This window comes from Aquarana catesbeiana, linkage group LG08 (assembly GCF_042186555.1).
Source record: "Aquarana catesbeiana isolate 2022-GZ linkage group LG08, ASM4218655v1, whole genome shotgun sequence".
In the NCBI taxonomy this organism is placed as follows: Eukaryota; Metazoa; Chordata; class Amphibia; order Anura; family Ranidae; genus Aquarana; species Aquarana catesbeiana.
The window spans coordinates 159,851,443-159,923,531 of NC_133331.1; the positions used below are offsets into that span (position 1 = coordinate 159,851,443).

The following is a 72,089-nucleotide window of genomic DNA, read 5'->3' on the forward strand; positions in this document are numbered from 1 at the left end:
TTTCGCCTTCTACACCCAGATCAAACAGAGTTCATGCCTGGTAAGAGTACTCATAACATTATTCTTCATCTTTATTTGCATATTTACAAAGTGGCCATTGACCAAAAAGTGGACTGGTACTGTCTTTAAATGTAATGAAGGCTTTTGATACTGTTAACTGGTCATTTGGGAGACTGTGCACCGGATGGGTTTTAGCCTTCAGTATATCAACTGGGTCCGGTTGCTCTATACTACTAACCCTAGGGCATGTACCAATAAAGATATTTCAGATGTATTCTCTTTACAAAGGGGCACTAGACAGGGCTGCCCACTCTCGCCGCTTCTGTTTGCGCTGGCAATTGAGCCTCTTGTTCTGGTAGTGAGGCAGATGGTGATGGTGGAGGGCATCCGCTATGGCGAATCATCTGAAAATATCTCTCTTTATGCGGATGACGCAATAATCTATCTAGATGGTTCAGGGCAGTCCTTTGGGGGTTATTTACGAAAGGCAAATCCACTTTGCACTGCAAGTGCACTTGAAAGTGCACTAAAAGTGCACTTGGAAGTGCAGTCGCTCTAAATCTAAGTGGTAGATCTGAAATGAGTGGAAGCTCTGCTGATTTTATCATTCAATCATGTGCAAGCTAAAATGCTGTTTTTTATTTTCCTTGCATGTCCCCCTCGGATCTACGGCGACTTTACTTTACTTCCAAGTGCATTTTCAGTGCACTTTCAAGTGCACTTGCAGTGCAAAGTGGATTTTCCTTTAGTAAATAACCCCCTTTGTGTCTCTGATGGGGGTTGTGGAGGAGTTTGGGAGGGTCTCCGGGCTACGTGTTGGATAGGAAAAATCTGTGGTTTTTCCAATTGGCTCCAAACTCAATTATGACTATCTACTTCAGTCCAAACTGGAATTCAGCCAACTTTTAGGTATTTAGGGATCCGCAATAATGCTGATCTATCCACTTTTGAGTCTCTTAATATAACACCAATTGTATCACACATGGAAACTAGGCTACATACCTGGACTTCCTTGCCTCTCAATTTGGTTGGCCGTGTGAATATTTTTAAAATGATATATCTACCAAAATTTTGATATGTTTTTCGGGCATTCCCAGTTTTCTTGCCTAAGAAACACTTCCAAAAAACAGACTATTCTGATCTTCCTCTGGCAGGGGGCATACCCACATATTGCAAAAAACTCTCTCAAAGCCACAAAATCTGATGGCGGGTTGGCCTGTCTGAATCTTTGGAACAATTTTTTGGCGTCACAACTTACTTTTGTTTATGACTGGTTTCCGGGAGGCCTCCTCAAACTCCTCCACCAAATTAATTGTCTGCATTTCATGGTTCAATAACCTCTGTTGTGGACCCATTACACAGGTCTATGACTAAGTGCTGCTCACGCAGCTCTCCGATGGATATTAGCTGGCTGGCTTAGCAAGAGGGTGATAAAGTGTTAGCACAACCAGCGGGGGTGTCTCCCCACTGTGGCACGATCCCAACTTCTCAAAGCTCTTCGGTCACTCAGACTCTTTGAAGGGGACTCGACTTGGGGTCACCCATACCTCTCATATTTTTGTTAATACATGTTTGTTTTGAAAGCCTTGAAAGCCCTGTATACAGTGCCTTGAAAAAGTATTCACACCCTTGAAATTTTCCACATTTTGTCATGTTACAACCAAAAACATAAAAAAAATTTATTGGGATTTTATGTGATAGACCAACACAAAGTGGCACATAATTGTGAAGTGGAAGGAAAATGATAAATGGATTTCCAAATTTTTTACAAATAAATATCTGAAAAGTGTGTCTTGTATTTGTATTTAGCCCCCTTTACTCTGATACCCCTAACTAAAATCTAGTGGAACCAATTGCCTTCAGAAGCCACCTAATTAGTAAATAGAGTCCATCTGTGTGTAATTTAATCTCAGTAGAAATACAGCTGTTCTGTGAAGCCCTCAGAAGTTTGTTAGAGACATCTGCAAAGGCTAAAATGGTACTTTTAATCTCTGACCTGATATAATTTATAAATATATTAAAAAGTAAGGGTCCTAACACTGAACCTTGTGGTACACCACTAACAACCCAAAGACCATTCAGAGTAAGAGTCATTAACCACCACTCTCTAAATTCAGTCTTTTAGCCAATTTTCTATACATTTACAAACTGATTTTTCCAGGCCTGTAGACTTTACACATTAGCCGTATGTTGGGAACTGTGTCAAACGCTTTTGCAAAATCCAGGTATACTACGTCCACAGCCACCCCCTGTCCAAGGTTTTACTTACCTCTTCATAAAAAGAAATCAGATTTGTCTGACAACATCTGTCTTTCATGAATCCATGATCTCTACTGCTTAAAATATAATTTTTTTAGCAAAAACTCCTCTATGTGGTCCTTTATTAAACTCTCCAATATCTTCCCAACTATAGATGTTAAACTAACGGGTCTGTAATTACTTGGTAAGGACTGTGATCCCTTTTTAAATATAGGCATCACATTGGCCTTATGCCAATCCAGTGGTACTATTCCACTTATTAAAGAGTCCCTGAAAATTAGAAACAATGGCTTTGAAATGACAGAGCTCAGTTCTTTTAGGATCCATGGGTGTATGTCATCTGGTCTAAAGTTTAGGTCTTGGAGAGCAACCCTCAGCCTTGGAAAACATTTGCTCTCTTAAAGTGATTGTAAAACTTTGATTTTTTTTTTAAATAACAAACATATCATATTTACCTCCACTGTGCAGCTCGTTTTGCACAGAGTGGCCCCGAACACCGTCTTCTGGGGTCCCTTGGTGGCTCTCGCGGCTCCTCCCCATATCATATAACCCCCTAGGAGAAGCGCTCCCCGGGGGGGTTATTTTGCGGGCGCGCTCCAGAGTCCAGCATTCGGGGCCCATAGCCGCCAAATGTATGACTTACCCCCGGCGCCCGCGTCATTGGATTTGATTGACAGCAGCAGGAGCCAATGGCCGCGCTGCTATCAATCTATTCAATCGAGAGCCGAGAACCCGGGGCAGAGGGACAGCGCGTTCCCCCCGGGTGAAATTCCAGGGCTCAGGTAAGTAAAACGGGGGGATGGGGGGGCCGGTCACTTCCAGATGTTCTTTTACTTTAATGCATAGGATGCATTAAGGTGAAAAAACACAAGGGTTTACAACCCCTTTAAAGTTAAAGTGCTTCTAAAGGCTCAAGGTTTTTTACCTTTATGCATTCTATACATGAATGTAAAAAACCTTCTGTGTGCAGCAGTGCCCCCAGCCCCCCTTCATACTTACCTGAGCCCGATCAAGATCCATTGATGTGCATGTAAGCCTTAGCTCTCCGGGGACTCTCCCTCCTCATTGGCTGAGACCATTACACAGAGTAGGTAAGTATAACATGTTTGTTACTTAAAAAAAACAAAAAAAACAAACGTGCCTTTAATATCACTTTAAGGGGTTGATTTACTAAAGGCAAAAAAACTGTGCACTTTGGAAAGTGCTGTTGCACACGTCAAGAGCAGTTGCTCCAGACTTTAGTAAATGAGCAAAGGCTCAGCTGACTTTCATCAACCAATCATGTGCAAGCAAAAATGCTGTTTTTTTTATTTTCCTTGCTACTGGGAATTTAGCTTTAAACACTTCTCTTTTTCTCAAAAAGATTTGGGCAAAAAGTTGGAAAACCTCTTTGCATTAGATTTGCATTGTTTTCCTCTAGGGGGGACCTACATGGCCTAATTCTTACAAAATCCTTTTGAATTTCATTCAAAATCATTCAGTCATATAGGACCACCCTATATCACTATGTATTTTTTAAATCTAGATTAAAACATAAAATTACCCCCCCCCCCCATCCACCAGCTCCTTATATAGCTTCTTAATCCTAAAAGATATCCCTTAATTTACAGGGCGCTTTTAGGCTCCATGCACACTGGCTTTTAAAAACGTTGCTTCTACAGGAGTTTTGTGTTCTGCCTGTAGAAGCAGCTCAATGTTATCCTATGTGTCCATGCACATTAGGACATTTACAGGCATATTTTGAGCTCAACGTTTAGAAGCAGAAAAAAAAACTTTCTGGTTCGCATTTCTGATTGGAGTTCACTGGCAGAAAAAACGTACAACTCTTCTAAACTCGTCTAGACTTTGTACAAAAAATGCTCTATATGAGCGTTTTTTTACTCCCGAGAGAACAGACGTTTTTTTAAGCCCAGTGTGCATGGAGCCTAAATCCCATCCAAACAATTTATAAGAATGACAGAAAAAAAATCCAGTGATACATGCATCTGTATATTTGTCCATCCTTGTTTCATGGGGTTATTACATGTCAAGCCTGGGAAGAATCAAACAGCTTGGACCTGAGAACCAATGGTGTGTCCCAGTTAAAAAATGCATGCCCATGCACTATATACAGTACAGTATTACACTATGTTTACCTTTACCTGTTCATGTATTTTGAACATCATAGCTTGCTCGTGTTCGATAAGCTTGGTATATTGAATGCTGGCTGTACATCTTATTCCGACAAAAACAAAACAACTCAGCTAATAAACACTTTTGTAAAATAAAAATGCATGTTCAGTCCAGTTTTATTCTTTATGTTTAAACATTTAGAAATGTAACCTATCTTATATTATCATCTTAATTTGAACAATAAATGTGTAATGAGAGATTGTTTCATCAAATTAATTTGAGAGCACGATGGGCTTTTTAATAAGAAAGGCCAACACTGCCTTTTCATTTAGTGAATGCCTATGTCTGTTTTTCATCAGGAAGCAGAAAGTCAACCTGTACTTTTTGCTTCAAGTCGTTCTAAAGGCTGAAGGTTTTTTACTTTCATGCATTCTATGCATGAAGGTAAAAAACCTTCTATATGCAGCGGCTCCCCCCAGCCCCCCAATCCTTATCTGAGCTCCCTCCGATCCAGCAATTTTCACAATAGCCTCGGCTGTATGGGGACTCTCCCTCAATGGCTGAGACAGCAGTGGGAGCCCAATGGCTCCCACTGCTGTCAATCACTGCTGTCAATCACAGCTAGGGATGAGCTCCGGCGTGTTCGCATGGCGCACGTGCCGAGCCCGCCAGGAAGTCGGCACGGGGCAGCGCTAATCACAAGCAGTGAGACATTTCCCGATGTGCGGCTGCAGAGATCGGGAAATGTCTCCCTGCCTGTGATTAGCGCTGCGCCGTGCCGACTTCCTGGCGGGCTCGGCACGTGCGCCATGCGAACACGCCGGAGCTCATCCCTAATCACAGCCAGTGAACCAAAAGCTCTGCACAGAGCAGGTAAGTATAACATGTTTGTTATTTAAAAAAAACAAAACAAAAACAAAGCTTTAATATCACTTTAAGTTATGTTACTTAAAGTGTTACTAAACCCAGTAATATGATAATAGTTCATCCCCCGCAGTGTCCACAGCTTATAAATCTTCTTTTTACATTAAAATACTGCCACTATATACCTTTTTGGCTGATCTGTATACCATGGTCATGTGATGAACTGCAGGGTTTGCCCGAGTGCTGAGTGTTCAGGTCAGGGGCGGATCCAGAGTCTAATCTCGGGAGGGGCAATGCCAGAGAATACCTTTTTTTGCGGGCAATTTATCGGGGAAACGGCTGGCGCTTCAATCATCATGGCACCATGGTTATTATTGTGTCAGGATGATTGAAGTGCATTATTCCTATTCTTACATTGTAATATAAAATGAAATAGTTCAACTCACCATAATGCAGAATCAGTGGGAGCCCTGAGTGTGTCACTTTCCACGTCGCCTGCCACCAAAAGCGGATTGTCACTTGCCAAGTCACTTGCCACATGTTGTAAATTGTCACTTGCCACGTCCCCTGTCACCAGATGAGGATTGTCACTTGCCACGTCGCCTGCCACACGTTGTAAATTGTCACTTGCCACGTCATCTGTCACCAGATGAGGATTGTCACTTGCCACATGCTGTGAATTGTCACGTCACCTGCTACACGTTGCGGATTGACACTTGTCACTTCACCTGCTACCAAATGCGGATTGTCACTTGCCCCATCACCTGTCACCAGATGCGGATTGTCATTTGCCACTTCACCTGCCACCAAATGCGGATTGTCACTTGCCACATCACCTGTCACCGGATGCAGATTGTCACTTGCCACTTCACCTGCCACCAAATGCGGATTGTCACTTGCCACTTCACCTGTCACCAGATGCGGATTGTCACTTGCCACGTCACCTTCCACATGCTGCGAATTATCACTTGCCACGTCACCTGCCACCAAATGCGGATTGTCACGTCACCTGTCACCAGATGCAGATTGTCACTTGCCACGTCACCTGCCACACATTGTGAATTGTCACTTGCCATGTCACCTGTCACCAGATGCGGATTGTCACTTGCCACGTCACCTGCCACACATTGTGAATTGTCACTTGCCACGTCACCTGCCACACGTTGTGGATTGTCACTTGCCACGTCACCTGCCATACATTGTGGATTGCCACTTGCCACGTCACCTGCTACATGTTATGGATTGTCACTTGCCACGTCACCTGCCACACGCTGCGGATTGTCACTTGCCACGTCACCTGCCACACATTGCGGATTGTCACTTGCCACGTCACCTGCCACACATTGCGGATTGTCACTTGCCAAGTCGCCTTTCACCAGATGCGGATTGTCACCTGCCGTGTCACTTTCCTGCTAAGGTGGTCTCTTGCCATGTCCCAGAATCAGGCAGCAGAGAGATGATGTAATCTCTCTGCTGCCCACAGCTGCCTTCACAGTGAGGGCAGAACTGCAGGGATGCAAAGCGGGCGCAGGGTGGTGAGAGATGATGTCATCTCTCTGCTCCCCTGCCTGCCGGCTCCCTGATTGGCCAGCAGCCCACTCAGTCACACACAGAGCCACCCAGCTACCCCCCTCTCTCACCTGCCCACTCACCGACCTAGCCGCCCGCACTGTCACCCATGCCGGAGCCGCCCGCACTGTCACCCATGCCGGAGCCGCCCGCACTGTCACCCGCAGCGGAGCCGCCCACACTGTCACTAGGCAGAGCCGCCCACACTGTCACCCACAGCGGAGCCGCCTGCACTGTCACTAGGCAGAGCCGCCCGCACTCTCACCCTCAGCAGAGCCGTCCGCACTGTCACTCGCGGCGGAGCCGCCGCTGCCCACACTGTCTGCTGTCACCCGCATTCTCGGAGGGGGCAATTGCCCTGTTGCCCCCCCCTGGATCCGCCCCTGGTTCAGGTAAGAGGAGATTTCCACTATAGCCTTTGTCCATGCTGTTATGGGAGGCAGATCATTCATCAATCAAGATGTGACATCCCACCCACTGTGTTATTTTTTAGTTACTGGGCATGAAGGAGGAGGGAGAACTGAGCTGTCATTTAGGATCTGTATACACGCCCAAATGTGTGATGTCAGTATCATGTGACCTAAAAAGTGCAGCTCAAGAAGGAAATGATCTCCCCAGCAATAGAAACCAAACTGAGCATGTGCAACTTTACTACTCTGACACTGTCTTATCTGGACTTGCCAAGAGAGACCCTGCAGGAGGGGGAGGATCTGTCCATACAGGATCAAAGAGCCTTTTTGCACAATGCAGAGGATTAACCCCCTAAGTTCCACAGTGAGTATAACAAGCATGCTATTCTGCATATACAGACAGATTTTACTGTTGTGGGTTTAGTAACACTTTAAGCTAAATTATGTTGCCCTCTTAACACTGGTCACCATTGGCCGTCAGGTGATAACAAACAGTGGGTAGTTAAAGTGCTGTCTTTGCAGATTTCCGGTGGAACTAGTGGAAGTTCTTCCTGAAAGTTGGTATTAGCCTAAGCTCAGGCAAAGTCCCTCATGTGACCATTCTCACTGTCTTGTGAGGGATAGGGTGGCGTAACCTCCTCTTGGATGGTTTGGATATCTTTTTATACACCCTCTCTCCTGGTGATATCTCAGCACACGTTTCAAAAGGACTGTGGTTGTATATTATTCCACCTGCAATTACTTCCTATTATTTAACAAGAAAGACTTTATTGTATATTAACACATGAATTGGTTGATATCTTTATTTATTTTTGCACGCTTAAAGAGGAGTTCCACCCCGGGGGTCCATTAAAAAAAAAAAAAAAAATTAAAAGTCAGCAGCTACAAATACTGTAGCTGCTGACTTTTAATTGGACACTTACCTGTCCCTGGGTCCAGCGATGCGGGGGATCGAAGCCCTGCTCTTCCCCCCTCCAATCGTCGGCGCCGGCATTTACACTGTGGGCGCCGGGCTGTGGCTTCACAGCCTGGCACCCACTGCGCATGCGCGAGCGGCGCCGCGATTGGCCGCTCAATCACCTGGGACCTGTAATGGGTCCCAGATGATTGACAGGAGGGAGGGAGCAGAGCTGAGCCCTTCCTGTGCTGAGGGGGAAGTGATGTCACCAGCCCAGGCAAAGGAAGAGGCAGACTACGAGGGACCACCTAGCAACAGGCATTTAGAGGTAAGTTTAAAAAAAAAAAAAAAATATCCAAATTTTTTTTGTTTTTTTTTAGAATTTTTCAGGTATTTTTGTTTTTTTGGGTGGAACCCCACTTTAAGCTTAAGCTTGTCTATTTTGAGTCACTTTTGCACTAGGCATTTTTCTCGTGTGCCTAATGTCATTCGCATTTTGATGAGTTTTTTATTGCACTTTATCTTTTATTGTTTATGTGATTTGGAGCTCAATGCACAAGACACTTTGGGGGTTATTCACGAAAGGCAAATCCATATTGCACTACAAGTGCACTTGTACGTGCACTGCAAGTGCACTTGTAAGTGCAGTTGCTGTAGATCTGAGGGGTATTTCTGAAATGAGGGGAAGCTCTGCTGATTTTATCATCCAATCATGTGCAAGCTAAAATGCTGTTTTTTATTTTCCTTGCATGTCCCCTTCAGATCTACAGCGACTGCACTTGAAAGTGCACTTTCAGGTGCACTTGCAGTGCACTTGTAGTGCAAAGTGGATTTGCCTTTCGTAAATAACCCCCTTTGTGTTATACAATTGATAGCGCTGCACTTTTGTTGCTTTTCTTTTGGTATATTTTACCAGAGTATTGTGCCAGCAGCTTTTTTTCACCTTTAGGCCTTAGCATGAAAATTCTTTTTTACTTTTTAAATATTTCTGTTTGCTGTCAAATTTTAGAAAATCCCATTATATTTTTGTTATGTGTTTCCATTCACATAGCATACAAAAATAATAATAAAAGAAATCTCTCTTACCTTTTAGATGTTTCTCAGGAGAAGGCCTCATGGCGGACTTCAATGATTTTTAAACAATGTCAGAGTGAATCAGCCCTAAGGACAGGCTGAGGCTCCACTCACTAATGCACAATGCAAGATGACAAGCTCCTAAACCTTTGACCGTTTGTTAGGACAGTGGTAAAATCTCGTCTGCAATGGATAATTAAGATCTGCGAGCACAGTACAACCAGGGTTAAGCCCCGTACACACGGGCAGAATGTTGGCAGACATTTGCCGGTACAAAACTATCGGCCGGCATTCTGCCCATGTGTATGTCGGTCTGTCCGACAGAAGCCTGCAAACTTCTGTTGGACATGCATGCTAGAAAACCAGCAGCCGAACGACTTCCGATCAGTGCTCTTAGCCAATGGCAGAGAGCGCTGATCAGAGTGTCCTGGCAGGAGGGCTGTCCCCCTGTCAGAACACAAAAGCTCAGCGGGGGTGATTGCTGGACTAATCTGGCATGGTTAGTACGATGGCTCCTGACCAGAGCTGTCAGTTTTTTTCTGTGCAACCCGCTGTGTTGCATGAAAAAAAACTGTAGTGTGTACCCAGCTTTAACCGCTTGCCGACCGCCTCACGCAGATATACTGCGGCAGAAGGGCTCGTACAGGCAAAATCACGTACCTGTACGTCGCCCTTTAAGAGGCGGCCAGCGGGCGCGCGCCTGCGGCAAGCTACGTGAGTCGGGTCGATCGCCGCGGGGATACCCACGATCGCCTCACGGGGAGGAAGAATGGGGAGATGCTGATGTAAACAGCATCTCCCCGTTCTGCCTAGTGACAGTGTCACTCGATCTCTGCTCCCTGTCATCGGAGCAGAGATCAGTGATGTCACACACACAGTCCATCCCCCTGACAGTTAGTAATCACTCCCTAGTACTGATTTAACCCCTCCCCGCCCCCTAGTGGTTAACCCCTTCACTGCCAGTGTCATTTACACAGGAATCAGTGCATTTTTATAGCACTGATTGCTGTATAAATGACAATGGTCCGAAAAATGTGTCAAAAATGTCCGATGTGTCCGCCATAATGTCGCAGTCACGATAAAAATCTCTGATCGCCGCCATTTAAAAAAAAAAAAAAGATTAATAAAAATGCCATAAAACTATCCTCTATTTTGTAAATGCTATAACTTTTGCGCAAACCAATCAATAATCGCTTATTGCGATTTTTTTTACCAAAAATATGTAGAAGAATACGTATGGGCCTAAACTGAGGAAAAAAATTGTTTTATATATTTTTGGGGGATATTTATTATAGCAAAAAGTAAAAAATAATGCGTTTTTTTCAAACTTGTCGCTCTATTTTTGTTTATAGCGCAAAAAATAAAAACCGCAGAGGCGATCAAATACCACCAAAAGAAAGCTCTATTTGTGGGAAAAAAAGGACGTCAATTTTGTTTGGGAGCCATGTCGCACGACCGCGCAATTGTCAGTTAAAGCGAAGCAGTGCCAAATCGCAAAAAGTGCTCTGGTCAGGAAGGGGGTAAATTCTTCCGGGGCTGAAGTGGTTAATTATGGAAAAACACTGTCTAGGCTTCACACAAAGAGAAACTAATAGGATTTCACAATTATGGAATTTCCAGAGCAAAGCAACTGAAAAAATAAGCTGCAATTTTAATTTTTTTAAAAGTTATGCTATATGAAGCAGAACGATTTTAGCCAAAGGACAGGCTGGCTTTATGAAAGCAGAGAAAAAAGTGTCAGAAATACCTCTGGCAGATGTCCATCTTGCTGCCGCAACTATACATTTCAAGCCAGTATGCTTACAGATAGTACATATTATAGACTTTGTGAATACCACGTACTGTACATTTTTTGCGCTTGTATCCTTCTCACTCTTGGTACAACATTCCACAAACAAGCAAGAAAAACCTGTTTGGCAATGAGGTGACATGAGTTGAAACTGGCAGAGAGGTGTGGCAGCTATTAGCGTAGGATGGGTTTGTATGCTGTGCAAATGAGGAGAGGTAGGCACTGACAGGCACAACGATATAAATCAGAGAAAAAAGACATGGTATCTCACTCTGATGCAAAGGTGTAATTATAAATTAAAAAAAACTTGAATTTAATGCCACAAATATAAACATCACCTTTCATAGGACAAATGTACAAATATTTGAGCATTGCTTTCTAATGAAAAATATATGTCTGTAAGTGTATATAATATACATGAAAGTACAATTTACAGTTTAAGGAACAAACTTTAATTAAGGAACTAACTCAGTTACCCAGTTGCATGTTTTATCTCTCCATTATCAGATCATGGGAAATTTCACAGCATACAGTATAAGCTAACAAGCTGATCATGAGAGTATCCCCTTTCTTCATCTAGGAGTCACCATGCACAAAGACATCAAGCTCTTATATTGCAGCTATATATTGCTTTTTTTAAGCCTGCAGTCTACCAGCCTCTGTTATTACGTTTTGTTTGTAAAACAGCAATACAACTAAAGTGTAGCTAAATGTTCTACTTGCAGGATAATAGTTAATACATAGCACCATTTCACGTTTAAATCTAGAGATTATAAACTGTTATAACATGATTAATAAAGGACACATTCTGACTTCTCTAATAAGTGAAGAAGCAACTAAAAAAGCAATGTTACAAATAGCAACCAATCATCAATGATGATCTTTACCTAATCTGAATTCATGTAAAAGTCTTTTGATTTGTTGTAATGAAACTGCACTTCATACATTATTACTGCGCGTTGGTTTGTGTATTAAAAAAAACTATTATGTTACACAGGCAGAAATTCCATAAAAATATAAAATAGTCAAATATCCAACAGCTTTGCTTTGTAAAAGATCCATTTTTGAACACAAAAAATAGAAATAAAAAGATAAAATACAAGCAGTACTTATTTCAGATTCAACAGTGCTTTTTCATTAAAAAAAGTGAAGATTCTCTTGATTGAAGCCAATCAGAATACAGGCTGATGTCTGATATATTCCTATTTTCTTTAGGCCCAGCTTGTAGACTTCACTTAGGCTGTATGCACACTAGCGTTTTTTAAAACTCAAAAAATGCTAGAAAAAAAACACTAGATGAAAAATGCTGATAATAGCGTTTTTGTGCAAGCTTCTAGTAGCGTTTTAGTAGATTTTAGAAGGTTTTAGGAGCGTTAGTATTTTATTAGCACTTTTACAATACATGAAGAAAAGAAAGAAAAGAAGCTAAAAAAAAAGTTGTTAGGAGCATTTTAGGAGCGTTTAGAAGTGTTTAGGAGCGTTTAACGTTTTTTTCTGCAGGAAAAACACTCCAAAAAACTCTACAAAAACATTTTTATTTCTGCTCCTGGATGCTGAAGCTCAAAAAACACTAATAGCTTAATGTAGTATGCATGGACACATAGGATAACACTAATTAGCTTCTAGGAGCAGAAAAAAATGCTTATAAAAGTTTCTAGGAGCTTAAAAACGCTAGTGTGCATGAAGCCTAAAAGACTAACCAAAAGTTGACTTTAGTAAAGGATATACTAAATAAGTAGTTTATCATAGTGATTCTATGTTTGCTTCAGGCATCAAAAGGAAGGGGAGTTTTCATTTTTTTTTTTCTGCACAATTGGTTGTTGGAAGGTTCACTGAAAAGATCCTTTTGTAAAATCCCTTTGTAAATCACATCTTCAATGTATACTATACATACAGAGGTCCAGATAATTCCTAATGCATTGATTTATAGCGTATTCTTTTTCTCACGCATTCATAGACACATACAGTATATATTGACTTAAATTCTTGATCATGGATCTTGACATCAAAGTGGACCAGGTCTAACACTGCAAAAAATACTTTTAATAGTAAATACAATTGGTATTCTAATGCCAAGAGATTAGAACTACCTAGTAACAGTAACCTGTGTTGAAGGAAGCTAAAGGAGGAGCCCCTGCTTTGGCCTTTAACTATCTCAATTACTGGTGCCATCTACCTTGCTGATCCTCTGGTACAATACTTTCTTATTCAAAAATCTAGAAAGCCAGGAAAAGAAGTCAGTGTTTGAACACTTTTTCCAGGCCATTGACTCAATTTATTATAGACAGAAAGTTATATATGATAGCCAGGTAATCAACATTTTAAAAAGGACAGGTCAACAATTGAATTATCTGTGTTTCTTCATGGTGTGTTTACTTTAAAGTCCAGCCAATATATTAAAACACAAATGAATGCAACTATGTATTTATTACAAAACCATTAAATGTATTTTAAATTTAGATTTTAATTTAAATTTTGATTTTGACTTGATTTCAGCCTCTTGTAATCCCCTGTACAGCATTCTGAGAAAGTGAATGGCAGCACTCTGAGCTAATTGGGAGTGCTGGATACATATCGACTGACTTAGAACATTTTTACAGGAGGAGAAAGATTATCTTAACCGGCTGTTGCTGCTCCATCACTGTCCAATCAAATGTTAGGGGTGGGAAGGCGACCTAAATGTGTTGCTGAACTGCAGCAGAGAAATGTTAGGCCACCAGGCTGGTTGTGCTGTCTATGCTTTGTATAATACAGAAGTGGATGGACAGAAATACAAATACTTTGCCAGATAAGATAAATCTGATATATGTTTTTCAACTGTGTATTTCGTTGTTTGCCTGGAGTTCGGCTTTAAGCCACGTGTTGCTGTAATGGATGGATTTTTTGCTTCGGGTGTTGAAAAATAATAGATTGGCTATAAAACTAGTATTGCAGTAATGCAGCATTGTATTAATAAATAAATAGCCAATTCTCTTCATATATGCATGTTAACATAAAAAAAAACAAAAACATATCTAGCCTTTGGCAAAGTAAACACCACAGTCCATAATGCCTTTTAGACATGCCATTATGTCATTACACTGACTATACACAATTTAGTGCCAAATAACATTGAAGATTCCTTGGTTTAAAGTAAGGTATTTTAAAACATTATTTTAAGTGGTATAAGTTGTTTTGCACATGTGTCATCAAACTTTAATAATTAAAGCAAGGTTCATTAGTACTTATAATTTGGAATTTAGAATACATGGCCCATTAAAATGTCCTTTACATATCAATATTGTGCAGTATTGCACAGGTAACATATGTGTGAATAGTATACCTGCTAATCGTCCTTGGGTCTGGAGCTCCAGAAAATCCTACTTTGTAGGATATTTAATGGAGAATTGTTAAAATGTAGTTGTAGGTTGGGATTATGGCAAAATCGGAATACATTTCAGTTTAGATTTTTGCAGCATTTCAATATTGGTGATACAACATTTTTAGATATAAAAATATTAATTCTTTCAAGCATATTTATAAAATATAGTACCTGGTAACAGTTGGAAATGTATGATGGCAAGTTCACAGTCTATAACTAAATACAGGTTATTCTGCCTTACTCTTGGCTGGAGTTTTCATATAAGCGTTATAAAAGAAGCTGCAGAAAAGCACCAGATAGCTTGAGTACATCACAATCGACCAGAATATGTTCTCCGGTGTGCTTGAACATGTCCCGTCCTGCATCCACCGGTACACCAAGACATTGACAAAGGTGCCCATTACCATTTGCAGGATCTGTGTCATTGTGATGAACATGGCACATAATCGTGGCACCTGGATCCCTGCTGCTCTCAGTGTGTAATAAGAGTACATGAAAGCATGAACAGTGTAATTCATTGTCATGAACCATCCTCCTCCAGCCACGGTGTCCTTATATGTGTACCAGGTGTAAAGCAGTACAGTAATGTGATGATACCAGTGTAGGAAGATCAGCTTTTGTTTGCGAAGAACAATGAACAACGTGTCTCCTGTAGAGCAACAGAAAAAGAATTAGTGCAGCCTCTCTATACCGTATATTAGCAGTGGTGTCTGTCTGTGTCTAGTAGTGTGAACATTTTGCTCATTCAGTAGTAAACCCAAATCTGTCAGACAGGACAGTATGAAAAGTGTATTCTCCCTAGTCAGCATAACCTTCATACCTTATTTCCTGCAATTTTTGTTGTATTTTAATATGTACACCACTAACCAACTGAGCCGTAACCAACTGAGTGGCTAAAAAATATCTATATAGATCCGGAAAAGCTAGTCCCCCCTGCTCATAAGGGCGCATCAGAGTAGTTAATTTGTACCTGGGATTCTTTGGTCCCCATAAAAAAGATGAAAAAAGTTTGTTTAATTTAGTAAAAAAAGGCATAGGAAGCCACTGAGGAGAGTGTCTAAATAAATACAAAAATTTGGGTATGATTTTCATTTTTAGAAGAATAATATATCCTAATAAAGACAATGGTAGAGACTTCCATACTTTCAATTTCGACCCAATATCTCCCAAGATCAGCGTTAAATTCAGAGGAAAAAAATCAGAAGCTTGGCGGGAAATTACAACTCCTAAGTATTTGAAATTCTCCACCCACTGCAGTGGAATATCATTTGAAGCCGTACTACAGGCCTCCATATCTATTGGAAACAACAAGGACTTGTTCCAATTTACCTTCAACCCTGTGACTATAGAAAAAGAGTCCAATATCTTCAAAGCCCCTTGGAGAGAGGGTCCAGCATCATTTAAAAATAATAAAAGGTCGTCTGCATATAAGGCTACCCTCTCCTTTAACCAACCAATCCGCAATCCCTTAATATTGGGGGAGGTACGTAAAGCTTCCGCCACAGGCCCCATAGCAAAGAGGGTCGGAGAGAGAGGGCAGCCCTGCCGAGTTCCCCTAAACAGTGAAAAGACTGTTGACAATCCTTCCCCCATCTTCACTGCAGCTGTTGGATTTCTATATAAGACATGCAATAATTTTATAAATACCATTGGAAAGCCCATTCTGTGGAGTACCTCCCACAAAAAGGGCCACTTCAAAGTATCGAAAGCCTTCTCTATAGCTAGAGAGGCAATAACCCTAGATCCTATGTTAACATGTGAAGCATGAATATTAGTATATAATCTCCTTAAATTCACATCTGTAGCCCTGCCAGACATGAACCCCGTCTGATCTGAATCAATAATATTCGGCAGCAATGGTTGTAGCTGCCTAGAGATAAGTTTTGTCAAAATCTTAAAATCTACATTCAATAGAGCAATGGGCCTATATGAAACACAAGAAGATGGATCTTTTGAATGCTTGTAGATTAAAACTATATGCGCATGACTCATTGATTCTGGTAAGGCTCCTTCCTTCAGACAATCAGAGTAAAGAGAAGCCAGTACAGGAGCTAAAAGCTCACCATTAACTTTATAAAATTCAATAGGAAGGCCGTTCGCCACGATGACTTCCCCAATGGAAACAAACTGATGACCGAGAGGATCTCCTCCGATGTTATTGGGTGTACTAGCGTCTCCCTCTCATTATCCGTTAACCATGCTAGTGCAACTGAATGCAGCCAAGATGCCAATTCTGTTGGCTGAAAATCAGGGCTCAGCTGAGATGTATACAGTGTCTGATAAAATTGCATAAAAGTCTCCAGAAAAGGAAATGGGAAAAAGGAAGGGAAGGAGAGAAAAAAAAAGGGAAGGGAAAGGGGGAGGCTATAAATTGGTATTAAGGGTGACTAGAGAGAGTACGAGCCAGCACATGTTAGAGCTCCTAGTACAGGTTAATAGATAACTTAACGTCCATCTAACCAAATGGAAGCAGCATCCAGGGTTTAAAAAAAAAATGTTTGTCCACTGCCTACAATACGCAGTCTGCTTGGAAACAAAAGGCTGAACTTTATACTCTTCTCTCGCAGTCTCTTACGGATCTCCGTATAGGATTTACGACGTTGCTGAACTTCTTTAGAGTAATCTAGAAAAAATAATAACTTAGTATTTTCAAAAGGTATATCTTGTTTAGCCCCGGCAACTGCCAGAACCCTGTCTCTATCTCGATAATTCAATAGACGTAACAGGAATGGCCTAGGGGGTGCCCCAGGTTTCCATGGTTTTAGTGGGACCCTGTGTGCCGGCTCCTCCACAAAGGTGGGTGGTATACTACCCAAACTTTAATAAGTAGTTGCTCAGCAAATTTGGTAGAATTAGTCTCTTCAGCACTTTCTGGTAGGCTTAAAATATGGACATTATTTCTTCTAAGACGATTTTCAGTTTCATTGGCCCTCTCCTGCAACTGTTTAACCTGTTGTTGTAAAGCTTGCAGTTCTCTAGAGTCTGATTTTTTAGAGTCTTCCAATGTGGATACCCTATTTTCCACCTCAGAGATCCTATCTTTAAATCCATCCAAGTCTTGGCGGATCTGAGAAACATCTGAGGCTATAAGATCCATTTGCCCCTTAAGAGTCTCTTTACACTCCATAATGGCTGCCAGAATGGTTGCAGCTGAAGACGAATTTTGACGATTGAGGGGTAGCAGCCATTCCTGTTTTTGTTTTTGCTATCTTTGCTTTCCTTGTTCTTTTTATGGGAGAGATGACTGCTGTAGAGGTGAGCTCTAATGTTGATTTACTTGATGTTGCTGAACAAGTCTGAGGCTGAGACATCAATCTCCAGCCCCCCCCTACAAAAGCTTAAATTAGGGATAAATTAGCTCTATAAATGTTCTGTAACTGTTCTATGAGAACAAACAAAAAAAAAAAAGGCCAGGAGCCAGGGAAACAAGCGGCAATAAGCAGCATGCAGCAAAAATGAGCTCTATGATTATTGTATAAATGTTCTATAAATGTTCTATGTAAGCAAAATTAAGAGCTAGAAGACAGAAGAAAAACATGAAGAAAACAGTAAACATTAGCTCTGTGAATGTTCAATAAATATTCTATGGGAGTAAAGAGAGCTAGGAGCTAGAAGGTAGGAGCCAATAGCATAACGACATACAGCAGCAAGCAGCAACAAATGTTAGCTCTGTAAATACTTTATAAATTCTATGAATATTCTGTGAGAGCAAAAAGAACTAGGAGCTAGGAGCCAGGAGCATAGCAGCAAGCAACAACAAACGTTAGTTCTGCAAATATCCAAGTATTATGTGGGAGCAAAGAGCAAGGAGAACTAGGAACTAGGAGCCAAGAGCCAGGGGCAGAGCATCAGCAAACAGGAGGCAAACAGGAGGCAGTAGACAGCAGAGAGCAATAAGTATAGTAGTTTTATGGATTTGGATTAGTAGATTAGTTCCATATTAATTCCATAAATATTTGAGAATCAAGGGGGCCACAGATCAAAGGCCTAAGGACCAAAAGCAGACAGAAGCAGTATATTAATGAATTAACTGGTGCATTACTAGATTAGCTTTATGGCTGCATTACTGATCTGTATTACTATTCAATAGGAACCAAGGAGACAGCGTCTATAATTGACAGTATAGTTGTCAGTATAGATGTCAGCATTACCGTTCTCAGAAGCCAGCAGAAATCAGAAAATGTCACAGAGCGTCTCAGCTGATCTCCAATCCTATTGCTCTCTTGTAAAGGAGGAATAGCAGGAGCAGGGTGATGTTTCAACGTCCAGATCCTGTAGCCGACCAGAGCAGCAAACGAGATGCAGATATGTGAGCCCTCAGGAGCGGCAACTCGGCGGCTCAGCTCTCAGCGGCTCGGCTCAGGTGTCATGGTTCTCTGTAGCCAGCACAGTGGCTCAGCGGCTCGATGGCTCAGCGGCTCTGGATGAAGCGGCTTGGAGATGCACGGCTCTAACGGCCGTCTCAGGACTCTGTAACTGGCCAGGGCACCAGAAGGGCAGGATAGCAGGATGCTAGGAACTAGGAGCTCACGCCACACTCAGACTCAGACCCTCACACTTCCATCCAGTCACGCTTCCCCCTCAGCACTGTCGCACTTTGAATTACAATTGCGTGGTCAAGCCACACTACTCAAAAAAAATTATCATTTTTTTCACACCAATAGAGCTTTCTTTTGGTGGTATTTAATCACCACTGGGTTTTTATTTTTTGCTAAATAAATGAATAAAGTCTGACAATTTACCAGATACAACGCAAGGGCAGGGTATTGCATTTCGCGCTCGCTGCAATAGCAAAAACAAATTTTCCTATTGCGGCGAGCGCGGGGCATACCAGGCCCTTAGGTCTGGTATGGATTTTAAAGGGAACCCCTACGCTGAAAAAACGGCATGGGGTCTCCCCTAAAATCCATACCAGACCCCGATCCGAGCACGCAGCCCGGCCGGTCAGTAAAGGGGGTGGGGGCGAGCGAGCGCCCCCTCCCTCCTGAACCGTACCAAGCCGCATGCCCTCAACATGGGGGGTGGGTGCTTTGGGGGAGGGGGCGCCCTGCGGGGCCCCCCCACCACAAAGCACCTTGTCCCCATGTTGCTGAGGACAAGGGCCTCTTCCCGACAACCCTGGCCATTGGTTGTCGGGGTCTGCGGGCGGAGGGCTTATCGGAATCCGGGAGCCCCCTATAATAAGAGGGCCCCCAGATCCCGGCCCCCCACCCTATGTGAATGAGTATGGGGTACATGGTACCCCTACCCATTTACCTAGGGAAAAAGTGTCAATAATAAAACACACTACACAGGTTTTTAAAATAATTTATTAAACAGCTCCGGGGGGGATCTTCCTCCGGCTTCGGGGGTCTTCTTCCGGCTTCAGAGGTCCCTCCGGTTCCTCTTCTCCCGGCGTCCGGTTGGTTCTTCTCCGCTCCCTCTGGCCTCTTCTCCCGGTGTTCCAGTTCTTCTGCCGGCTCCTCCGCTGTCTTCATGCTGCTCTTTTGCCAGAGGAGGTCCGGACTTCTGGGCTTCTTGTCTTCTTCCCTCTTCTCTTCTCCAGATGTTGACACGATGCTCTCTCCGGCTGGACTGCTCTCTGAGCGCTCCGTTGTGACTTATATAGGCGGAGACCCTGCCCCCTTATGACGTCACAGTCCCTGGGCATGCTGGGACTGTGACGTTTTAGGGGGCGTGGTCACCGGGTGACCCCCGAAGCCAGAGGAAGACCCCCCGGAGCTGTTTAATAAATTATTTAAAAAACCTGTGTAGTGTGATTTATTATTGACGCTTTTTCCCTAGGTGAATGGGTACCCCATACTCATTCACATAGGGTGGGGGGCCGGGATCTGGGGGCCCTCTTATTATAGCACCCACCCCCCATGTTGAGGGCATGCGGCCTGGTACGGCTCAGGAGGGGGGGGCGCTCGTCCCCACCCCCTTTCCTGACCGGCCGGGCTGCGTGCTCGGATCGGGGTCTGGTATGGATTTTAGGGGGGACCCCACGCCATTTTTTCGGCGTAGGGGGTTCCCTTTATAACCCATACCAGACCTAAGGGCCTGGTATGACCCACGACGGGGCTTGCAAGGTGTCAATCTTTCCGATAAAAGCGGCAAGATTGACTTCCTTTTCTAGTCCCGTCGTACCTGAGTCACGCTCAAAATGAACGGACTTGTCCATGTGTGGGCAAGTCCGTTCATTCTGAAAGTCCGCTGTAACTCCGGCGAAAATCCGTCGGAAAGATGGGCGGACCTAGCCCGCCGGAAAGTCCGGTCGTGTGTGGGCAAGTCCGTCCGTTTTAAAGTCCGGCGCACCTGGCGGACAAAGTCCGTCTGAAAGTCTGCCGGACCAAGTATGCCAGAAAGTCCGATCGTGTGTACGCGGCATTAGCTTCACTCAAAGTTGCCTTGCGATTGAGCTATGGTGTGTCCGCTCCCTTGCCACAGATGAAGCCAAACTTGTCTGATACATATAAGGTACACATAGTCTAAAGCTAGCCACAAACAATTAAAATTTTGGCTGACTCAGCAGGAGTCAAAATTGATTTCAAAATATGGCATCATTGTTCAGTTATTCAGACAGTCATGGGTGCAGTGGCAGTCTGATAACAATAGCCAGCAGTGCAGATTCCTCTGTCCATGCTGTTTAGCGTGGCTGGGGGAACCTACAGATTTTCTCTTGTTTCAGCCATGGGCTGAACCAAAGCAAATAAAGTGTGTATTGACTACCCTTATTAGGTTTTCCAAATGTAAATCTGTTAAGTTGACTTTTGGGGAAAGCCTATTACCTTGTAATGAAGTTCTCTAGTAACGAACTGTAAAAAATTACCAAAGATGTCAAATTAGGCTGAAACTATAAAAAAAATAATTCAATGCTTGGAGATGAGGTTGACTCAAAAGTTCTTTTGGTTTTATTAGACTGGAAAAATTGCAGTTTTGATAGCAGTGGTGGCTCATGGTTTTTTGTTTGGGGGGCGGCGGCAAACAACCCCCCCAAATCCCCCCCCCCGCGGCACCTCAAAGCCCCCTCGCTCGCTGTCTGCCGGTCAGTCCACTTACCCCATCTAGGTGATGGCCATTGGGCAGCGAGTGGCATCGGGCAGCGGCGGACATCAAGGAGCGGCGGGGATCAGGTCATTTGCGGATATCAGACTGCGGTGGGCATCGGGCAGTGGCTCCTGTGTCTTCTCCTCCTCGCTTCCACAGTGCGTCTCCTCCCCTCCTCCTAGGCGTCCAATAGGACTGCCTGTCCTTTCAGCCAATCAGGTGACGGGTATCAGACCCGCTTCCCAATTGGCCAGGAGGAGGATCAATGTTACAACAGTGAATATTCATTCACTGTTGTAACACCTGGGTGGGCTCGTAGCACAATGCTCTGCGCCACTAGCCCACCCTATTCTGAAGCCTATTAGAGCCTCTGGCCCAGCGTCCTGAAAGGAGCCAAACGCATGAATAGGGGGTGACGGCGGCGGTGGATAGAGCATTGCTACGAGGTGGAGGGGGTGGTGGGCATGGATTGAGGGGGGCACCGCTCGGGCCTCCCCAAATGGGCGGGCTGCCACTGTTTGATAGTAGAGATATATAATAGCCAGATTTATTTTGTGAACATAAAAGTGTTTTTGGTAAATCATTGTTATGTATTTTAAAGACTCATGCACATTTGTTGTCTATCTTGATATGTTTATTTAAATTATTTATATTAAAATAAATTATTACATTATTTATAATAAAGTAGAACTAAAGGAAAAACTTGTATTTTTTATTTTGAAGTGGGGAAGGGTTATAACCCCTGTCATTTTTTTTTGCCCTATAGGCAAAGGTGGAGGAAGTGGAGATTTCCTTTCATTTCCTGTCCCAGAGTCACACTAGGAAGGTTATCACCAGAACCAAGCCTTTTTTTCAGCATGAACATGGGGGAACACAGTTCCGGCACCTCCAGTATTGAATGTATGTAATAACAAAGGGGCTCTGGGGTGTGCTAGAGGGTTTACTGATGCTGGCTGTTGGAGTATCTATTGTTGCTGTAGGGGGTTTATTTTTGCGTTGCAGTCTATTGTTGCTGGGGAGGATCGTTTGGTACTGGGGGGGGGGGGGTCAATTGTTGCTGGAAGGGATCTATTGTTTAGGGAGGGGTCTACTGTTGCTGGCTGCTGGAGAGTCTATTGATGCTAGCTGCTGGGAGATCTATTATTGCTGCTGGGGGTCTATTGCTGCTGACTGCAGGGGATCTTTTTTTTTTTTGCCTTTCTTCTTATAGTTACCAAATTCCATACAAAGTATTTAGCACTACAAATTGATACTTGGCTCTCTGTTCTATAAACAGGGCCGTACTGGGAGCTGGGTAGGGGTTGGAACCAACTTGTCTGCATTCCAGACAAGTTGGTTCTTTCTAAGAGGCTACTAAATATAAAGGACATGCGTGGGAATACCTAAGATTTCATTGTAATAGAACACATCCAGGGGGCTATTAAAATAACTATAATTTTATTTCTGTGTGTGCTAGATGGCACACATCCATAGTGTCATACTTGAAAGACATTTACAAAAGGGGCCAGCTGCATCATGGTAATACCTTTATATCAGATTTACTATATTTTTTTTGTCATCTGTGTAACTGTGGAGAGATTGTATCATCACCAGCATAAATAACTTCGCTCTAGGATTGTAGGTTGAAAGAGTTCAAAGTGACGGGGCTCTAGAAGTCATCCTCTTTACCTTAGACATACTTCAGATAATTTCTTTGTGACTGTGTTTATCTTTGAAATGAGAAAAATATGATTTAGAGGTTCACAAGCCGAGATTTGAATACCAGAAAGTAAAGGCATTTTACTTACCAAGCTCTGGGACCTTGCTCAAGACAAAGGCATATGCCCAGAACTTGCTAACAGGCCCGTTATAAAATCCGCGGTCACATATTGATTGCTTGAAGCCACTAGACAGGAGCAAGTTACTCAAGTAATAGCCAGTGCGGACTGCTCCGATGATACTGCAAGCCAAAAAGAAATATCAGGAGTCAACATATTATACGTGGTTGATCTGCATTTTTACTGCCTATCTACAAACAGATATGGCAGATGCTCAGGTATGATCACATGGCCACAATCCTTCACTTCATGTTGTTGTAAATTAAGCTTATTTATTTATTTCAGGTACTTATATAGCGCCGTCATTTTACGCAGCGCTTTACATATACATTGTACATTCACATCAGTCCCTACCCTCAAGGGGCTTACAATCTAAGGTCCCTAACACACATTCATACATACTAGGGACAATTTAGACAGGATCCAATTAACCTACCAGCATGTCTTTGGAGTGTGGGAGGAAACCGGAGTACCTGGAGGAAACCCACGCAGGCACAGGGAGAACATGCAAACTCCAAGCAGGTAGTGTCGTGGTTGGGATTCGAACCAGCGACCCTTCTTACTGCTAGGCAAGAGTGCTACCACCACACCACTGTGCCACCTGTCATGTTGCATTTGGCAGGAACTCTGCTTACCAAATGTGTCCATTAAGGTCAATGGGACTACACCAAAACTGAGTGCCAAGCACTTGACATACAGTTGCTGCATGGTATTTTAATATACAGCGGAATCTTGGATTACAAGCATAATCTGTTCCAGGAGAATGCTTGTAATTCAAAGCACTCACATATCAAAGCCTCAGAAAGGCTCGGAAACACTCGGGAACTGAGTATTTCCAAGTGTTTCCGAGTATTTCAGAGTCATTCCGAGTATTTCCGAACGGCTCCGAACTGTTCTGAGTGTCCCTGGCACTCCCGCACCTCTGGCCAAATGCGGTACTGCACCACCCATTAGCTTGTATTCTTCTTGTTTTGCGAGTCAACACTCGCAAACCGAGTTAGAATTTAAAAAAAAAGTTGCTCGTCTTTCAAAAAGCTTGTTAACTACGTTACTCGTAAACCAAGATTCCACTGTATAATCCCCTTTGCAATAAAAAATGAAAAAACAAACAAAAAACATGCATTTAAGAGGAGGCAGTATCATCTCAGTCATACTTACAAACTGCCACTTGGTTGCACCTGAAGAGTGAGGCACCCATATAAAAGTAGACCTACATACAGTAGGTATAGAAAATAATCACCCCCTTTAAAATAAGCACATTTTGTTGCTTTGCAGCCTTAAATCAAGAGTGACACAGTTTTTGTTTTATCCAGCTGTATTTACTAGTGGAACTTATAACATCCAAGTGAAAGATAGAACACCTATATGTCAGAAAAAAATTCTTGCTTTAATTACAGCATTTAGTCTTTTGGGATATGTCTCTACTAACTTTGCACATCTAGGCTTTGCAATATTTGCCCACCGTTCAGTTAAATTTGATGGTGACCATTTGTGGACTGCAATCTTCAAGTCATACCACAGATTTTCAATGGGGTTTAGGTCTGGGCTCTGACTAGGCCATGCACGGACATTCACCTTTTTCTCCTTCAACCACTGTATGGTCATTTTTGCTGTGTGCTTTGGGTCATTGTCATGTTGGAAGGTAAACCTTCTTCCCATTAACAACTTTCTGGCAGAGGCCAGCAGATTTTCTTCAAGAATTTGATGGTATTTTGCCCCATCTATTTTTCTTCTATCCTGACAAGTCCCTGCTGAAGAGAAACACCCCCATAACAGGATATTACCATCTCCATGCTTTACTGTAGGAATGGTGTTATTTGGATGGTGAGCTGTATTGGATTTTCGCCAGACATATTGTTTGGTGTTGAGGCCAAATAATTCAATTTTAGTCTCATCTGACCATAACATCTTTTTCCATGTGGCCTCAGAATCTTCAAGGTACATTTAATAAGGTGGTCAGATGAGTCTAAAATTGAATTTGGCCTCAACACCAAACGATATGTCTGGCGGAAATCCAATCCAACTCATCATCCAAATAACACCATTCCTACAGAAAAGCATGGAGGTGGTAATATCCTGTTATGGGGGTTTTTCTCTGCAGCAGGGACTGGGGCACTTGTCAGGATAGAAGGAAAAATGGATGAGGAAAAATATCATCAAATTCTTGAGGAAAATTTGCTGCTCTCTGCCAGAAAGTTATCAATGGGAAGAAGGTTTACCTTCCAACATGACAATGACCCAAAGCACACAGTAAAAACGACCACACATTGGTTGAATGAGAAAAAGTTAAATGTCCTTGCATGGCTTAGTCAGAGCCCAGACTTAGACCCCATTGAAAAACTGTACAATGACTTGAAGACTGCAGTCCACAAACGATAATGATCAAATTTAACTGAACATGAGCAGTTCTGCAAAGAAGAGTGGGCATATATTGTAAAGTCTAGATGTGAAAAGTTAGTAGAGAACTATCCCAACAGATTAAAGGCTGTAATTAAAGCAAAATGTGGTCAAACAAAATAATGACATAAGGGGGGTGATCCTTTTTCCAATTTATTTAATTTTTTCTGACATGTTGGTGTTATATCTTTCACTTGGATATTATAAGTTGCACTAGTAAATACAGCTGGATAAAACAAAAACGGTGTCTGTCTTCATTTCAGGCTGCAAAGCAAGAAAATGTTATTATTTTTAATGGGGGTGATTCTTTTCTATACCCACTTTACCTCCTCCTCCTCCTTTCATGACTAGACAGTTTAAGGAGAAGCAGCAGGCTCATGACCTTATCTGTCAATTTGCTCTTTTCTCTTGTAAGCATCTTCTGTTCTCAGCAGTACAGCTGACTGGCTCCTTGGGTTGCTTCTCCCTCCCCCAGGCTGAGCTCTGCTTTACAGTGATTGCAAAAGACTGATACCAAGTCAAATTCAGGTATTTACACTACTTGCATTAAAAACATACATTTAAGGGTGTATTAAGAATACAAAGCTGCATTCATGTATATCTTTAAATTGGGCCTTCTTTCCCCTTTCACTAGAATTCACATCGGTATGCATGCTCATATAAAATCACCTTACATTCATTAGTTAAACATTTCATGTTTTTTTTTTTTTACTTTGTTGTTGAGTGGGGCACTGGTGATGTAACTAGGGCCTCACAGATGCATCCTGGGAAGGCTACATCACCAGTGCCCTCCCCCGCAGATGATGTCCACTGTCACATGTTTCAGGAGGCAGACCAAGCGCTCCAGAAAATAAAGGGACATGGATTAAGGAGAAAGGGGAGGAAAATATAAATAAGGTATGCAAAGCATAAAAAGCCTTAAATTATCTTGATGTACCTGTTTGTAGAATGTAGATTGCCATTACTAAACTGTTCTAAATGTGCATTTGTTGTATTTCTTATAATAAGAGTGAAGCAAACCAGAGACCAAGCTCATAAGCAAATAAGATGATATTGGAAATTAAAGGGGTTGTAAAGTTATTTTTTTTTTTTTTTTAAAATAACAAACATGTTATACTTACCTTCACTGTGCAGCTCGTTCTGCACAGAGTGGCCCCGAACCTGGTCTTCTGGGGTCCCTCGGCGACTGTTTCAGCTCCTCCCCGCAAGCATTTACCACCTTCATGCGAGCTCCCTCGCACGGTGGTGAGTGCTTGCGGGCACGCTCCCGTGATACAGCCGGCGGCTATAGCCGCTCGCTGTATCACTCGGCCCCGCCCCCCGGCGCGTCGCGTCATCGAGTGTGATTGACAGCAGCGCGAGCCAATGGCTGCGCTGCTTTCAATCCATCCACTGCAGCCAATCAGCGACCAGGCTGAGCTGCAATGAAGCTGACGAGGACGAGGAGCGAAGATTCGAGGCGTCAGGTAAGTAAAACGGGGGGGCTGGGGGCGGCGGTACTGTCAAAAGTTTTTTCACCTTAATGCATAGAATGCATTAAGGTGAAAAAATTTTTACCTTTACAACCCCTTTAAACACAAGTATAATCTGCAGTCCTGGGAACTGACTAAAACCCAACAGTCAAAGTTGGGCTGAACTGATAGGCTGGCCATACAGAGGACATTGAGGCTGTCACTCCATAAATGTGCCAAGGATCAGCTTTGCAACGCCACATTGGAAACCATAGCTCTAATAAGTCTGCACTATGTCCTCCATGTTATTCAAGAAGTTCCCACATCATTATGTATGTATCATCTATATATTCATATACATTTATGTTGATAGGACATAGTAGTGTCCAGGGGCGGACTGACCATTGAGCCACTCGGGCACTGCCCGAGGGCCCTGGGCCACTAGGGGGCCCCATCAGGGTTGCCAGCCTCAGTAAAACCAGGGACAGTATGTATAAATCTGTGTTTTTTTTTTACATCTGTCTGTGTATACTGTGTGTGCATGTATGTGTATACTGTGTGATTGTATACTGTGTGTGTGTATACTGTGTGGCCCCATAATCTCTGATTGCCTGGGGGGCCCATGAGTTATCAGTCTGCCCCTGGTAGTATCCTTTTACTAGGATACTAACAACTACCTCTCTTACTGTAAATAACATTGAAAGCACTCGAGGGCAGACTGATCCATTCAATTATTTACTAGCAACCTTTATCTTGAGTAGCAGAAATATCTGGGCTTCTCTCAACAACAGCAAACAGAACATGTTACATATAAAGAATAGGATCTCAGGTAACACGGAAAACTAGTTTTGGCTTGTAAATTACACACGCAAGTTTAAGCAAGAAACAACATGTACCATGTGTTATAGTAATAGATACTCAGAAGGTGGAATGAATAAAGGTTAAAGTGGATGTAAACCCAATGCCATCCTTTCTAAACTACTGCCATAGGGGTTATCTATAAGGATATACATGCCTCCTGCATGTATCTTTACCTGTCAGGTGTCTCCCCTCTGTCTGTTATTAGACCCGAAAAACTGCAGATTCTGTGGGTGGGTCTGTTGTCTGGAGCTCGGTGGGTGGAGTCGTGATGTCAGTAGACTCCCCGCCCACCTCTACACTCCCCTTGTCAATATGCATTTTCTCCTGTGTATTTCTTACACTGAACTTCTGCTATGATCTCTAACATCCAGTGAAAAGACAGGAAAGTAACCACATGACTTCAGCATGCCAAATCATGCTGAGGTGTGGAACAGCCAATCCTCACAGAGCTGCTGAAGAAAGGAGTGGGGGAGGGAATTAAAAAATAATGCATGTCTTAGGCTAGTGCACAAGATAAATCACCTGTCACTCACAGCAAGGGGGAGGATTTGACAAAGTTTTTCTCTGTTTGAACAATAAAAGAGGATTGCTCAGAGCTGGATTAACTCTTTGTGGCAAGACTGGGCTCAAATGATAGGAAATCTTATACTCTACATTATGACATATACAAAAAAAAATTTGGTTTACATCCACTTTAAGCCTCATAAATAATATGGATATGAAGAATGAAAGGTACCATCATCCAAAATGATTGAGAAAATTGGGACAAGAAAACCTGTCCCCAACAGGTCACCAAGAAGAGGAAGGGAAAGAGAAGGATGAATTATTGCGGTACCAACTTGAACAGAGTACACATCAGGTTATAAAAAAGTGTATTTTATTAATACAACATTATTTTAAAATTTTTTTATGATACATATCCCAAAATAACATAAAAATTAATACATTACACGTTCTATATTTCCAGGAGGGAATATACGTCGCTATAAGGAGAGATGAATTGTGCGGATGGTATGTGGCTCCTATCCAAAGTCCACAGCTGCATTAAATCGCCCGCAGAGAACTCTGCTGGGATTTATATGCAAACCCTCAATTTTCTCCTCTGCAATCGTCTTATATCGTGGAGACGCTTATAAATTCATTAGGCCCCTTTCACACTGGGGCGGTGGGGGCGTCGGCGGTAAAACAGCGCTATTTTTAGCGCTGTTTTACCGTCGTTTTTGCGGCTGTATTCGCCCGCTAGCGGTGCGGTTTTAACCCCCGCTGGCGGCCGAAAAAGGGTTAAAACCGCTCGTACAGCGCGGCTATAGCCGCGGTATTGCCGCGGTATAGCCGCGCTGTCCCATTGATTTCAATGGGCAGGAGCGGTTTAGGAGCGGTGAAAGCCCTCGGGCTTTCACACTGAACAAACAGCGGAGGCTGTTTAGGGGCGGTTTGCAGGCGGTATTTTTAGCGCAATAACGCCTGCAAACTGCCCCTGTGTGAAAGGGGCCTTAGCGTTAGGACTGCAAGCATACACAGGGTGCCGTGAAGAGGCCTTGCAGCTTATGCATGCATTTGCAAATGCGTGCTAATTAAACCCCTGTTTTTAACGCAGACTGTTGGACAGGTTAATTTGGTCAGTTGGCAGACTGGTTGGTGAGTTGAGCTATGGAATGTTCTGTTTTTGTTTTTCATGTGATAGCCCTTCCATGTGCTCCTTGCTGTGAAGGCCAGTTATAGGTGGGGGCAGGGGCCATTTGTTTGTTACTGGTGTAAAATATGGTCCGGGGACACACTGTACACCTTTGCTGCCACTGGGCTCTTGCTGGGTGACCAGTGTGCTCCTGTTCCTTTAAGGGGGATTGGGCTGCCTCCAGGCCCACCTGCCCCTCATCTATCCATTTAATGCATGTGCTTCCATTGTGGAGACACTTATAAATTCAGTAGCGTTAGGACTGCAAGCATACACAGGGTGCCGTGAAGAGGCCTTGGAGCTTATGCATGCGTTTGCAAATGCGTGCTAACTAAGCCCCTGTTTTTAACACAGACTGTTGGACAGGTTAATTTAGTCAGTTGGCAGACTGGTTGGTGAGTTGAGCTATGGAATGTTCTGTTTTTGTCTTTCAATCGTCTTATTCCCCCTGGATATCCAAGATTATTATCGGTCATTTCAGTTCTAATTGTCGTCCATGCTCAATGTGCCCCCCACATCCACAGTAGGAGAATTTTGGGTGTTGTTTTGATGCAGATCCATAGACAATACTCTCCTGATGAAGCGGCAATGTCCCACGAAACATGTTGGGCAAGAGTAATATATGATTTGTGAGGATCTACTATACCTCTGTTCTCCTCTATGGAGCACATTCAATAATAGTGACACACATGTAATGCCAATATTTTCCAGTGACTTTAGAACGTGTAATGTATTACTTTTTATGGTATTTTGAGATATGTATCCTAAAAATGTTTTAAATAATTTTGTATTAATAAAATAAATAACTCTGCTTAAGTTGGTACCACGATAGTCCATCCTTCTCTTTCCCTTCCCTTACTTGGTGACTTGTTGGGACAGGTTTCCTTGTCCCAATTTTCTCAGGAGGTGGAATAATGTACAGTATATACAAACTAAGAGGGTTACTGAAATGGCTATGTGCCACATCTCACTGCAGCCACTGGGCAATGAGGATAGTGTTCATAATGTTCCTCAAGTTTGTGTAATTTCTTAAAGATTTTTTTTTTATAGAACGCACACGTGAACTCACTGTATGGGTCAACATTTTTTAATAAAATAATTTTAAAGTGACACTAAACAATATACTTAGTCTCCAAAAATAATCCATACACATCCACTTCCTAATGGCCCTGTAATCTATTTTTCATTAAATTGTTTCTTATTTATTTTTGTTCATCCTTGTAAGATCATTTTCCCTGTGCACAGTACACATCCCATAGCCCGCTGTCTCTTGTCCATCTTGAGAGAGGGTGGCTACAAGAGAGGTCAAAAGGAGATTGGGACATGCCAAACGGTGCTACTGGGTGCATCTATTGCTTTGTGTATTTGAAGGTACAGGGCTGTTTCAGTCCTTATCTCAGGATTTGTGATGTCACCCTGAAAGATTCTTCTACTATATACACATGACCACTAAAAGGTGAAACCATGCAGCACACAATAGTTCCACCACAATTACGTTATAGAGCTTAGGGATCCCTTTTGTCAATACTGAATGTAATCATCTTCACACTAAAATTTGTGTTGGCATGGCCACATGTTGTCTAAACTACAAGTGACAGATTGACAATGCAGGAGCAAAGGTGGGAGACAGATTTTAATTTATATGCACAACCATCTGCATAGCTCTGCTTTAAAATTAACACAAAAAATGTGAGTGCATGCAAAGCCACATGTAGTAGGATGCAACAGTAGACTATTACAAGGCTCCTGGGTTCTTTGTTTTAAAGGCAATGCCAATATAAATATTCAAATGTTTCTATACCCAAGAACAAAAATGCAATATATTGCAGCCTGCCAGTTCTTAGATGTGGTGGCTGCATTAGTTTTAATTTTTTAGGCTTTTTTTTTTTTAATGTGTGGTTAACGATGGCCATTCTTAACTCAAAAAAGTACCTTAAATAGCTTTATTGGCTACGTTCATTGTTCATGGTCCCACTGCATGTAGGAACATAGCTACCTTCTGTGCTTGCTTCTGAGTTGGACTAAGGACTAGGGAGCAGTGCACAAGATTGCAACTAATCTGCACTGCGCATTCCACACTAAAATTGAAAGTGTGGAGGAAAATGAGACAGGAGCGCATGGAGAACATGACAGGGATGCAGAAAAACAAAGTAAGAAACAATTGCATGAAAAATAGATTAAGTATTGAATGTGTATGGATTATTTTTGGAGAATAAGGATATAGTTTATTGTCACTTTAAGTTTTTTAATTAGTGATCTGACCAGTAACACACTTCCTCTGATTTGGTGGCTATGCTCACTCCTCCACTATATCTATGGGGGAGCAACGTAGCCAGCCTTGAACAGCAACATTGTTAACCTACAGCAAGGGTAGTGTTAATCTAGCAACACACTGTAAGATTTCACTTACCACTCGATTCCTCCAGTCATGCTAAACAGCCTGGATGGACAAATCTCCCCTGCTGGCTAGTGTATTCTGACAGTCAGCATCTGCGGCTGTCAGAATACCTGCACAGTGGCTGCATCTGATAGGATGCAGCTGCTGTTCGGCCAACAATTTTCCACCTGTCTCCTACGATTCTCAGCTTGAATGACTTTACAAAGTTATTAAAGGGACTGGAGGATCTAAGCTATTGGGAAAGCCTGCAAGCACTGAAGTTATTTTCTCTGGAGAAGAGACGCTTGAGAGGGGATATGATTTCAATGTACAAATACCGTACTGGTGACCCCACAATGAGGATAAAACTTTTCCGTGCAAGGGAATTTAAAAAGACATGCGGCCATTCACTAAAATTAGAAGGGAAGCAGTTTAACCTTAAAACCACTTCAATACCAGGCACTTAGACACCTTCCTGCCTAAGCCCATTTTCAGCTTTCAGCGTTGTAGCAATTTGAATGACAATTGCGCGGTCATGCTACACTGTACCCAAACAAATTTTTTATCATTTTGTTCCCACAAATAGAGCTTTCTTTTGGTGGTATTTGATCACCTCTGTGGTTTTTATTTTTTGCGCAACAAATAAAAAAAGACCGAAAATTTTGAAAAAAAACAAGTTTTTCTTTGTTTCTGTTAAAATTTTTTGTAAATAAGTACATTTTCTTCTTCAGTGACGGGCACTGATATGGCTGCACTGACGGGCACTGATAAGGCAGCACTGATGGGCACCGATGAGGTGGCACCAATGAGGTGGCACTGATGAGGTGGCACTGACAGGCACTGATGATGGGCACTGATAGGCGGCACTGATGGGCACTCATAGGTGGCACTGATGGGCACTCATAGGTGGCACTGATGGGCACTCGTAGGTGGCATTGATGGGTACTTATGGGTGGTACTTATGGGTGGCACTGATAGGTGGCACGGATGGGCACTGATAGGTGGGCACTGATGGGCACGGATGAGCACTGACAGGTGGCACCGATGGACACTGATGGGTGGCACTGATGACACTGATTGGTGACACTGATGGGTGGCATTGCTGGGCATCACTGATATATAATGGCGCCAGTCAGTGCCCATTCGTGGGCACTGATTGGCACAGATCGGGCATAATTTTCACATGTGGATGGCCATGGGGTACATACCTGGCCATCCACATGTTGCCCCCTTCCCTGGTGGTCCTGGCGGCTTCCCTGGTGTTCTAGTGTGGGCATCCGAGGGGGGGCTGCGCTGATAAACAATCAGTGCAGACCCCCCCTGTCAGGAGAACCGCCGATCGGCTCCCCTCTACTCGCGTCTTTCAGACGCGAGTGAGGAAAAGCCAATCAACGACTTTTCCTATTGACATCGTGATCAGCCGTGATTGGACAGGGCTGATTACGTGGTAAAGAGCCTCCGCCAGAGGCTCTTTACCAAGATTGCTGGAGCGGTGTGTCAGACTGACACACCGTTCCACCGATCACCACGATTCGCGCCCCCACGGGCGCGCGGCGGCTGTTATCCTGCTGGACGTCATATCACGCCCAGTCAGGGTAACTGAACCACCGCCTGGCCGTCATTCTGCTATAGGCCGGGCGGGAAGTGGTTAAACTGCGTAGAGCAGGGGTCTCAAACTGGCGGCCCTCCGACTGTTGCAAAACTACAAGTTTTATCATGCCTCTGCCTGAGGGAGTCATGCTTGTAACCGTCAGCCTTGCAATGCCTCATGGGACTTGTAGTTTCACAACAGCTGGAGGGCCACCAGTTTGAGACCCCTGGCATAGAGGGTTCTTTACTGTAAGAGCGGTAAGAATGTGGAATTCTCTTCCACAATCAGTGGTTTCAGCGTGTAGCTTTGATAATTTAAAAAAATTATTAGATAAACGAATACAACATACAGTAATATACAATGTAATATTAACATAAAAACACACACACAGGTTGGACTTGATGGACTTGTGTCTTTTTTCAACCTTACCAACTATGCAACTAAGGAGGCTACTGAACCGGATGACAGGTTCTACGATTGTTTGCTGATCTCCTGCAGATCTGTATCCTGATGCCTGCCATGGAGGTTTCAAGAAGGGACCAGTAAGCTTGGGAACATGGTGGGGGGAAGGAGTCTCAGGCAGGGGGGTGTCTGTATCACTTCTGGCAGGAAGCTGGCAGTTGGAACTAGGCTGCTGATGCTTTTTCAACTTCTTTCACCAGCATAACTATTATGTGGGTGGCAGGCTGGCAGCATAAAGGTTAGAGGAAACTGAAAAATAACAGACTCACCAACAGGACCAACTGGAAATACAACTATGTTACAGGAGAACTCCGAAAGGCAAAGATTGCATTATTAATTCTACTGACAGACTGCATCATATATACTATTTTTGGTTTTGCCCATAGTTCCACTTTCAACTCTGATACTATAATATGCTTTCATAGTAATTGGGTGGAGGTCATTGAAAAGAAAACACATTCAAATGATTCTAAATGACTTCACAAGGGCAGTTTCTCCATGTATGAATCATGATGAAGCCAAACAGTACTGAACATTGCTGTGTCGCTTGGACCTTGCCGTAGTAGTCTCCTCTGCTACTGTTGTAGTCCTAAGTACTACCTACTACAAATATTAAAGAGTGTCTATTTTTGTAGAGCCTAGTGCTTTAAAACATTCCATGCCACAATTACTGTAGAGATTGTACATACAGGGAATCGGCTACTCACCTGAAGACAGCAAGGGCCAATGACCACAGGACTAGAGGCCTTCGCAGTTCAAATCTTTTCCTTTCTTTCATAACACGCTGGGCCCAAAATATTATTGCAGCATATAGAACAGAGAAAAAGAAGGACTTGCCCCTGTGCAAGAGAAAAATAATATATTACTGAGAAGACCCAAACTCAGGCAAGAATTGGTTTCACAGCCCAACTCCAGCCAAAAGCGTCTTTTTTTAGTGATAAATGAAAACTATAGCACAGGGTACACTTCAGTAATTTTAAAAAGACAAACATCCACACAAACATAATGCCTGACGTCAGACAAACCATTGTCCCACAAAATCTGGTTTTCAGTGTTGTCTGTGTCCCTGTTAGACACCTTAACCTTCCTCTGCCAATAAATTTCTGTTCAACCACCCTGCCAGATAAAAGCCGCTTGTCTGCAGCGCTGGTCTGTGTATTCTGAGAGCAGGGGAGTCCCTTCCCTACCTTAAACTAGAAAAAATGTATATGGCTTCAAAAACTGGTAGGGACCATGTGGTTTAACCTTATTTGTTATATTAAGCCTGCTAACAGTGTTCCTGGAGTCCCCAAAGATAGATCTGTTATTCAGCATTCAGTATGTGAGCACCTCTTGACAGGCCAAATCAGGCTATAGATGGTTCAAATCTTGGCCAGTTCAGCAGGAACCAGACGAGATTTGAAACATGTATGGACAGGCTGAATGTACCCAAGTTGATTGATTGATCAACTTGGCTACAACCAGCCTGCCGGATGTTTCATCCGAATATTGCTAGCAGCTGTTACATACAATTGCTCAATGGCGGAGTTCAGGCATGTGCTATGAAACAGTGAAGCTTCAGGGGTGCCCTATGCACAGACTGCAATTTCCGGGGTGCCCTATGCATAGAGTGCAGAGTCTTTTTTTAACAGAAGGAATGTTTATTGAAAGGTAATACCAAGTTACATGTGTACATTTACACAGGGATATTATATCCAAAAAAGACTGAGTGTATAATAAAACATAATCAGAAAGATGACTGAATGATCCATACATCTATTACTGTAAACAACTGACGAAAGGTGACTCTGAATATAACAGGTCTACTTCTATCAATAAGTAGGGAACTCCATAGCTTCTCCCCTCACAGTGGTCCACCACTCAAGGAGCCTTCCCAATGCCTCCCTCCAAGTCAACACCCAGTGGGGAGAACTCGGGATATCAAAGGAGGGGGAGGCGGGGGGGAGGAAATGAACCTAAAACGTCAGTAGTAGGGATGAGCAAAATGTTGAGTTTGAGCCGGACGCTGTGATTGAAGATGAATGGACATTGCGGGACACTTTTTTTTTTTTTAATAAAGGACTTGGCCCAAATTGTCTACTGTCATTTTTACCATTTTGACACTTTCTTTGGTGAATGTGTAGGGGTACAATGTACCCAATACCCATTCACATAGGGGGGTCCGGGATCTGGGGGTCCCCTTGTTAAAGGGGGCTTCCAGATTCCGATAAGCCCCCCACCCGCAGACCCCCACAACCACCGGGCAAGGGTTGTGGCCCTTGTCCCCATCAACATGGGGACAAGGTGTTTTGGGGGGATCCCAAAACACCCTCCCCATGTTGAGGGCATGTGGCCTGGTTTGGTTCAGGAGGGGGGGCGCTCTCTCGTCCCCGTTTCCTACCAGGTTGCGTGCTCGGATAAGGGTCTGGTACGGATTTTAGGGGGGACTCCTACACCATTTAAAAAAAATTTTTGGCTCGGGGTTCCCCTTAAAATCCACGCCAGACCTGAAGGTCTTGGTAGGGATTTTGGGGGGGCCCTACACCATTTTTCTTTTAACTTTTGCCGCAGGGTTCCCCTTAATACCCACACCAGACCTGAAGGGCATGGCATGGGTTTTGGGGGGACCCCCACGCAATTTTTTAAAAAATTTTGGTGTAGGGTTCCCCTTAATATTCACACCAGACCCAAAGGGACTGGTAATGGACTGGGGGAGGGGGACCCATGCAGTTTTGTTCAGTGATTTTTATCTATATTGCCGGGATCCGACAATTCATTACAGCCGTGAGCAGTTTTAAATTACATTTTTTCCTTTATAAATGTCATTTTGCTGTGGTACTGTTCTAAGATGCGACTACTTTACAGGCATAGGAATAAAAATACCCCCAACAGCGTGAATGGGACTTTAAAGGCAACCAAGTAGTTAAAAAGAGCAATTTTATTGGATACAAAAAGTAAAAAGTACAAAAGCAATATAAGGTTATAAACATATAATATAGAAAAGTATATAACACTAGAACCACTAAAACAATGGTGTGAAGTAGTCATGCAGTTTATGAAGTCTTTCACACAGCCCACTGGGCTGTGTGAAAGACTTCATAAACTGCATGACTACTTCACACCATTGTTTTTAGTGGTTCTAGTGTTATATATTTTTCTATATTATATGTTTATAACCTTATATCGCTTTTCTACTTTTTTTGTATCCAATAAAATCGCTCTTTTTAATTACTTGGTTGCCTTTAAAGTCCCATTCACGCTGCTGGGGGTATTTTTACTCCTTGTATTTAGGGATGGTGGCAACGTTTATGATCTAATTGGATGGCCCTTTTTCTTCTGAACTTTACAGACGTACTAAGTATACCCCCCAGGCATGATATTTTTAAGGAATATTACATTTTGTATTGCTTCACTTTAAGCATTATTAAAATGACTGCTCCTGAAAAAAGGCCGTTTTAAAACTTTTTTTGCATTGATACATGTCCCCTGGGGCAGGACCCAGGTCTCCAAACACTTTTGTGGTAATAACTTGCATATAAGCGTGTTCCGGGGGGGTGTTCGGCTCATCCCTTGTCAGTAGCATAGAGTGCAGAGTTTAGAGGTGTGCTTTGCCCAGGGTGCAGGGTTCAGCTCTCCTTCACAGGCTGTTCACATTTCACTTACACCCCTCCTCGGCTCTGACCTCGGCACCACTCTCCCCCATCCCCCACTTCTGCACACATCTCTCTTCACAGTCATCTTTCCCCTCCCCACCCAAAGCTTCCTCGCATCTCACCTACTGGCTTTAGTACCACCTGGTAGTGTAGGCATCTCTGCCTCTCTCTCTCACTTGCAGGGAGATCATTGGTCAGCATCTGTGTCCTCAGGCAGCTTATTACGTGACACGTGATGCCCTATTCCATACTGCACCTGCATATGCCTTGTCCCCGCTGTGAGTGCAGGGCAGGCAGGGATCTGTGAGAGCCCCTAAAAGGAAAGACGTCCTTGTAAACAAGGAAGGCTTCTGTGTTTACAAATTACATACCTCCCAACTTTTGAACTTCAGAATGAGGGACACTTTAGGGAGGAAGCGACCGACAGCGCACAACGTGCACTGTGGCAAAAGTGGGTGTGGTCAAACTCTTAACAGTGGGAGGGGTTTCATGGGTGTGGTTAAACAAAACCCAGGTTTCCTTGTACCTCTAAAATATGCTTTGATTGCTGTGCCACGAGATAGAGTCTCACGGACACATGCAAACCCCAGTACTATTATTTAAATAGCAAGACAGACGGATGGCAGGAGAGTGCAGGGATGGTGTCAGCAATGGAGGCGCTCAGCTGTAGTACTTACCTTCCACTTTGATCTGAATGGACGATAACAGGTTCTCTTTACTGCCAGACACCCCTAGGTGACTAAACCTCCTCTCAGATCTCCTGTAGGGGGCCCCGGAGCCCACACACTGGACAGATCCAATTTGCAGAGAGATATAATATCTGCAATGAGAGATCTCACCAATACATACAGAGAGCTGAGGGGGAGACCAGCCTGACACATCATTTCCCCCCACCAGCACAGTGAGTAGATGGAACCTCACATAGCATGTAATACCCAGGAAGTGATATCCTCAGCACTGCACATAGTGATAGCACAATCACAAACATCAAGGCTGCAGACACACAAACCTGCTCAGAAAGCAGCTGACATGCTGGGACCTGTATTCCCTCCTGTGAATGGCTCAGATACCCCACCAACCAATCAGAGTTTAGCCTCCTCTCACCTCACATTCACCTCCAGTGTTCTCCCTGTGCATAGTACTAACAGAAGCTGCTCATGCTGGAAAGGACCTAGGGGGAGGGGCGGGGCTTAGATAAAATGTGCTAGAGGGGAGGGGCCGCTGTGTTCTGTCTAAGCGATGAATGGGGAAGTGTAGTGTGCGGATGTGATAAGGAGGGGGAGGAGCACTCCATGTTATGATGTACAATGGGAGCCGCTCTTTCATTACACTGGTTATTTGAGAGAGGGGGTGGGTCTGAGTTGCAGTCCCGCCCATACCCGACATCACATCTTGGATCTGACAGGTGAAGTCTGTCATCGGAACTGCACACTGCACATCCAGCTGGTTTCCCAATCCCTGGCTGTTTACACTGCTGCAGGTCCTATCTAGCCACAAGTTGATATACAACATAAGTAACATAATTATGCGATTATGCGGGACAAACAACCCTTACAGCGGGATAGCGGGACAAACATCTGCATGTGGGAAAGTCCCGCCCAATCCAGGACAGTTGGGAGGTACAGTGGTGAGGGGGGAGCGGAGGGAGAGAACCAGGGGTGACAGAACAGAGTTCTACCACGTTCCAGCTGAATAAAAGCCCTGTGTGCGATGGTCACTTGAAATGGTTGTGTGTTTGACACATGTGCTCTATATACAGTGGGGACAGAAAGTATTCAGACCCCCTTTGTTATATTGCAGCCATTTGCTAAAATCATTTAAGTTCATTTTTTTTCCTCATTAATGTACACACAGCACCCCATATTGACAGAAAAACACAGAATTGTTGACATTTTTGCAGATTTATTAAAAAAGAAAAACTGAAATATCACATGGTCCTAAGTATTCAGACCCTTTGCTCAGTATTTAGTAGAAGCACCCTTTTGATCTAATACAGCCATGAGTCTTTTTGGGAAAGATGCAACAAGTTTTTCACACCTGCATTTGGGGATCCTCTGCCGTTCCTCCTTGCAGATCCTCTCCAGTTCTGTCAGGTTGGATGGTAAACGTTGGTGGGCAGCCATTTTTAGGTCTCTCCAGAGATGCTCATTGGGTTTAAGTCAGGGCTCTGGCTGGGCCATTCAAGAACAGTCACGGAGTTGTTGTGAAGCCACTCCTTCATTATTTTAGCTGTGTGCTTAGGGTCATTGTCTTGTTGGAAGGTAAACTTTTGGCCCAGTCTGAGGTCCTGAGCACTCTGGAGAAGGTTTTAGTCCAGGATATCCCTGTACTTGGCCGCATTCATCTTTCCCTCGATTGCAACCAGTTGTCCTGTCCCTGCAGCTGAAAAACACCCCCACAGCATGATGCTGCCACCACCATGCTTCACCGTTGGGACTGTATTGGACAGGTGATGAGCAGTGCCTGGTTTTCTCCACACATACCGCTTAGAAATAAGGCCAAAAAGTTCTATCTTGGTCTCATCAGACCAGAGAATCTTATTTCTCACCATCTTGGAGTACTTCAGGTGTTTTTTAGCAAACTCCATGCGGGCTTTCATGTGTCTTGCACTGAGGAGAGGCTTCCGTCGGGCCACTCTGCCATAAAGCCCCGACTGGTGGAGGGCTGCAGTGATGGTTGACTTTCTACAACTTTCTCCCATCTCCTGACTGCATCTCTGGAGCTCAGCCACAGTGATCTTTGGGTTCTTCTTTACCTCTCTCACCAAGGCTCTTCTCCCCCGATAGCTCAGTTTGGCCGGACAGCCAGCTCTAAGAAGGGTTCTGGTCGTCCCAAACGTCTTCCATTTAAGGATTATGGAGGCCACTGTGCTCTTAGGAACCTTAAGTGCAGCAGAAATTTTTTTCGTAACCTTGGCCAGATCTGTGCTTTGTTACAATACTGTCTCTGAGCTCTTCAGGCAGTTCCTTTGACCTCATGATTCTCATTTTCTCTGACATACACTGTGAGCTGTAAGGTCTTATACAGACAGGTGTGTGGCTTTCCTAATCAAGTCCAATCAGTATACTCAAACACAGCTGGACTCAAATGAAGGTGTAGAACCATCTCAAGGATGATCAGAAGAAATGGACAGCACCTGGGTTAAATATGCGAGTGTCAGAACAAAGGGTCTGAATACTTAGGACTATGTAATATTTCAGTTTTCCTTTTTTAATAAATCCGCAAAAATGTCAACAATTCTGTGTTTTTCTGTCAATATGGAGTGCTGTGTGTACATTAATGAGGAAAAAAAATGAACTTAAATGATTTTAGCAAATGGCTGCAATATAACAAAGAGTGAAAAATTTAAGGGGGTCTGAATACTTTCCTTCCCCACTGTAAATCAAACTATAGCAGTTGATAGTTGATTAAATCAATTATTGGGATGTTTCATCTCTGACTTGGATTGCAAGAACCTGTTCAGTCCAATTGGTTGTTAAGTCTTCTTTTTTATTTTCATTCTCTTTCTTTACTTGTCTAGCACAAAGACCCTATTTCTGGTGTTTTTTTTTCAGATTTATTTGGATGGATAGAAAATACGTTATAAAAATATTTTTTTCACAAATGACTGTGGATTTTCAGTTTCAGATTTATATATTACAATTAAGTCTCAATTGGCAAAGCTTTAAAGTGGTTCTCTGCAATAGTCCCCCCCAGTCCAGGGGCTGCCCAACCATTAAGGGCACACGGGTGCCGCACCCCCCCGTCCATCGCCGCCACCCCCATCCATGAGTCCGGCCCCTTTCAGGACACTGGCGAATGGATTCCAATGTGGAGGGGCTGTTTTTTTGAAGCACTGATTAGGCTCTAATAGGCTTCAATATAGGGTGGCCTCGGGTCGCAGAGAGTATGCTCCAAGACCACCCAGGTGTGTTACAACAGCGAATCAATATTCGCTGTTGTTACACTGATCCTTCTCCCAGCCAATCAGGAAGCGGGTTTTGACACCGGTCACTCGCTTGGCTGAAAGAACAGGCGATCCTATTGGACAACCTATTGGACAACCAAGAGGAGGAGGGGAGGAGCTGGAATCTGCCATGGAGGAAAGGACTTGGAGCCGAGCCGCTGCACCACGCTGCCTGCCACGTGCCACGATGGGGTAAGTGCCGGATCGACCGACAAACAGCGGTTGTGGTGCCGCTCGGGTGGGAAGGGTGGTTGTGTGCCATCCCCTCCAAAAAAATCACCTGCCCCAGTCCACAGTACATACTTACCTGAGCCCGATCTCGATCCAGTGCTGTGCCTGAGAACAGCATCTCTCTCTGTCCTCACTAGCTCAGAGTCAACAGTGGGAGCTATTGGCTCCTGCTGCTGTCAATGAAATCCAGTGGGGAGGGAGCAGGGGGCAAGGCTGAACTGCGCTAAATGTGTCTATAAACACACACAGCCCAACTCGGGAGCGAGCCCGGATTTCTGCCCCATAGCAAGCGCTTGCTATAGGGGCAGACACAAAAGTGGAGGAATGGAGAGAGCCGGCAGGGGGACCCTAGAAGAGGAGGTTCAGGGTCGCTCTCTGCAATACCATTGCACATAGCAGATAAGTATAGCATGTTTGATATTATAATTAAAAAAAAAATAGCCTTTAGTAATGCTTTAACACAGAGATAAAGATCTTTATTTTTAGTTATGTGATTGTAATGTTTTAAATGCTATTTAGCTGAAAATAATTGTATTTGTTTTCATAATAGGAATCCTTATCTTGGTGTCTTAATGTGTTTATTATCCCAACACTTCATATTCCTGATATGTGGCTGCTGACCATGTACTTGAATGAAAAAGTATCCTGTTCTCTTTGTATTTCTTCCTTTATGTGAAATCCCTGGTGTTCCTGACAGTCCCTCTGCTTTCCTATTAAAAACTGACCATACTAAGCAGGACAGCACACTGTGGTCAGTTCTCTAGCTATGCTGGGAACTCAGTGTGCTCTCCTCCAATGACCAGACTTGTCTTGACACGCCCCCGCTGCACAGCCTTTCACTGGGAAGCTCAGTGTACTGCTGCTTCTCTTCCCCCCAGCTCTTATGCAGCTGAGAATAGAGGGAATTTGATCACTTATAAAAAAAAAAAGGAAGGATATTTTTAATATATCTTTACAAAAATGTGTTGCCTTTCATTTCTATTTTAAACTGAATAGGTTGTTTTACAAGATGATCGTTTACAATCACTTTAAACTTTGTGGACTGAGCCTTCTGATTTTGGTGAATTTTTTAAGGCTTTGTTCAGATACAGGGGCCTATTTATCAATGTTTGGAACCAAGATCAACACAACATTCACCCAAGATCCACACATTTTTCACATAAGATTTACTTGGAAAATGTAGTGTGAAAACATTAGTAAACAGATCCTACAGTAAACATGTATTCAGATATTTTTCCTCCTTTTCCTGATTTATTTTCTAGAAAAGAAAAAAACTCCACACATAGGCTGATTCTGTTTGTATAAGGTGCACATTGCAGTCACAACATGAGCTTTAAAATCTGCTGTACCTATGATATGTTTTTCAAAAAGATAGATATGATTATATAGACACTTGATACAAATCCATGAATTGCATCCAAATATGATGGGATTCATGGATTTCATACTTTGGATCTTTGGAGTTGAAAGACAAATATCTCAAACTCAAACAAGATTCTTTGCAAAAAAAAAAAACTGTGGGCTTGATTTACTAAAGGCCACTCTGCAAGTGCAGTTGCTCCAGAGCTTAGTAAATGAGGTAAAGCTTCACTTTGCAAATAATACCCTATCACATGCAAGGAAAATTAAAGAAAATAGCATTTTTGCTTGCACATGATTGGTTGATGAACGTCAGCAGAGCTTCTGCTCATTTACTAAACTCTGGAGCAACTGCTCTTGCCATGTGCAACTGCACTTTCCAAAGTGAACAGCCTATTGGCCTTTAGTAAATCAACCCCTATGCATGGTAAAGCACAGAATTAAATCTTGGTTTATTATCTGTGAGTGTTCTTCATTTGTATTATCTTTGGGTGTAATTGCCCACTTATAGGACCATGGCATAGGTTCTAAAAATTGGATTTACGGACATTAACCTGTTTACTTGGGTTGATTATACTAGATGAAACATGACCAGGCAGAAGCAGGTGTTTTATATTGTTGTAAATTAATTTGTCTTCTGTTTGTGCCAATATGAAAACTGTGCCAGCGCTCTCACACATAGTGTTCATACATTCACATGTGATGCAAAGTAGGTATTTGTTTTCTGCAAGTCTATTTTGTACTTGCCAACCTGATCCTTCTGATAGTGAGATAACATTGTACTTCTACTCTTTAACAGACTTTCTAATTACAATCAGCCAGACAGCAATTCCTAGTAATTAGGTTTAGTAAAACCTTGGATTGCAAGCATAATTCATTCCAGAAACATGCTTGTAATCCAAAGCACTTGTATATCAAAACTAATTTTTCCATAAGAAATAATGGAAACTCAGATTTGTTCCACAACCATTTCTCAGGAGAAGCAGCAGAATGTATTTTGGGGTGTAATTCCACATATAACCATGCCATGTTTGAACAATATATCATTTAGTGACAACTTTGTGTTAAAAAAAAAAAAAAATAATAATTTTCCCGAAACTTGTGGCAAAATATAAAATATTCCATGGACTCAACATGCCTCTCAGCAAATAACTTGAAGTGTCTTCTTTACAAATTGGGATCATTTGATGGGGTTTTGTGCTATCTTGACATTTTATGGCCTCCGAAACTGTGATAGGTAGTGAGGAAGTAAAATCACCATTTTACGCCCTTAGAAAGCCTGAAGGCGGTGATTGGTTTTCCGGGTCCTCTACACCAGTGGTCATCAAACCTATCCTCAGGGCCCACTAACAGGCCAGGTTTTATGTATTACCTTAGGGAGATGCAGACTAGAATACTGCAATCACCGAGCAGCAAATGATATCATCTGTGATGTATTTCAGTTATCTTGCAAACCTGGCCTGTTAGTGGGCCTTGAGGACAGGGTTGAGGACCACTGTTCTACATGGCTAGGCTCGCAAAAAGTCTCACACATGTGGTATCCCCGTACACAAGAGAAGCAGCAGAATTTATTTTGGGGTGTAATTCCACATATGCTCATGGCATGTTTGAGCAATATATTGTTTAGTGACAACTTTGTGCAAAAAAAAAAAAAAAAGTTTGTCATTTTCCTGCAACTTGTGGCAAAATATAAAATATTCCATGGACTCAACATGCCTCTCAGCAAATAGCTTGGGGTGTCTACTTTCCAAAATGGGGTCATTTGGGGGGGGGGGGGGGTTGTGCCATCTGGGCATTTTATGGCCTTCAAAACTGTGATAGGTAGTGAGGAGTGAAATCAAAAATTTACGCCCTAGAAATCCTGAAGGCGGTGATTGGTTTTCAGGGGTCCTGTACGCGGCTAGGCTCCCAAAAAGGCCCTACACATGTGGTATCCCCATACTCAGGAGAAGCAGTAGAATGTATTTTGGGGTGTAATTCCACATATAACCGTGGCATGTGTGAGCAATATACCCTGTTTCCCCGAAAATAAGACCTAGTGTGATTGTCGGTGATGGCTGCAATATAAGCCCTACTGCCCAAATAAGCCCTAGTTAAAGTCCTTGTAGGTCTTCTTTTCAGGGTAGGGCTTATTTTCGGGGAAACAGGGTAGGGCTTATTTGGGGGGTAGGGCTTATATTGCAGCCATCACCGACAATCAGGCTAGGTCTTATTTTCGGGGAAACAGGGTATCATTTAGTGACAACTTTGTGTAATTTTTATTTATTTTTTTGTCATTTTTCAATCACTTGTAACAAAAAATAAAATATACTCAACAAGCCTCTCAGCAATTTCCTTGGGGTGTCTACTTTCTAAAATGGGGTCATTTGGGGGGGGGGGGGTTGTACTGCCTTACCATTTTAGCACCTCAAGAAATGAGATCATAAACAGTCATAAACTAAAAGCTGTGTAAATTCCAGAAAATGTACCCTAGTTTGTAGACGCTATAACTTTTGCGCAAACCAATAAATATACGCTTATTGACATTTTTTTTACCAAAGACATGTGGCTGAAAAGATTTTGGCCTAAATGTATGACTAAATCTGAGTTTATTGGATTTTTTTTTAATAACAAAAAGTAGAAAATATAATTTTTCTTTCTTTTTCCGTTTATATCGCAAAAAATAAAAATTGCAGAGGCAATCAAATACCATCAAAAGAAAGCTCCATTTGTGGGGAAAAAAAGGACGCAAATTTCATTTGGGTACAGCATTGAATGACTGCGCAATTACCAGTTAAAGCAGCGCAGTGCCAAATTGTAAAACGTGCTCTGGTCATTGAGCAGCCAAATCTTCCGGGGCTGAAGTGGTTAATTTTTTGCGCTATAAACAAAAAAAGAATGACAATTTTGAAAAAAAAAAATATTTTTTACTTTTTGCTATAATACATATCCAAAAAAAATGTAAAAAAACAAATTTCTTCATCAGTTTAGGCTGATATATATTCTTCTACATACTTTTGGTTAAAAAAAAAAAATCGCAATAAGTGAATATTGATTGGTTTGCAGAAAAGTTACAGCTTCTACAAAATAGAGGATAGATTTATGGCATTTTTATTATTTTTTTTTTTTTACTAGTAATGGCGACGATCAGCGATTTTTAGAGGGACTGCGATATTGCGGCGGACAGATCGGACACTTTTGACACATTTTTGGGACCACTGACATTTATACAGCGATCAGAGCTAAAAATAGCCAATGATTACCATATAAATGTCACTGGCAGGGAAGGGGTTAACACTTTACACACACGCATCCCTGTTCTGGTTCTCGTGCCCGCGAACGCGGGTTGCCGGCGGTCATCGTGACCACCGGTCATGCACATCGGGTCCTCCTTAAAGGTGCCGACGTAAACCTACGGCAATTTGTGGGATCGTGCTGACCTGCCGCAGTATAATGACTGTGCCTGGTCGGCAAGTGGTAAGAGCAACCTTTTCAAGCAAAAAAAAAAAAATGATTTTTTTTTGCTTTTTATTAAATTGTTTCTCTGTTTGACCCCTTATTAAGCCTTAATTTACTCTAATCTGCCTTATTAACTCTTTATTCTCCTTCTCCATTTAATTATTATTTTCCTACTGATTCTTTTATTTTTATTTACTTCTATTTTTTAAGCTATTAATAATTATCATTTTTTTTGTTTGTTTTGTTCATTAGTATTTTTACATCTTTAACATATATGCAGGGCTCAAAATTTCAAGTCATGCGCTACTAGCCAGGCCTCAAGGGTTACTCGCCACCAGTTGCCCCACCCAACCCTGACCCTGCCCCGCCCCTAATTCCGCCTCTGCCCACCATGCAGCCTGTGTCCATCATGCAGCCTCTGCCCACCATGCAGCCTGTGTCCTTCATGCAGCCTCTGCCCACCATGCAGCCTGTGTCCACTATGCAGCCTGTGTCCACCATGCAGCCTCTGCCCACCATGCAGCCTGTGTCCACTATGCAGCCTGTGTCCTTCATGCAGCCTCTGCCCACCATGCAGCCTGTGTCCACCATGCAGCCTCTGCCCACCATGCAGCCTCTGCTCACCATGTAGCCTGTGTCCACCATGCAGCCTACCTGTGCAGGGGAGGAGAGGAACAGGAGAGCCGCCAGGATGATCAGAGCTCAGGAAACACAGCGATAACCGCTTTAATTTCAATTGCTGTGTTCCCACCGCTCAGCGTCACATACAGCCCTGCCCCCTGGCCTGGGAACTTTGATTGACAGATCGCCCGTCCCGAGAGTAAGAGGAGGGAACACAGCAATGTGAAAATGAAAGCGGTTATCGCTGTGTTCCCTGCGCTCTGACCTTCTGGGCTGGGAGAAGGACTCCCATTCAACCCAGGCTGCCGGCGGTGCTCGCCCCATCCGCTTCCAGGGAGCCCATCCTTGCCAGCCCTCAAAATCCACCCGCAAAATGCAAGCAGGCGAGTGGAATTATTGTGGGCTGATATATGTATACGTTTCACATTGAAAAAAGCGCAAAAAGTAAAACTTTTTAATGCTCTGTACCATTGCTGACAGCTAAAGTGTAAACAAAAAAGTTGCAGTAGGTATTGGTAAATGGTATCGGCGGGTACTAAAAAAAAAAAAAAGACCCTAATATAAAACTTAATGGTATTTTTTTTTTACACATTACATTATGTTAAATTTTATTTCTTTCAATTTGATTGAAGCAAGGAGTATTATGTCTTATTTTATTGCCATCTTGTTTGATAACCTAAAGTTCAGGGGTTGTAAATCTTTAAAATAAAAAAGTTCTTCAGAATCGTGAGAGAATCGTGATCTTTATTCTAAGCAAAAAAAACGTGATTCTCATTTTATCCAGAATTGTGCAACTCTAATTGTTATATCTATATATATACCAACAGCAGCCAACAGGGCCGCCATCAGTGGGGACACATGCTGGGTCCAAACCCCTCTCCCAGAGCGTCCTGCCCAAATATCCAGTCAGAGTCCCTGCTGCCACAGCCATGCCATTTAGCAACAGTGCAGGCTGTGCAGAAATCAGAACTGTGCCTGAATGTATGGCGGCTGACAGCCTCCACCGCTGCCACCGCCTGCTGTCCTCAGCACTAGGGTTTTGTTGCTAGGACTGCCACGTCCTAGCAACCAATCACGTGCTTGCCCCTACCTGGCATTCAAAGGAGGAGGAGGAAATACCTCCTTCAAACCTATCCCATAGTTGCCAACATTGTAAAAAAATTTATAGGGACACTTTTTTGCCCGTGGGGTCTTATTATAAATAGGGGGCGAGATATTCGTTTGTAGGCGTGGCATAACAGGGAAAAAAATTTGGCCCGATTCGCGTGCAGCGGTGAAGAGTTGTTAGCGGCGTGGTTTAAGCAAAATATTAGGCGTGGCTTAAAGGGGCGTGGCTCAAAGGGTTGTGGTTTGAGTCTGAGATGAACGAGGGATGGAGGGAGAAAGAGGGAGGGGGAGAGAGAAAGAAAGAAAGAAAGAAAGAAAGAAAGAAAGAAAGAAAGAAAGAAAGAAAGAAAGAAAGAAAGAAAGAAAGAAAGAAAGAAAGAAAGAAAGAAAGAAAGAAAGAAAGAAAGAAAGAAAGAAAGAAAGAAAGAAAGAAAGAAAGAAAGAAAGAAAGAAAGGGAGGGAGGGAGGGAGGGAGGGAGGGAAGGAGAGAGAAGGAAGGAAAGAAAGAGGGATGGAGGGACAGCAAGCCCAATCAGCAGATAAAGATACTCCAAACACCTGGTGTTAGCGCTTCAATCATCCCGGCACCATGGTTGTTATGGTGTCAGGATGCTTGAAGCGCATTATTACTATTATTACATTGTAAACAAACAAAAATGTGGCGCTAAAAAATAGTGTCCGTTATCAGGCAACCACCAACCAGAATAATCGTCTGGAGGTGTAAGTGCACAATAAAGTTTTTAATAAGTATTCACAAGTGTATTTTACTTGTGAAACAGTCAGAAATACGTACTGGGGCACATGTGGCTAGGGAGTTGAATGACGCTCTGTAACAGGTGAACTAATAACCATACATCTGTGTACTCTCAAAAGAACATGCTGGAAGTAACAGTGTACATAAAATAGTGTACCCCTAAAAAATAAGTGACATAATAAATGACATCCAATAGATCATAAAAAAGCGTTTCCGCATGAAGATGTTAGAGAGGAGTATAAATTATAAACTGTAAATAGTATAATCAAAACCTTTAAAATGAATATTTGTCAGGAAGTTCTGAGAAATATATATATCAAATATTAGTAGAGGCCAGCTCACAAGGTTCCAGTATGTCGAATCCCCTAAATCAATAATGACAGGGATAGACTTTGCATCACCCGGATCTTAGGAAGCAGGAATGAACCTTGAACCGACTTGACATCTACAGGTATATATGAATGGTTGGATAACCCTTACCGGAATCGGTGGACGCCCTAGCCGAATGCTGGGAGTCAAATAAGGCTTGTATCAGGAACATCCAAAGATTGTTATACCGCCAAGGGAGGTGCAGACCCCTGTCTTGGTGCAGTGAGGCGTGATGACAGCTACTCACCGGTCATCCCAAAATTGGTCTCCCGATCTAAGAATCTCCTTGGTATGGATATGGAGGTGATGTTGTGTATATACACAATGCAGGTACATCCAAGGGACGTATATCCCTCAAAGAAGAAACAGAAAAATCCTCCACATAGTGTAAATCCACTTCCAAAAGGTTTAATGCGATAAAAATTGTTCTGGTACCCCAACAAACAGGGCCAGATATAAAATGACAAAATAGTATAAAAAGCGCTTTACAAATAATGTGGCTCAGCAGGCATAATGGAACCGACGCGTTTCGTCCGCATGGACTTTAACTGGGGTGTATTACATTGTAATATAAAATGAAATCATATACCTCACCATAAGGCAGAATCAGTGGGAGTCCTGAGCGTGTCACCTGCCATGTCGCCTGCTACTAGATGCCATCAGGCGCCCCCAGCGGAGTCCCTCCTTACATCAGGTGCCCCCGGCAGTGTCCGTCCTTACATCAGGTGCCCCCAGCAGAGTCCGTCCTTACATCAGATGATCCCAGCAGAGTCCGTCCTTACATCAGGTGCCCCCAGCAGAGTCCCTCCTTACATCATGCACCCCCAGCGGAGCCCCTCCTTACATCAGGTGTCCCCAGAGGAGCTTCTCCTTACATCAGTGTCCCCATCAGCGGACTTCCTCCTTACATCAGTGTCCCCATCAGCGGATCTCCTCCTTACATCAGTGTCCCCATCAGCGGGACCCCTCCTTACATCAGTGCCCTCATCAGCGGAGCCCCTCCTTACATCGGTGTCCCCATCAGCGGAGCCCCTCCTTACATGAAAGTCCCCATCAGCGCGTGCTCAAGAAGGGGTTTCTTCGGAACGTTAGATTGTGATGTAAAAGGCATCAAATAGACCAACTGCTCTCGCCGCCGCAAAGCGCCTGCACGCCCTTCTTATCAGACACTAAAGGAATCCCATCAAATACTCCAACTCATATCGCAGCAGTGCGCCTATGCAGGAAGACTGAAATCCCCTGAACTGCCAAGATAATGTACGGAACAATGTGTGGATATCTGTGTGTTCAGTGGAGAGGGGAGGGGCCTCCAATCCGCGCAACCAATCGGCTTCAGTGTACAAGAGAATTGTCTTACAAGAGAATTGTCTTGTACACTGAAGAGAGAAGCCCATTGGCTGCCCCTCCCCTCTCCACTGAACACACGGGGAAATAGTCCTCGCGGCGGCCATCTTTTTTGTAGCTGTTTTTGCCAAAAACAATTCTGATTTCCCAGGACAAAGGCAAAATCCCGGGAATTTAATCTGGACGAGCTCCGATTGGGATGAGGGTCCCAAAATCTGGATTGTCCCAGGAAAATCTGGACTGTTGGCAAGTATGCTATCCGATCCAAGTGCCCAGCCTTTCAGCTTCCACCTGTCCAGTAGCCGACTGCTGCAATGAGAAGGAACAGATCCTGATGTAAGTTGGGGTCTTCACAATACTCCCTCCTCCCCTTCCACTACCCCAACTATTCTCTTAAACTTTTCCACTCGCCTTACCCCACTCTTCTCTTCCCTTATAACTTTGGGGACCCTATTAAAAGGGAATAGGCTGAAGGGACCATGATCTAAGGAGGTTTTTGGGGACCCTGATGTAAGGTCGCCTTAGGGACCCTGATGTAAGGGGGCTCTGGGGACCCTGATGTAAGGGGGGTTCTGGGGACCTTGATGTAAGTGGGGCTCTGGGGACCCTGATGGTAAGGGGGTTAACTTTGGGGATCCTAATGAAAGAGGGACTCTAATGTAAGGGGGAACTCTGGGGTTCCTGATATTAGGAGGGGGGACTCTGGGGACCCTAATGTAAGGGAGGAATGTGCAGACCCTGATTTTAGAAGGGGGTTCTGGGGGACCCTGGTGTAAGAAGAGGGGACTTTGAGAACTCTAATGAAAGTGGGGTCTCTGATGTAAGGGTGAACTCTGGAGACCCCGCATTAAGGACAGGGAACTCAGGGGAACCCTGATTTGAGGAGGGGGGATTCTTGGGACCCTGATGTGAAGGGGGGATTGACTCTGGGGACACTGATGAAATGAGGGGGGATTTTGTGGACCCTGATGTATGTGGACCTCCCCAGTCGGTGAGTCACTTACCCGTTCTCGTGGGCAGTGTGGCTTATCTCCAGGCTGTTTGCTTGCTGCTTCCCCTGCGTGCGTCTTCTCCCTCCTCTCCTCCATGCCTCTCCTGCCAGACAATCCAATCTGATCTCCCTTTGGCCAATCGGGTGACGGGTCTCATGACCTACTTCCTGATTGGCTGGGAGGAGATTTAGTGTTACATTAGTGAATATTCATTTGCTATTGTAACACAACTGGGTGGGCTCGGAGCACAGTGCTCTGCGCCCCGAGACCACCCTTTTTTTGAAGCCTATTAGAGCCTCTGGCTCTAATCACATGCCTAACCCCCCCCCCCTTTGGAATCAATGGTCCGGCGTCCCTGTATGTCGATCAGGGGGCCAGACGCATGGATGGGGGGGCGGCGCCCGCGCGCCCCTAGTGGACGGGTCGCCACTGCTGTACATACACAAATGTTTTGCCTTGCATTTCTATTTTAAACTGAATGGTTTGTTTTACAAGGTGAAGGTTCATATACTGTATAGTTTATTCAAATAGCTGTAATAATACATGGTAATAGAAGTACAGATCTTTAAAGTGGTTCTAAAGCCTTAAGTTTTTTCACATTAATGTATTCTATGTATTCTATGCATTAAGGTGAAAAACCAGTGAAGAGAAGGGGCCTGGAGCGCAGGCGGGGCACCCCAGAAGCAAAGGATCGGGGCTGCTCTGTGCAAAAGCATTGCACAGGGCAGGTAAGTATAGATATGTTTGTTATTTTTATACAAAAAAAATAGGGTTTACAACCCCTTGAACTTGAATTGAACATGGCATATTCTTCAAAAGTTGTCTGTACCTCGCCCAAGAGTTTTGCTTAGTCACTTCTAGTAAATGTAACTGCAAACATAGCCATTTCAATATACACCTTCTTGTCAAACTGCTGAAATCAGACGTACCATTGTGCAACGTAAGAAAGAATTCTGACCCTTGTTCCAGGAAGCTGCCTCATACATTCTCTGTAGAATACTTTAGGACTTTCTCTTCTTTATGGGTGTGTATGGAATGTATGATCGTGAAACCATTTTTATGTCATATTTCAATGCACACAAGAAATGCCAACCATGTGTTAGTTTACAAGATCAAATCATTCTAATGGCACCATAGACTTAGGAGGGCAATCACCATATGACAAGGGGGGGGGGGGGGGGTTAAAAGCTATTAGGGCAGGCTGAAGAACAGTTAGATCAGTCAGTTGTCATCTCTTGTCTATGCTTAGACATTGGGAGGACATGCCTCTTTGTCACTATGGAGGGTAAGTACTCTCCAGACATTCCTAGAAAATCTGATCCGTCTGATTGACCCTTCCATCATCACAGGTCAGCCACAAGATGTGGGTTTATGAAATCATGTCCAGAAACAACAATCAGATCCAAATCCAACCTTTGAAAAACAGAATTTAGTAAAAAATGCTTATATAATTAGTATGTTTTAGTTTGCAGTCTAAAATTAATTTATCCATCTATTTACAATGTTTTCACACCCTGCTACCAACACCCACAGTTTCTTTAGGTGATCTAAAACATGCAATTATTTTAATAAAGCTGGATTCATGTTTAGTTAGTTGAATGAATAACTTTTGTTTCATGTGTTGTGTGGTTTCCTTCTGTATCACTGATGGGAACTTGGGAATATTCAAGGAAGCAAATCTATAATTCAGCCTTTCTCAACCTTTTCACTCCAGAGGAACCCCTGAAATAATTTTGAGGTCTCGGGGAACCATAGCTAAAATCAATTAATTGAGGGTCAGTGGGAAGAATGCCCCGTTTTCAGTGGTGATCAGAATGCCCCCTTACAGACAGGCCTGTACTTGGACAAAAAATAGGCCCCTGTATTACAGACTGAGCAGCCCATACCAAGGGCGGATTGACAGCTCATGGGGCCCCTGGTCAATAAAAGATCACGGGGCCCCCTGTCCCCACCCAACACTCAAGCCACACCCACAGAAAGCCCCACATACATATTGCAGCTAAGCTGCATAGAGGGGGCATTTAAATATCAACTGCAACATAGCCTGCTGGAAGTTCCCAGCTTTTTTCCATAGAAGCTGCTGGGCACTTTCAGGTTTAAAGATGCATCCATCTTTATGATGCAACCAGGGGAGTTTTATGAAAGCAGTGGGCTTATGTGCAAGATCATAAGTTGGGCTCTAAAGCTAGAGAAAGAAGCAAGCACGGCAAATATTGAGTGTGGTTTTTGGGAGCTGTAGGTAGTGCCTGCTGGTTACATAGTATGGTAAAATGTCCGATGATTGAGGGTTTGCCTTGTGTGGCCATTTTGCTCCAACTCAGCTTCTTCCTGACAGGGTTGCCAACCCCCCACAATTTTTTTTGGAACATGGAAAATGTTTTTGACGGAATGCATTTTTTACAGAGAAACTGAAATATGACAGAAACTCCTATTAGAAACTAAGAGGGCAAGACGGGTTGGAGGGATAGAGGCAGAACGGGGGTGGGAGAGGAGATATAAGAATAGAAGGGAGAGAGAGAGATGGGGAGATGGGAAAGTAGAAGAGAGATGGAGGGGGAAAGATGGGAAGGAGGTGAGAGAGGGAGGGACAGAGAGGGGGTGAGAAAGACATGGAAGTGATAGAGAGAGGAGGTGAGAGAGAGGGGGTGACAGAGAGGAGGAGATAGAGGGGCTGAGAGAGGGGGGGAGCGAGAGAGTGGGGAGAGGGTGAGAGAGAGGGGGGTTAGAGAAAGAGGTTGAGAGAGAGAAAAAGAGTGTGGGAGAGAGGGTGAGAGAGAGAGGGAATGAGAAAGAGGGGGTGAGAGAGGGGGTCGAGAGAGAGGGGGTCGAGAGTGGGGGGTGAGAGAGGGAGTGAGAGGGAGGGAGAAAGAGAGAGGGGATGAGAGAGAAGGGGAGTGAGATAGAGAGGGGGTGAGAGTGGAGGAGAGAGAGGGAGAGAGAAGGGGAGTGAGAGAGCGAGGGTGAGGGGTAGGGAGAGAGGGAGTAACAAGGGGGGTAGAGAGAGGGTGGAGAGAGAGGTGGGGAGAGAGGGGGAGAGAGAGGGGTGAGAGAAAGAGGATGGGGGGGATCAGTATGTCTGCTATTCACAACTATGGCCTGTCCCACCATTATATGAAGTACAATGCATCCCTCACCCAAACACAGGTCTCCTCTCAGTGTGGTCTCCCCCCAGTCTGTGTAGAAGGCACAGTCCCTCTCCCTACCCTCCTCCCACCATTACAGCTAGTAACTCTTACCAGTCCAGGAAGTGTCCTCTTCCTCACCGTGCTCTCTTGGTGCCTCTCTCTCCTCTCAGGACCGGGCCGGGACCTTGCTGACATGATCCATCCCGTGGCTGAATCCATCCTGCCCTATCCACTCAGGAGTCTCTCATAGGTCCCCCTACTGGCCTCGGCTCTCGGGCACTCAGCCCAAATGCCTGAGTGGCCAGTCTGCCTCTGAGGTAGGGCCTTGCAGTCCCCGAGCAACCACAGCTGGTACTGATTGGCCAACGATGACCAAAGGGAGAAGGGGTAAAGGTATGGTTTAAACATCGGATTCGATTTTGATAGGACATGAGGCCCGGCGGTCAACTAGGCAAATGCCCGGTGTGCCCTATGGCCAGTCCGGGTCTGCTTAAAGACAGCAAAAAGATAATTGGTGGAATGATACTGAGTCTGTCAAGAAGCACTGGATCCAGAATTATGCAGGTACCATCAAGTAGAAGGTCAATCAGCCACAGCTCAAGGAACCCATAGCAACTTTTAGAGGAACCCTAGGGTTCCACAGAACCAAGGTTAAGACTGGCTGGTCTATTTCTTGCATTGTAAACTGAGGGGTAGTATGTTTTCACAAGAAAGCAGGTACTCCCTCTGGTTCCTTTATGGTAAATACCAGAGTGTAAACTAATGGTATCCTCACTACAGCTTCTACAAGTATCTCCGTTTTTGTTTTGTTTTTTTCAGATGCACCAGACTGGAAAAGCTATTCGATTTTCACAAATTAGTTAAACTGTCCTTTTTGCACAGGTGTAGGACTTTATAGACCTACCATCTAATTCTATTGGGAAAAGCTATTAGCTTTAAGTGGCCTTGTTGGCCAGAATTTGTCTGAAAATAAATGAATTGCCTCATTCTTTGCCAAGGGCACATTACATTATCTTTCCAAGACAATGGGTTTGATTTACTAAAACTGGTGCAGTTCTGTAGAGAAACCAGTTAGCTTCCAGTGTTTTGTTTATCAAAGCTTAATTGAGCAAGTTGAAGTTAGAAGCTGATTGGCTACCATGACAAGACACTGGTCACCGCCCACACCCATAACTGGCCTTCACAGTAAGGAGCACATGGAGGGCATATACATACAAGAAAAGGACAATTCCATAGCTCAACTCACCAACCAGTCTGCTGACCAACCAAATTTACCTGTCTAACCGTATGTTAAAAGCAGGGGTTTAGTTAGCACACATTTGCAAACGCATGTGAAAGCTGCAAGGCCTCGTCAAGGCACCCTGTATTACTTGCAGTCCTAACACTAAATTTATAAGTGTCTCCACAGTGGAAGCACATGCATTGAATGGATAGGTGTGAGACAGGTGAGCCTGGAGGCCGCCCTAGCCCCCTTAAAGGGACAGGACACACACTGGACACCCAGCAAGAGCAGCAAAGGCGTCCAGTGTGTCCCCGACCCAAATATACAAACGTTAACAAGACACTGGTCACCGCCCACACCCATAACTGGCCTTCACAGTAAGGAGCACATGGAGGGCATATACATGCAAGAAAAGGACAATTCCATAGCTCAACTCACCAACCAGTCTGCTGACCAACCAAATTTACCTGTCTAACCGTATGTTAAAAGCAGGGGTTTAGTTAGCACACATTTGCAAACGCATGTGAAAGCTGCAAGGCCTCGTCAAGGCACCCTGTATTACTTGCAGTCCTAACACTAAATTTATAAGTGTCTCCACAGTGGAAGCACATGCATTGAATGGATAGGTGTGGGCGGTGACCAGTGTCTTGTTAACGTTTGTATATTTGGGTCGGGGACACACTGGACGCCTTTGCTGCTCTTGCTGGGTGTCCAGTGTGTGTCCTGTCCCTTTAAGGGGGCTAGGGCGGCCTCCAGGCTCACCTGTCTCACACCTATCCATTCAATGCATGTGCTTCCACTGTGGAGACACTTATAAATTTAGTGTTAGGACTGCAAGTAATACAGGGTGCCTTGACGAGGCCTTGCAGCTTTCACATGCGTTTGCAAATGTGTGCTAACTAAACCCCTGCTTTTAACATACGGTTAGACAGGTAAATTTGGTTGGTCAGCAGACTGGTTGGTGAGTTGAGCTATGGAATTGTCCTTTTCTTGTATGTATATGCCCTCCATGTGCTCCTTACTGTGAAGGCCAGTTATGGGTGTGGGCGGTGACCAGTGTCTTGTTAACGTTTGTATATTTGGGTTGGGGACACACTGGACGCCTTTGCTGCTCTTGCTGGGTGTCCAGTGTGTGTCCTGTCCCTTTAAGGGGGCTAGGGCGGCCTCCAGGCTCACCTGTCTCACACCTATCCATTCAATGCATGTGCTTCCACTGTGGAGACACTTATAAATTTAGTGTTAGGACTGCAAGTAATACAGGGTGCCTTGACGAGGCCTTGCAGCTTTCACATGCGTTTGCAAATGTGTGCTAACTAAACCCCTGCTTTTAACATACGGTTAGACAGGTAAATTTGGTTGGTCAGCAGACTGGTTGGTGAGTTGAGCTATGGAATTGTCCTTTTCTTGTATGTATATGCCCTCCATGTGCTCCTTACTGTGAAGGCCAGTTATGGGTGTGGGCGGTGACCAGTGTCTTGTTAACGTTTGTATATTTGGGTCGGGGACACACTGGACGCCTTTGCTGCTCTTGCTGGGTGTCCAGTGTGTGTCCTGTCCCTTTAAGGGGGCTAGGGCGGCCTCCAGGCTCACCTGTCTCACACCTATCCATTCAATGCATGTGCTTCCACTGTGGAGACACTTATAAATTTAGTGTTAGGACTGCAAGTAATACAGGGTGCCTTGACGAGGCCTTGCAGCTTTCACATGCGTTTGCAAATGTGTGCTAACTAAACCCCTGCTTTTAACATACGGTTAGACAGGTAAATTTGGTTGGTCAGCAGACTGGTTGGTGAGTTGAGCTATGGAATTGTCCTTTTCTTGTATGATTGGCTACCATGCACAGCTGCACCTGATTTTGCACTCTCCAGTTTTAGTAAATCAACCCAAATGAGCATGAGTTCAACTCCTGAACCAAATGCAGGTGTTAAAGGAACTGTTGATGCTTGTGGCTGTCCATATGCCGGTGAGCACTGAGCACATGACAGCAATACATGACATCATTTACCTCTTATGGCTGTTTAACAATGTGGCCATATCAAGATGAGACACATTCAATGACACTGTAATTTGATGTAATAGAGAATCTAGTATTTCTCTGTTGATCAGAAGGTATGCAACCACCACAAGCATGCAGTGGATGAACACTTCCAGAAATTTCAGTGTGAACATACCTTCTACTAAGTAAGTACTTCTACTGATTTTCCTAGCAATATTGGAGAACATGTGCACAGCATAAGGGTGTGATAACTACATGTCAATTCAAAGGATAATTATTGGATATGCCTGTAAATATTCTAGGAGAATTTGTACCTATGTTGGTCCTAGTACTGAAAGGATTGCTTGTCTTAACTCGGTTAAAATTAAAACTTTACACAATCAATTGATTTGGGAGACAACAGTCTATCAGAGCTGCAAAATTTAAAAGTACCTCCACTTTTGTTGAGAAAAAAGCATTCCCCGCTGGGTGATCTTTGTACATTACAAGGATTTTAACAAACTTTGTTGCAGATTCCTACCTTTTGTTATTCTGAAGAAATCCCTGTGTGTTAGTCTGTGTCCATGTGGAATGTGAATGTAATGGGAGTGGTTTCATAATTTTCAATCAGCTGCTGGACTTGCAGGGCTCTAATGAGGAAAATTGCAGGGTCTGCATCCCTTTAGACAAGATTTCCTATTGGGAGTATGTCACCAAAAATTTAATTTTTGTTGCAGGGGATGCCTTGAAATCTGACTTTTATCTTAGTACAAACTTTTGGGAAAATCAGTGAGCCGATCACACAAACAGGAAATGATGTTTTTGGGGGACATTCTCTACCCATTCTGTGTACAGAACACCTCCAGGTAGCCATATTGCATTGCACTTTACAGAAAATTACAGAGCTGCAGATTGAAAAGGAAATGTCATTTTTAATAACATTTAATTATAATATGACTGTGTAGCAATTGTATGCGTTATATTATTATTTTTTTTTTATTTGCTATTTTTTTTCCATGAAAGTGTTGTTACCCTTTAAATAAAACAGTATATCATTTTTCAAGTATTATAGACTGGATAAGAAATAGGCAAACGTTGCTCCAGGTTGGCCTGCACATCAGTCAGACGGACCACAGGTTCAGGTCTAGCACATCTATAGCCAGTTCAGTAAAATATACAAATAGAGATGACTGTTCACTATGATACTACTTATCCAAAAATGACACAGAATAAAAGCTCTTTTTTTTGCATGCAATGCTGCTCTAAGCGCTTGATCAAAGAGTATGTAATTGTATAAAAGACTTGATATAAAAGTTTGGTACCAGTGTGTTTTAATTTCATTAAGCTTACATGTTCCTATCCTGGTTTTTAGAACTCACCAGTTCTCTTGCATCCATTGGATGGCTTCTTGGTCATTAAATCGCTTCTCGAAATCATATTCCTCTAGCAGAACCACTGAGAGGTTGTGCTCCTCCATTTTCCTGTGTGCATCTGAGCCCGTTCTTCTGCTGTGCTGTCTGTTGAATGAGACAGGACCAGTAAAAGAAAAGCCAGCTAAACCGGTATTACAGAACTGACACCCCTCCCTTATACACTACAGCCTACACCTGCCTATGACATGTCAGGTGTCCTGCCCTTAAAGAGATAAGCTGTGTTAGCAATATGCAACATAGATTCAAATCCTGTCTGAGAATTATATAGTTTTATACAAGGGCAACACTGTTACATTATGGAGTCGGATGCAAAAATTGTAATACTCCACAAAAAGTGGACACTGCGAACATTTAAATACGCTGAAGAAGACTACTATATACAGTTATTAGATAATATATACGGTATAATGTGATTGAGCGTACATGGAGGGAGATGCTAGTCTTTAATTCAAACACACAAGATCTAATTAGTAATTGGTAACACCGGTGCCAACTCAAGTCATATTTAAATTTCAGTATGCTGAACAGGATTACTATTTACAGTTAATAGATAATGTCTACAGTTGAATGGCTGAACTCGCATTGGATTTGCAGGAAAATAGTGCAGGGACTTTTTCTTCTCCAGCACTGGAATCAGATCGCATGGGTGTTCTCACCCATGCAATCTGATTCCTGTGCGAGTTCACAGTTCGTACTGCATTCTGTGAACCGATCTGGGGGTGTCATTAACTTTGTATTGACACCCGCAGCGGTTCGCAGCAGGCAGTGTGATGCGATGCGGGAACCTGCGCTGGAATCTTGCTGGTTCCCGCATTGCATATGTGTGGACCTTGAGGGTTGATTGAGGGAGATGCTGGTCTGTAATTCAAAAAACAAAAGTGCTAACATTTATCCAGTTTTAAAAAGAAAACAATGGTTTCAAATTCATATTTTACTGAAATTAGACACATTTTTCATTTCAGTATACTGAAATGGACTACTAGATATAGTAAAGCGATATTGGGGTTGATTTACTAAAACTGGTGATTATGATTATTTCGGATTTTAGGTGCTGAAAGCGGTACAATTATTTTGCATGGAAATTTGGCGTTTTATATTGTAGGTCTGTAATTCTTAACAATAACACACTTAAATCTGTCCAAACAAGAGTCTAGTAGATATCCCGAGTATGATAAAGTTTGAAACACAAAAACATAAATTATAATATAATAAATAAAAAAAAAAAAAAAAAAAAATATATATATATATATATATATACTGTATTTATTGGCATATAACACTCACTTTTTCACCATGAAAATCGGGTGCAAATAGCGTGTGCGTGTTATACGCCAATACTTTAATTTTAGCTGCCTCGGAGGGGACAGGGAGGGGGGCAGGACGAGCGCCGTCAGATTACATACAGTGAGAATCTCCTGTTTACTAGGCGGCCTCTGTAATAGAAAGTCCCATCTCCTGGGCCGCCATTGGACCACTGTTCTGTCTATCATAGGAGATTCTCACTGTATGTAATCTGTCGGTGCTCGTCCCGCCCCCCTCCCTGTCCCCTCTAGGCTGCAGATGGGCATCGATCAGGCTGCACTGATGGCAGTGGTGAGGCTGCTGCATTGATGGCAGTGGTGAGGCTGCTGCATTGATGGCAATGGTGAGGCTGCTGCATTAATGGCAATGGCAAGGTTGCTGCATTGATGGCAATGGTGGGGCTGCACTGATGTGGACTAATGAGGCTGCATTGATGGCACTTGTGAGGCTGCATATGGGTATTGATCAGGCTGCATTGATGGCAATGGTGAGGCTGCAGATGGGCACTGACCCTTATTTTGCTTCAAAGTTCCTTATTAAAAATTTAAGTTTTTTTCCCGAAACTTCCCTCTTAAAATGAATGTGTGTGTTATACACCGATTAAATACGGTAATAATAAAATAAATTTTCCACGATTCACTATCGCTCAATTCTGCAAGTGTTCTAATTTACTATCGCTGTTTTCTAGCTGGTCTAAAGCCACTTTTGATGTAAAGGGACACTTTTTGGTTGCTATGGACAATCTCCAGTTTCCAGGCAGAAAGAACAGTATATATAACATAAAACTGCATGCAGGGCATGGGACAAAGCACTGGGGACAAAAGGGATGTGAAATAATTTCATACAGTACTGTAATCTGTAAGATTACAGTACTGTATGTGTTATGCTTTTACAATTTTTTGAATTTGCTGCCAGGCTGCTCGCAGGGTACAGGGCCTGGCACGGAGAGGCTTCGGAGGAGGACGGAGGCCATAGACACAGTGGGGGACATCGCAGGATCCCGGGGACAAGGTAAGTAAAGCCACACCAGGATCCTGCGATGTAATCTCGAGTGTGGCTCGGGGTTACCGCTAATGGTCCTGAATTTTAACCCCGAGCCACACTCGGGAAAACCACCAGGGAGGCTACCCACTTCAGTACAGAGCACTTTTACCCCCTTCCTGACCAGGCCAATTTTTAGCTTTCAGCGCTGTCAAACTTTGAATGACAATTGTGCAATCATGCAATGCTGTACCCAAATTCATTTTTTTTTTTTTAATTTTTTTCACACAAATAGAGATTTCTTTTGGTGGTATTTAATCACCACTGGGTTTTGCTAAAAAAAACGAATAAAGACCGAAAATTTTGAAAAAAAAAAGTTTGTTAGTTTCTGTCAGAAAATTTCGTAAATAAGTAATTCTTTTCCTTCACTGATGTGTGCTGATGAGGCGGCACTGATGAGGAGGCACTAATATGCAGCACTGATAGGCGGCACTGATATTGAGCACTTATGAGCACTGATAGGCGGCACCAATGGGCACTGATAGGCACTGATAGATGGCACTGATGAGGTGGCACTGATAAGGTGGCAGTGATGAGGAGGCACTATTATGCAGCCCTGATGGGCACTGATAGGTGGCACTTATGAGCAATGATAGGTGGCACGGATAGGCGGCACTGATGGGTGGCACTCATGAGCAGGCACTGAAAGTCAGCACTGAAATGCATCACAGATGAGCACAGATTGGCCTCATTGATGGGCACAAATTGGCATCGCTGATGGGCACAAATTGGCGTCACTGATGGGCACAGACTGGCATCACTGATGGGCACTGTTGGGGCTGCAGTTATGATCAGTGCCCTGATTATCTTTACAGGTTTCCCCTGTGAGGGGATGCCACTGATCAGCTTTCTGCTCCTCACACTCTGTCAGCGTGAGAGAGGAAAAGCCGATAACCGGCATGACCGTGGCATGTCATATGACGTCGCCCCAGAACAACAGAGCATCCCACCCACCGTCATTTGTCTATACGGTGGGCAGAAGGTAGTTAAACAAGCTGAAGTTGTAAGCTGATTGGCACGCTCCAGTTTTAGTGAATCAATCCCAATATCTACAGTATAATGCGAATACAAGAGTACACAAAATCCAATATTTATCCAGTCTAAAAAAAATCCATTGATGCCAACTCAAGTCATATTCTTGTATGCTGATTACTGAGTTACATTTTTACAGTGCAACCCCCATCTGGGTGGAATTTAGTGGGGTTTTCTATGGAACGTACACTTCAGTGTCCCAACATATGTTAGCTGAAACATAGGGGTTGATTTACTAAAGGCAAATAGAATGTGCACTGCAAAGGTGCAATTGCTGAAGGGCTTAGTAAATGAGGTAAACCTTTACTTTGCAATAAATACCCTATTGCGTGCAAGGAAAATAAAAAAAAACAGCATTTTTGCTTCCACGTGACTGGATGATGGAAGTCAGCAGAGCTTCTGCTCATTTACTAAGCTCTGGAGCAACTGCTCTTGCAGAGTGCAACTGCACTTTGCAAAGTGCACAGTCTATTTGTCTTTAGTAAATCAACCCTATAGGGTGCCTAAAATAAAAATGTGATTTTCTTCAGTGTTTTTTGGTCAATCAAACTAACTGCTAGTAACATTTTTAAATGTGCATACCATGTAGAAATAAAAAGGTACTTTGTAAAAACCTCAGTGAACCATACAATAATCTAATCTGCTTATCCTTGTACCTTCGTAAAAGACTCCATATGCTGTTGCTTGGAATACAGATTCCAATAATAAATACCTGTACATATTCTGACTGTATAGCATATCAGTTTATTTCAATGCTGAGTGAATAGACCACTTGTTTTGTTTAAGAAAATGTTTAAGAAAATGTTAGCATACATATTCTGTTGGGCATCCTATAGAAACAAAATTTGCAAAGGCATCATTATTTGAATGTTCAACATGCATTGTACTGATATGTTGATTTTTTTAGGTTATCTGCATTACATTATATTACACTATAATCAATGTATTTTCAATCCGGTAACTGTATGTGGTTAAAACCTGTATTTTAATTCCTTTTTAATGTCACAATACTTTTATGTATATTTTTCTCTAGATTTTAAGCTGGTACATAGATTTGGAAAAAATTGTTATACGAACAGGGTGCTTATCCTGCTCATCTTTTTTCATATTCTTTAAACCCTTAAAAAGAAAATACTGTTGCTGTAACTGCATAAACAGTGTTAGCTTTAATTTGTTTGCTGCTTACTTAAAGCAGTATTAACCCCAACCACCCTCCCAAAAAAAAAAAAAATAGCAAAAATGCAATACATTGCAACTAACCAATCATTAGATAAGGCGGCTGCATTAGTTTCTTTTGTTTTTAGGCTTGCATCCTTATGTTTCCCCTTGTGATCTAGCCAATAAAAACCCGCCTGTATTAGAGTGCCCCCACTCTGGATGAAGGAGCACAGGGGCACCTTCGGACAGCAGCATTATCAGTCTGGGGGTGCGGATTGTTAGATGTACTAGTAAAATTAGATACAGTACCAATTTGAGGCCAAACCCCAGCTCACACTGCAGTTACATAAGCAATTACAGCAACAGTTATGTTCCTTTTGAGATAAAGGTTTTGCTTAAATAAATTAAAGTTGATCATTATAAGCACCCCTGTCAGTGGTAAATGGTTTGTCTCAACACTCTAAACTGCTACATTTGCAGGAGAGCTTGTTCTGTTGAAATAAAAACAACAGCCTTACTCACCAGGTGTAACTAAAGGAACCAAAAAAAAAAAAAAATGAAACCATTACATCTAAGAATTGGTAAGCTGCAATATAATAAATGTTTGCTTTTGGGTTTAATACCGCTTTAGGCTGGGTTCACACTGGAGACGCAGCAGCTCACAGCAGGAATCCGGTGCGTCTCTATTCACCGTTTCAGGTCCGATTTCAGCCCGAATTTTTGGCTGAATTCAGACCTGAAACGGGCGAAAAGACACACAGGGCTCCTGGGCAATTCGTACCAGAGCCACTGCGGAGATGTGTAAACTGGCTCCATAGAGATCCGATCACAATTTCCTGCTATGCGAATTGGATGCAGGGAAATTCAGCCTAAAATTCGGGCTAAAATCGGACCTGAAACAGTAAATGGAGACGCACCAGATTCATGCTGTGAGCCGCCCTCCAGTGTGAACCCAGCCTTAAAGTGGAGGGCCACCCTGAAAAAAAAAAATCACCAAAAATCCTAAAAAAGATTAAAAAAAATTTGAAAAAAAAAAATGTTTAAACTTACCTAAACCCTTGTTGCTAGGCAGTCTTCCTAATCTGCCTCTTCCTTTTCCGTGGTGTGTTCTTCTCCTCGGTGAGCGGCCCCGTTGTCTTCTGGGAACTGTGTGTGTTCCCAGAACACCACAGGGCCATTCACAGAGCGGAGCGCCGCTCGCGCGTGCGCAGTAGGAAACTGGCAGTGAAGCCGCAAGGCTCCACTGCCTGTTTCCCTTACCTAGGATGGCGGTGACGGGACCCGAGAGCCGAGGGATGGGTCGGCCTTGGGCGGCCGACATCGCGGGCACCCAGGACAGGAAAGTACTTATTTAAAGTCAGCAGTGTTTGTAGCTGCTGACTTTTAAATTTTCTTTTTTCAGGCCGGAATCCCACTTTAAACTTCTAAACTTACCCTGCACACAGGGTGACAATGCTGCAGTAATTTTGACTGAATGACTGGATGTACTGGCAGGAATAACAAGTGATAAAAGTATGTTACAAGGAGGACTCAGTAAGGCCCCTTTCACACGGACGTGTCCGTGTACGGGCTCCGCTTTGCAGCGGGGGGTCGCTCCGCTGAGCAGGCAGATGACAGGTCTGTCGCTGCACACTGTGCTTGGACCAACCTGTCAGTGCGCCGCTCTCTTCTATGGGGGATCGGATGAAGACGGACAGTAGAGTCCGTTTTCATTCGATCCGATGACGGATGGAAAAGTAGGGTTTTCCTCCCTCATCAGAAACGGAGCTCAGCGGAGACTGATGTCATCGGATGTCAGCGGATGTTCATCCGCTGACATCCACTATCCCATAGGGATACATGTATGTCCATTTTTCACCCGAAAACGGATGGATGAAAAAACGGACATACGGCCCGTGTGAAAGGGGCCTAAGGCTAGGTTCACACTTCTGTCGTGGTTTCCTTGTGGCTGCTCTTGCACGAGCACAGCAGTCCATTCATTTGAAAAGGGCTGCTGTACCCATGGAAGATGCAAGGAAAAGGTCCCTGCACCTCTTTCAAAATCACAGTCACTGAGAAGCTGCAAGATTTCAGCAAATGTAAGTAGAACAAGTGAGTACCATGTGAGTGCCTTAAACAACAGTGCTAATTTATTCTAGCTGCGGTGAGAAGTTATATTAATAACAAGCATCAACACACAAATGTGCTTGCCAATGAATAGGTTTTTATTAGTTCTTTTGTTGTTTAAACTAAACTACAGCCTTGTAATTTATGGCTTTTTGTATGTAAAGTGCTTTGTTTAAATGTTTACTGCAACACAACTGATGGTGCAGTGATCATGGTGCTGACTTTTTGTCCTCAGGGAATCCCAAGTAAACTTTGAGTATGCACTTGTTCTCCTGCCTCAAGACATGTTTCACCTTTTTTAGTTACTATAGGGACAAATCATAAAAAAAACACTCTATTAGGTATGTTGTAGAGACAGAAGCTTCCCGGTTACAACAGTCAGAGTAGAAGAAGATCAATAGTGGCTATTTGCAACTATTTAGCATTTCACACAGATTGATAGCTGCTGTACATGTCACATTCTTCCCATATCTGAGCACGCTGGACATTTCAGGCTGTGATAGTTTGTAAGAACCATGCAGTTACCAAACCCATGAATAAACTTTGATCTGTACAGGAAGTGTGCAGGTCATTCAGTTCATTGAGATACTTCCCATACAAGGGGAATAAAAACCCTCAATAAAATCCCTTTTTTATATATCCTGTAGACAGAACTTGTTCTCATAGTTATTTCAGGGACAATAAAATGAATGTCTGTGACCTTCCTATCTTTAAAATAAAGTTAAATGTGTTTCATATACATATATATATATATATATATATATATATATATATATATATATATATATACAGTATATATATATATATATATATATATATATATATATATATATATATATATATATATATATATATATATATATATATATATATATATATATATATATATATATATATATTGTATATACACTTTATTGTCAAAAGTATTGGGACACCTGCCTTTGCACACACATAAACTTTAATGGCATCCCAGTCTTAGTCTGTAGGGTTCAATATTAAGTTGGCCCACCCTTTGCATCTATAACAGCTTCAACTCTTCTGGGAAGGCCGTCCACAAGGTTTAGGAGTGTGTCTATGGGAATGTTTGACCATTCTTCCAGAAGTGCATTTGTGAGGTCAGGCCATACCTCCCAACTTTCTGAGATGGGAACGCGGGACACCTATTAGCAAAAGTATGTAGGTGTAGGACACACCCCTTGCCACGCCTCCCTTAAAGGAGAGTTATACAAAAAAATGATTAGTTAAACCCACAAGTGCTTTTTTACCACTACTATTCCTTTATATTGTCTTTTGAAATTTGCAAATGCAGCAATTTAGAAATTGGATGAAAGGTTTAGCACTGTAAAACACTTTTTGATAGATAAATAGTTCATTTTATTTACAACTATATAGATCATTTCAAAATGAGGGACAAATGAGGAGGAAGGAGGGACAGAGGGACTTTGTTCGAAATCAGGGACAGTCCCTCGAAATCAAGGACAGTTGGGAGCTATGGGTCAGGCACTGATGTGGATGAGAAGGCCTGGTTCACAGTCTCCGCTCTAATTCATCCCAAAGGTGTTCTATCGGGTTGAGGTCAGGACTCTGCGCAGGTCAATCAAGTTCCTCCACTCAAAATTCGCTCATCCATGTCTTAATGGACCTTGCTTTGTGCACAGGTCCAAATCATTTGGTGGAGGGGGGGAGGATTATGATGTGGGGTTGTTTTTCAGGGGTTGGGCTTGGACCCTTATTTCCAGTGAACGGAAGTCTTAAGGTGTCAGCATACCAAGACATTTTAAACAATTTCATGCTCCAAACTTGGTGGGAACAGTTTGGGGATGGCCCCTTCCTGTTCCAACATGACTGCACACCAGTACACAGAGCAAAGTCCATAAAGACATGGATCAGTGAGTTTGGGGTGGAGGAACCTGACTGGCCTGCACAGAGTCCTGACCTCAACCGGATAGAATACCTTTGGGATGAATTAGAGCAGAGATTGCAAGTCAGGTCTTCTCGTCCAACATCAATGCCTGACCTCACAAATGCACTTCTGGAAGAATGGTCAAACATTCCCATAGACACACTCCTAAACCTTGTGGACAGCCTTCCCAGACGAGGAAGCTGTTATAGCTGCAAAGGGTGGGCAAATGCAATATTGAACCCTACAGACTAAGACAGAGATGCCAGTAAAGTTCATTTCCCTGTAAAGACAGGTGTCCCAATACTTTTGACAATATAGTGCATATATATATATATATATATATATATATATATATTAGAAGGCCAGTATGCTGGCCTGAATTTATGGGAGGAGCCCGGAGGGTATTTAAGCTGACCACTGCCCCTTCCTCTTTGTCAGTTCCAGTGCACGATACTACACGTCACTGAGCTGACTCTTCCCAGTTTACCCATTTTTGCAATCACTGCAAAACACGCATCTCAGTATATACTTCTTGCAATCGCTGCAAAAACACGCATCTCAGCATATACCCATTTGCAATCGCTGCAAACATGCATCTGAACATATACTCCTTGCAATCGCTGCAAGCACACTCAGTGGTGCTCATACAGCCCACTTCATTTTTTAGTGGCACTTAATCGGTCACTCTTCTCCAGTGGCATTCATGCGAGCCACTCATCGTTTTCGTCTGTCTTTTCTCCCTCGGGTCAGTCGAGTTCAGGTTCCATCCTGTACCAGGTTGGACGTTATTTCCCAGGTGAAAAAAAACAAAAAAAAAACCGCTATGTTTGCATCTTCACCAGGGCCAGTCGCATACAAGGGGGACACATAAAAAAGAAAAAAAAAAAAAAGTAAAGAAATCTTGTTGCACTCATGTCACCCCTACTGCAGGTGTTCCCGGTCGACCGAGTTTCGATCATAACCAGGACCTCGCTACTAGAGTGTCAGTCAGGGCCTAGTTCATGGGCTTTTCTATCATATCATTCTGCAGCACCCTTTCACTATACCGTTACTTCACATACATCATTGGACGTGATCTCCAGGCGTTAGTTCTGTCACATATGTCTATACATGACACTCTGTTTTCGAAGGGCGACCCTTCACCTCGCAGACAAGGTTGCTTCACAGTAGGCTTGCTGGCAGTGCAAGTGTTAGCAGGCCGAGCACACGTCACCCCCTACAGACCGCAACATTCCTACGTAGGCCTACCAGACTTCTACTTCTCACCCCAGTACGCCCTGGGGTTCTGGTCTTCAGGTTTGTGCTTGCCACAGACAGGCACCCGAGCTATCGGTTATCTGGCCAGTCACCTCCTGGCCCAGCTCGGTCGCCACGCACTCTTCTGAGTTTTCTAAATTTCCACTCTACATAAGTTCTGCACAACAGAACTCTGTCAGCTCCTGTCTATGCCTATCATTCCTTTTTCTGTACTTCTCCCTTTTTCCTCCTCTCTGAGTTTTCTCTTTACCACTCCTCTCTCTATCCTATGGCTATGACTCCTCTTAAATATGAGCACCCAGCCCCCTTTTGTCTTCTGGCAGCGAGGACTTCACACCCGCCCCTCTGTTACCCCCCCAAGCGGGCTCAGAGCGAGGCTGCCTGCAGTCCCTCAGGGGACGGAACATCCCCAAACTCATAGCTGAGTCGCAGGGATATTCCCTTTCCTGCTACGGCCAGGAAGGCAGAGCTTTTCAGGCTCCTCTTCCCGCCTCCAGCTGCAGCTGGGCCCAACAGGCACCCCTACAATCCATCCACGGGGCCCAGCTGCACTCTTTGGTTTCCCCCTTAGCCGGAACAGTTCAGACGTCCAGACCAGAGTCACACCTTTGAAAGTTTGCCCACCCATGGCCCTCCCTGACCTGGTCATGGTCCCGATGACAGCTTCTCCTTCTGCAGGTACACTAGGTTCTGCACCTATCATCCTCCCTGTTCATTTTGTCCCGACCAGCATCGGGGAGGATATATTGGAGGGGAAAAAAGAAGTCAATTGGCATCCCTGCTCGTCTCAGTCCATTACTTAGCTGACAACAAATCATACGCCTGGGGGGGATGTCTCAGTGGTTGTCAAGTCGAGAGACCCCAGCCTCAGTCGTAAGCTGTCAGCCACTGAGTTTGCCTTGGCCTTCGGGATGTTCAGAGATGTACTTTGTTCAGCCACCCTCAGCAGGAGCTGGACTTATACCTTCATGCAGTGACAGATCTTGCTTACAAATATGGAGGTTTTGCATTCTACGACTACCATCGGTCGTTTTCAGCCAAAGCAGCAGCGAGACTTGCCCAGTTCCAGATAAGCTCTGACTGGAGCCTCACAGACACGGAACTCTTTTGTCGCCACTTCGACCACAAAGCTGACATTTTCGCCCAATCCCTCACTTGAACCTGTCACACCAGGCCCAGTGTCACAGGGATATCCATTATCCGGACGATTTTCTGCTCATTGAACATCTAGACATACCCCCCCGGTAGATCTAGACAAGCTAAGAGAGGTCTTCAACAATCTCGATGAACACATAGTGGAAGGCCCAACACATTTCATAAGTTTCTCAGGCATCGTCCTGATACGCACGCCATGCAGCCTAGCATGCCTTCTGACAAATTAGCTCGTGTTAGGTTGGTCATTCAGGAGTTTACCCGTTCACAGGAATGTACTAAAAGACAGCTGCAGTCCTTGATAGGGATGCTCAATTTCTCAATTCCTCAGGGGCGGTCGTTCATCTCAAGGCCCTTAGTCTTTCTCGCCCGAGTGCAGGACCCGACAAAGTCCTCAGACTAGACCCAGCAGCAATAGCAGACTTGGCTATGTGGGACGAGTTCCTCTTCAACTGGAACGACATATCAATGTTTTTCCCTCAGTATCAGCTCAGTCGCCCCAGGTAGTCACAGATGCTGCAGCCTCCACTGGCTTTGCTGCAATTTTTGGCCATCACTTGTTCGCCAGACCTTGGCCCCTGGAAATCTGCCTGATTCCTGGTTTCCCTCGATCTTCGTCATTGTTCGAGCTGTACCTCATCGTGGCAGCAGCCCAAGTCTGGGACCACACATCTACAGATCAGGCAGAGCTCTTCACCACAGACAACCAGGCTACAGCCGACATCATTAATAAGGGTAGATCCAAGTCGCTCCCCGTCATGTCCTTCCTGCGCAGTCTGCTGCAATTATCACTACATCACCAAATTTAACAGTTACTGTGAGCATATCCCTGGCAAGTGCAATACCTCAGCCGATGCACTGTCCCGCTTCAATTTGGTCTCATTCTTCCAGCAGGAACCCGGAGCCGACCCATCATCCACTCCTATCCCACCTTGGTCTCAACTAACAATGGATTGAAGCCACACCTTGCCAATGCAACCCGGCTCATCAAGCACTCACTGTCTAGCAACACACTAAAGGCTTATCGCCTGGAACACCTACCGTAGGTTCCTTGCCACTTGTCCACACCACAGTAGATGACGTCACTCATGTCCTAGCCTTTATATCTTATTGCCACACACAGCTGGCTCTCCCTCATACCCCTATCAGGCTGTACCTGGTCGGTATCCAAGCCACTATGTCCTTTATCTTATGGTCTCCAAAACGCAACAAACCGTACCTGGAGTGGATATCAACTTCTTTCGAACAAGCAACGCCTGGTGCCCAGCAACGATCTTTTGAGCGTCTGCTTTTTCACCTACCCAGCCAGCCAGTCTCCAGCCCGTTACTGCCTTTTCCGGTCAACCCCCTGAGTGGCAGTCAGTTTATTAAACATGTTTGGGTCCTACTGGTCAACTTAGGCCTAGACCCCGGGCGGTATTCTGGACATTCCTTTGGATCGGCGCAGCCACAGCCACATCTCAGCACGAAGTACCAGACCATGTGACCAAGAAGCTAGGCAGGTGAAAGTCTGCCTGCTTCACCAGATATATATTCCAAACCCTCAAGATGGCCCTTTCTCCAAGCTCACTCAATGAGGTTAGAGGCAATAAAG

General features: G+C 43.6%; 1 protein-coding gene across 1 annotated transcript; it reads right to left on the reverse strand.

Annotated features, from left to right (window-relative positions):
* Window positions 1-11,259: 11,259 nt before the first annotated feature.
* Window positions 11,260-59,680, reverse strand: ELOVL3 (ELOVL fatty acid elongase 3). Its single transcript, XM_073596626.1, has 4 exons — window positions 59,491-59,680; window positions 34,704-34,835; window positions 23,153-23,304; window positions 11,260-14,985 (listed from the first exon to the last, which is right to left on the reverse strand). Exons 1-4 carry the CDS (start codon window positions 59,586-59,588, stop codon window positions 14,564-14,566), a joined length of 804 nt encoding a protein of 267 aa, XP_073452727.1. The 5' UTR covers window positions 59,589-59,680; the 3' UTR covers window positions 11,260-14,563.
* Between the last annotated feature and the right edge of the window lie 12,409 nt (window positions 59,681-72,089).

Coding starts and splice junctions, on each gene's coding strand:
- ELOVL3 (XM_073596626.1), bottom strand. CDS start 59,588: ATGGAGGAGCACAACCTCTCAGTGGTTCTGCTAGAGGAATATGATTTC. Junction 34,836..59,490: donor CAATGGATGCAAGAGAACTG/GTGAGTTCTAAA, acceptor TCTCTTGCACAG/GGGCAAGTCCTTCTTTTTCT. Junction 14,986..23,152: donor GAGCAAGGTCCCAGAGCTTG/GTAAGTAAAATG, acceptor GTTGCTCTACAG/GAGACACGTTGTTCATTGTT.